The sequence below is a fragment of the Erigeron canadensis genome, chromosome 9 (assembly GCF_010389155.1).
Source record: "Erigeron canadensis isolate Cc75 chromosome 9, C_canadensis_v1, whole genome shotgun sequence".
Classification (NCBI taxonomy): Eukaryota; Viridiplantae; Streptophyta; class Magnoliopsida; order Asterales; family Asteraceae; genus Erigeron; species Erigeron canadensis.
This window is the reverse complement of record NC_057769.1, coordinates 26511542-26583630: the sequence shown is the minus strand read 5'-3', so window position 1 is coordinate 26583630 and position 72089 is coordinate 26511542. Positions and strand designations below refer to the sequence as shown.

General features: G+C 33.3%; 4 protein-coding genes and 1 long non-coding RNA gene across 7 annotated transcripts in view; 4 read left to right on the top strand and 1 right to left on the bottom strand.

Annotated features, from left to right (window-relative positions):
- The window catches only part of LOC122583988 (inactive disease resistance protein RPS4-like), a 7827-nt gene extending 7596 nt beyond the window's left edge, over positions 1-231 (top strand). The window contains exon 9 of the mRNA XM_043756359.1: positions 1-231. This exon is cut by the window's left edge and continues 99 nt beyond it. The gene's annotated coding sequence lies outside the window, so the exon portion shown is untranslated.
- A 477-nt stretch (positions 232-708) lies between these two features.
- LOC122583989 (serine/threonine-protein kinase SAPK7) lies at positions 709-3968 on the bottom strand. The gene is made up of 9 exons (XM_043756360.1): positions 3843-3968; positions 3632-3706; positions 3370-3471; positions 2965-3018; positions 2208-2300; positions 1837-1929; positions 1587-1691; positions 1169-1267; positions 709-1075 (listed from the first exon to the last, which is right to left on the bottom strand). Exons 1-9 carry the CDS (start codon positions 3960-3962, stop codon positions 752-754), a joined length of 1065 nt encoding a protein of 354 aa, XP_043612295.1. The 5' UTR covers positions 3963-3968; the 3' UTR covers positions 709-751.
- A 9769-nt stretch (positions 3969-13737) lies between these two features.
- On the top strand, positions 13738-27472 carry LOC122582725 (DNA topoisomerase 3-alpha). Its single transcript, XM_043755148.1, has 24 exons — positions 13738-14058; positions 15022-15197; positions 15290-15362; positions 16083-16205; positions 16308-16429; positions 16514-16586; positions 16689-16805; positions 16950-17033; positions 17732-17911; positions 18002-18130; positions 20000-20074; positions 20806-20895; positions 21006-21107; positions 21215-21249; positions 21689-21824; positions 22118-22270; positions 22466-22504; positions 23128-23206; positions 23307-23378; positions 23917-24000; positions 25658-25717; positions 25805-25969; positions 26745-26865; positions 27075-27472. Exons 1-24 carry the CDS (start codon positions 13762-13764, stop codon positions 27307-27309), a joined length of 2820 nt encoding a protein of 939 aa, XP_043611083.1. The 5' UTR covers positions 13738-13761; the 3' UTR covers positions 27310-27472.
- Positions 27473-30389: 2917 nt separating this feature from the next.
- Positions 30390-40309, top strand: LOC122583970 (bidirectional sugar transporter SWEET17-like). Its single transcript, XM_043756341.1, has 6 exons — positions 30390-30502; positions 30608-30644; positions 30953-31163; positions 31747-31908; positions 33710-33829; positions 39972-40309. Exons 1-6 carry the CDS (start codon positions 30469-30471, stop codon positions 40137-40139), a joined length of 732 nt encoding a protein of 243 aa, XP_043612276.1. The 5' UTR covers positions 30390-30468; the 3' UTR covers positions 40140-40309.
- Positions 40310-56176: 15867 nt separating this feature from the next.
- LOC122582649 lies at positions 56177-61466 on the top strand. 3 transcript variants are annotated; one of them, XR_006321212.1, is made up of 5 exons: positions 56177-57758; positions 58990-59106; positions 59232-59315; positions 59909-60001; positions 60969-61466. It is a non-coding gene; the product is annotated as an uncharacterized LOC122582649 (long non-coding RNA). The 3 variants fall into 3 exon arrangements; XR_006321211.1 differs by having other exon boundaries at positions 59909-60090; XR_006321213.1 differs by lacking the exon at positions 56177-57758 and adding an exon at positions 58421-58887 and having other exon boundaries at positions 59909-60090.
- The last annotated feature ends 10623 nt before the right edge of the window (positions 61467-72089 follow it).

Here is a 72089-nt window from a genome sequence, read left to right as displayed (position 1 = left end):
TGGAGAAAACACAAGATGCAACTGAAGTTTTTGTTATAATTGTTGGTCATAACAATGCAATGGATGCTTGGAACAGTCGCAACAAAACATACTTGGTGCAGATATGATGGGGGTACTGAACTAGCTTGTTTAATATTCTACTTATTTGCATGTGTATCTTAGTGCTTCTAATTTACTAGGAGTTGAAAACTAATATATATGGACAAGGAATAATCACTATTTCATGCACTACAGATGATGTTATGTGGATAGGGTAAGGTTCATGTGAGAACTATTCACATATGAACATAGGTATATTAAGTACAATTTGATCTGTTCATATGTGAATAAATTTGTTCACATATACAATTCACATATGAACATCACCTTATAATTTAAAGGTTCTCATGGTTCTTCCAATTCAATTGGTTCTTACGTGAACCTTTTCCTATGTGCATATATGTATAATAATGTGTTTGGGATTCATATATTCTAATGTGATGTCAAGCTGTGCTATTCACAATATGTATACTCTTCTATGCTGATTAAATGCCACCGCACTACATGTTGATCACTAACGACCCATTTTTCATACAAAGGATTTTGCTAACAGATGGATGTTAACATTTGCCAGAAAATGTAACTTAATACCATAGAAGCTACATCGTGAATATTATTTTAAACAATTTTACTATAAAAATATATATATATATAAAACCAAAAAACGTTGTTTAAAATCATAATACAATATATCATATATAATTATATATGCTTAAACGACATTGAATTCACCACTAGCATGAACTTCTTTCACCCTCTTTTCATATTCATCTTCTTCTTCTTCTACGTCTTCTTCGTCAACTTCATCCTCTTTTTCATCGTCTTCTTCTGCTCCCCAACCAAAATACCCTTTGGATCTTGATGATGGCGGGGGGTTTCTTGCCTCCGCCACAATCTTCATGATGTCTTCCACACTCTGAAGTGAAAAAGTCGGGTTGTCACGTTGATAATAGTTGGTTTGAGTCGATTCCATGAGCTCTCTTGGCAAATTCTTTAAGAACCATGGATGATTCTTGATTTCCTTGATTGTGATCCGCTATATATTTAATCATAAAGCATTAAGACTAATTTATAGCTTTAAAAGTTTTAAGTTAGAATAATCAATCAATTTTAGAAAAGTGTTTCGTACTCTTGCAGGATTTGCAACGAATATCCGTGAAAGAAGTTGTTTGCATTCCTGAGATATATGGACGTAATCCGGGATCTTATATTGAATGGACATTATACGCTGCAATACAAAAGAAAATTATAAACGGGTCAGATAATATGTCAAAATGGATATGGGTCTAACCATGTTGAGTCTGAGCTCATTGTTCTGTGTTTGACCTCTTGAACAACACTAATTAATTAAGTGTGATTATATCTATCATCAAAACAAAGTTACATAACAATGTATCGAGTTGTAAGTACTTAATAAACGTTAACGTTTAGAAAAAGCCCTTAGCAGAAATTTACAGCTCAAAATAAACCGATTCTATTATGAATGGGTCGAAATCTACAGTTTTTAAGAAGTTTTTTTTTTTTGCCAAAAGGTTAATGAGACTTACAGTGATGGTTTTCCTGAAGTTTTTGGGGTCAGATGGATCTTCAAAAGGGTATGCTCCCACAAGCATAACATATAGTGTCACTCCACATGACCATACATCCGCCAACTACAAATTGTATCGCGAAATTATGAACAAATGATAACTTTGCATAAATTTTGAAAATTATGATAATGTAGAGCATACATAGCTTAATGTGTAAAATGCGCTATGCAAACTTTCACTTGAAAATATTTTACAGTACAGTTTGTACCTTGCCGTCATATTCTCGACGAGACAGGACCTCTGGGGCGATGTAAGCCGGAGTTCCAACAGTTGATTTGGGTCTCGAATGTAAAAGGGACGACTGTAAAGAGACATTTCATTTTTTTATGAATTACTCAACCAAATGATTCTACTTAAGGACCAAACATTATTAATCTCATTTTTGCAACAATTGTTCTATTACCAATAATCGTTCTTATTCTTTTTTTACCAATAAGACTTTATATCGAGTATGAAATCTCAATAATGTGTTCTCTTGACAAAATTATTACACACTTTAGACAACGATTAATTTGAAAACACTAAAGTAGAAGACGAAAAACTCGTGATAAATCATATGCATGAAAACTAAATTATAACCTTTGAATAACCGAAGTCGCATATCTTGAGTCGAGGGGCTCGACTCCCGTCTAAAAGTGTATTTTCCAACTTCAAATCTCGATGACATATTTGCTGCATGCACAAAGTTGAACCTTTAATGAACCAAACTATCCATTCAACAAAAGGACAACAAATAAAGTTGGGAAAAACATATGCTTTAGTTTATGCATAAGATGTTATTATCGATAGTATAACTCTAAATCTTAGTAATTACATGGACTCACATACTTTGGATATATATGATGATTTATGAAAACGAACAAATGGGATCAAGTACTATTGATGATAAAAAGAAAAAAAGTATACATGACTTGAAACATCCTTTGATTATCACAATTTATAAAAATACATCTAAAAAGATGTTAATTAGATCGGGTACTAGAAGGACTCTCGAGATAAGAAAATGAACTTATGTGTTAAAATAGTGATTTTTTTTTTCTTTTATAAATCATTTTTTAAAAAAAAAAATTTTTTATGTATATGTGTATATATTACCCGTGTGTTTGATGTTGTGTTTTTAAAAAGTATTTTGCGTTTTCAAAACTATTTAAGTTAAATAAATATTAAACGTAATCACAAATACCTTTTAAATTTTAGTTAAATAAATATTATTTGTATCAAACTTTACATGAAATTATCCTGAATATTTAAGTTCTTAAAATCATGATTCTATACATTTTCACGCCCACATTTAACTCTTAGAAAATATAAATAAAAAGTATTGAATGTTAGTTACCATTGAGTGGCAGAAAGAGACCCCGGAGATCAATTGTTGGAAGAAGTACCTCGCCTGAAAAGTTATTGAACAAAGTTGATTAATTAATATTTACTCAATAAGGTACACACACCGCATGTCCTTATTAATAATCGATCTACATGTTCTTTCACCAATTTATATGAAAAATGAAAATGTCAACAGGGCTAGCTAAGAATTAATAAAGAAAGAAACTTTGCTCAGTGCCGCCTTCTGCGGGTTTTGAACCCCAATACCTCGACGGTGTATGGGGGAGGTTAAGATGTAGGCAGACCTTAACTCTACTTAAGTAGAGAGTCTGCTTCCATTACTACCTAAATGGTAGAAAAGGCCTTCCAACCTTTACATTATAGCTAAGAATTAATATAGTTCATAACTAATTATTACCTCATCCTCACTAAATCGGCCAGCGGTGCATATACGATCAAACAACTCTCCACCAGCAGCATACTCCATCACTATTGCTAGATGTGTCGGTGTCAATACAACCTATATATATATCGATATGCACACATACATATTATACCAATTCATGGTTAGCCAAAAACAAACTATATATTAATTCTATTCAAAACTCGACATTTGGAAAATCATGACCACTTAATTGTATATATTAACAAATTAACACGAACAAAATATAAACACATACCTCCTTGAATCGAATAATGTTAGGATGACGAAGCGATCTATGGTTGATAATTTCTCTTGCCACATTTTCATCAATCTGCATTCATTATTTTTTTTTTATCAGTTTTAAATACGCAAAACATCAAAAAAAATTTAAAACATAACATATAAACAATAAGTTGCATATACGTATATATATGATCATATTCGATACATGCACATATATAACTTACCTTAGCACCACGCTCAATGTATTTCATGGCAACAAGATCTTTGGTCTCTTTATGTCTCATGAGCCTAGCAACCCCAAAATTTCCCGAACCAAGATCCTTTACCACCTCGTACTTGTCCATCGAGAGATGAAGGGCCGAGCTTTCAACTAACTCACTTTTAACAAATTACCTTCACCTTCGAAAACTTGTGTGTATATATACAATGTTGTGTATGCTTTGTAGAATGGATGCATATACAAAGTATATATCATATGTGTGTATATATACATACACGACATTAGTGTAAAAATGAAGATTGGTTTATTGAGAACACGTGGGAAGGAGACTTAGATATGGAGGTCGGCATGGGAACTCACATGGACTCCCACGAACTTCCATGACTCCAATCATTAAATATAATATAAAAATATACAATCTATAACTATAGGGATGATTGCATATATACACTGTAGTTCGTATTTTAATCGATTGGCAAATTAGTTTCACATACAAAGGGCATAATAGTCATATTAGAGATTTCTTTTTTTTTAAATAATACGTTAAAATGGATAATTTTGTATAAGATCGACTATTATGTTTAATTTGTAGTTCAAAGTTTTGATTGAGCAAATTATAGTTTTTTAATATATATATATATATAACACTCCAGTGAGAACAGTCTTAAAATAAGAACAGCATTTAAAAGACATCATTTTAATGCATTAAAAGTCCATAAAACTAACATAGTGCTTAACTAATTATCATTATTTAAGTGTATAACAACACATTGGTCTGTCAAAATCAAGAAAATTATGTTTTTTGTTTTGTGCATCCATTTTGGATGCATATTCTTCAAAATAATGCATCCACCAAAAAACGTGATTTTTTCGATTTTGACGGATCAATGTGTTGTTAAACACTTAAATAATGATAATTAGTTAAGCACTATGTTAGTTTTATATACTTTTAATGCATCAAAATGATGTTTTTTAAATGTGATCACCGTTCTTATTTTAAAACTGTTCTTATTTGATTATTCCCCTATATATATATATATATATATATCTTCTATATACATAATAAAACAATAGTTATCCTGACTTTTTAAAGTCATCCACCTCAAATTAAAATTATCTCTAAACATGCCACATAGGATTTATCCTACGTGGCACCTCCATATTTTTTTCACACTAATAGATTTTCATTAAATAATATAATATAATTATACATATATTTTAAATATGGCATATAAAAAAGCATATATATATATAATTTATATAGGATTTTTTTTCCCGTCACTACATAAGGTATTTTCTCCATCTTTTCAGCATAATTGAAAGCAAAAACTATAATGATTTTCTCTTATTTATCTTATTATTTTTTTTACTTATTCGTATTGTATTTATGTGTATTTTATATGACTAAATTTTTGTCATGTTTAATTTATTTAATTTGTATATATTATTTCGTTTGATGAATATATAGATATCATGCTACATTATCGATTTACGTTTGATTTGTTAATGATATCAAAATATCTTATGTTAAATGTTGGTGTGTAATTACTATAGTAGGTTTAGTGACTGTGATATCGACATGTCAGAAAAAACAAAAGATGACCAGAGTATTAATCCGGGAATTAACCATTAACTATAACATAATCAATTTCAACATAATAAGCTTATAGAATAGCTATTTATTAATGCATAAAGTAACCTTTTTAACTAGCCGCACGGGATAAAATATCTAGTATATATATATAATGTTAAATGATACGAGTACATACGTTGCGTCCAATGTTCACAAGGAATCAACCTTTGTGGTAGGAAGTTTTGTGTGTGTTTTCAAAACAAATTTATATGATACCAATTGTTTTCAACTTTTCATTATTTACTAGAATACATATTATTGTTAATTAAAAAGAATATGATAGTGTAGTAATAAACTATGTTTTTGTTTTTTTAATGTGTACATCGAATATCATAACGGGGTATAGATTATGTTGTCATAACTAGGTCCACGCTGGAAAGTCTCCTCCCTCAATATCTAACAGAAGGAAAATTCCCCTAATAATCCGCACAAATAAACGAGTAAACGACAACATCTTAGAAGAAAAATTAACTTGCTTGCTAAGATTTGAACATGTATATATCTTCTCAAATTTAAGTCCTCATCTAACGTTAATTGATTATTAGATTAAGCATAAATATTATTTAATCATTAGGTGAAAACAGTGGGCCCATTCATGGATGTTATACTTCAAATTCTCCTGAGCGAACTTTGTGAAATTAAGCAATCTCTACACTAATGAGTTATGACTTATGACCGTTGAGTTGATTTAAACAGTTTGACTTTATCTATAGTAATATACTAACACGTTACAGTGCAATGCGGCAATGGTCGTGACGGGGATGATATAGTGGTGGGGGCGACTGTTGATGGTTAATGAGGCGTCGAGTGATGTAGATAATTAATATAAAGTAATTGATGTAAAGAGTTAATGGAGATATTTTAAAAAATAAAGGATTGATAGTGTAATTTAATCATTAACGTTAAGGAAGTAGTGTAAGTAAAAATATCTTAAGGGGTACTAATTGAAAATATTACATATTTTTCAAAACTTCTAAAAACGGAGATGATAAATCCTCCTAAAACAATAGCTTAAAAATCCTCTTACCTATTAGATTGAGATTTGTGGCAAAATGGGGTGGGATTAGGAAAAAGAATTAGTGAATAATACCTATTATCATGTTTTAAAGCTTTTAGGAGGATTTTTAGGTTAATTTTTAAAATGATTAATTATTTTCCTTTCAAAAATAGAGTGTTTTTTTTTATAATGTAGTTTAGATAGGAGTATTAAACATTTGGTTAGAGTCTTAATTATAATTTTAAATTTTGAATAGAACTAAAATTAGTAATTAGTAATAATATATCAGATGAATTATAAGCGCATTGTTATGTGATAAGATAAGCTTTAATTAACTACGAGTACTATGTAACAAACTTAACAGTTAGATTTGATATTAGAAACTTCTCAAACACAATCATTAATTATTAGAGGTTTGACATCACCCTTAGCCTGTGTTCTCGAGTTTATATGTAAAGGAAGGGGAAAGAAGAGAAGAGAGATGAATGGAAGAGAATGAGTGCATTTTCCTTCCTTCCAAATCATCTCAAAAGTGGGAAGAAAATATCTTATACAAATTCTATAGAATTCCCCTTCCAAATCCTTTCCCTTCTTTTCTCTTCTTCTCTTAAATAAAACTCAAGAACCCAATTTTTTTTAAAATCTTTCACAATCTTTTCTTTTCCCTTCAAAACAAAACTCAAGAACATACCCTTAATCAAATCTTTAGATCGAAACTATATCCAGGTTCGGTCCTCAGTTGATTGATGCTCTGAGCAAGCACAATAAAGATATACTTGTATATACTTTAATTAATTTTGTAAACATATAAAAGGTTTCTTGATTTTAAACATGTGCTACATACACATGTTTTACAACATTATCAATATAAGAATTATATATTAGTATATGGAATAAGAAAAATAATTATACATTAAGATGTAAAAATATATTAAAAAAGGAATTGAGATATTCAAATGTAAATATTGAATGTTAAATCATATCAAGATTGTATGGGTGTAACATGATTTCTTTTATACAAGCTCTTCCAGAGAAAAATATCTTAATCTTGATTACACAATTGACAGAGTTCTCATTAATGTCTTGTAAAAAAATAATTTTATCGTTGTTAGCCATGGTTCTTAAGATCAATAAAATAAAGTAACAGTTGGTTCGTGGGCTTTCAATGATTTTCATGTATTGTGATTTTATCTGTAGGGTTCTTTTTATATAAAAAGAATTTGTATCATAAATATAGTTTGATTCTAATTACTAATAACAATAATGATTATCCTAATTATAGTCCGATTAGGATTACTTATAACAACAATATATGAGATATCTAAAATGATTAAAGCTAAATGAAGCTATTTTAGGATATTGGGTACCGAAAATCTCAATGAGTGATGTGGGCTTTAGTCTCAACCTTGTATCTTAGGGAAGTGATGAATTGATTTCTGATCCCACATTGTCTAACACTCCCCCTCAAGTTGAATATCGGGGTTACCGAAATTCAACTTGCCTAGACACTTATGAAACATAGATGTTCCCACTACTTTGGTTAGAATATCAGCGAGCTGTTCTTCAGACTTAACAAACAGAAGCTTGATAATTTCACTCTCTAACTTTTCTTTTATAAAATGACGATCAACTTCCACATGCTTGGTTCTATCATGTTGAACTGGGTTCTCTGAGATCTGAATAGCAACTTCATTATCACTCATAATGGCTTTAGCATCTGTCTTTATAAACAACTTCTGATTGATGACCATGGGTGTGTCTGCTGGTTTGCAATCAATCATTTCTGTTTCAGCTAAAAGATCCAACATATACTTCTTCTGACAAATAAAAATTCCATGTTTAGACCTTGAAACTTCTATTCCAAGAAAATACTTCAAATCTCCCAAATCTTTCATTTCAAATTCTGCAAACAAAGCTGTTTTTAGTTGATCAATCTCCTTTTCATCATCTCCTGTGATAATCATGTCATCAACATAAATTATTAGACATGTTACTAGATTTCCTCTATGACGAAGGAACAATGTATGATCAGAATTGCTTTGTTGATATCCATACTTCTTCATAGCAAGAGTAAATCTTCCAAACCAAGCTTTAGGTGATTGTTTAAGTCCATACACGGACTTCTTCAACCTACAAACTTCGCCATTTTTAAAATTACGGGAAAAACCTGGAGGAGGGTCCATATACACTTCCTCTTTTAGTTCTCCGTGCAAAAAAGCATTCTTCACATCGAACTGATGAAGGGACCACCCCTGATTTGCTGCTATTGAGAAAAGAACCCTTACTGTATCTAGCTTTGCAACTGGAGAAAAAGTTTATGAATAATCAATGCCATAGGTCTGAGTGTATCCTTTGGCAACAAGTCTTGATTTATATCTTTCTACATCTCCATTTGGTTTATATTTGATGGTATATATCCACCTGCACCCTACTGGATTATTTCCTATTGGAAGAATACACTTCTCCCATGTATCATTCTTCATAAGAGCCTCCATTTCACTATCCATAGCATCCTTCCAATTTTTTAATTTCAAAGCATGCTCTACTCCTAATGGTATCTCTTCTAAATATAATATTGCTGCAAATGCCTTTGTTTCTTTGGAGAAAAAACCTTCTGCAATATTAGCAATGTTGTCTACTGGATACTTAGTAGATCGAGAACTCTTTTCTGGAGAATATCGCTTTGCAAGTATTCCTCTGGTAGATCTTGGTGGGAGAACATATCTTTCTAGAGCACTTTCAAGAGTGACCTCCGGAGCACTTTCAAGAGTTACTTCTGGATTAACATTTTCCTGCACTTCATTCACTGGAACATTCATATCATTAACTAGTTTAGAAACACTTACCTCGGATATCAGGTTTGGACTTGGGTTTTCACTTTGAGAGAAGGACTGTAAATCTTTATCTGTAGTCTGGACTTCTGATGGATTAGTGATCTGAACTTCTGATGAATATTGAAGCCAGCTCAGTGTGTCACTTTGTTCCTTCCCCTGACCACTGAAATTCTTGAGAGTAGTAATACTTTGGTTTCCAAAAAATCACAATTCATCGTAGTAAACATACGACAAGTTTTAGGATTGTAACACCTATACCCCTTTTGAGTGACCCCATATCCCACAAAAACACATTTTTCAGCACATGGTTCGAGTTTATCACGAAAGGACTTTGGAATATGAACAAATATTGTACATCCAAATACTCTAGTGTGAAAGACAAATATATTACACTACTAAATTACGTCAAATGATCCTAAATTACATCATGACTAAAAATTGAATTTTGATTTTTATCCCAGTGGGCAGGGGTGTTTCACTAAACCTGCTATGCGGGGCCCCGGGGGAGTTTACTCCAAGGTCTCAAGTTCGAGTCTTGGTAGGTTCTCATCGACGGTATTTTCCAATAAAGGAGATGGTATGGTGAGAAAGGCTATTTAAGATCTGCTTAGTGCGGGACCCTTTCATTGTACGCTTAACACACATCATATGCGTCTGAGGTAAAATTCACATGTAAAAAAAAAACCTCTACCAAATAAGCAAATGATTTATCTTCCTCACAAGATCTACATCGCAACAATCTCCATTATTATATCAAGTCTCGACCGTAGCCATTCTAAGATGCTCATTCCTACCAGTATATCATCTTCCATATCTATATTTATATCTATAAATTTCTTGTAAAACAAACCACACCTCCCATTTTTAACTTTTCAACCACTTAAAAATCTTAAATTATCTATTCCTTTTTATACTCCTTTATAAATATTATTCACCCCCTTTGAAAAAAAAGTGTTACTCAAATAATAAACACTCACTATGGAAATATTTTTTATAAATTATCAAATTTACCCTTAATAATTATTTTACACTCTAAACCTTTATTTTTAATAATAATTAACACTCTAAGTCTTTATCATCTGAAATATTCCACTTTTACCACCAACAGTACCGTCACCAACATCACTAAACCGTCGTCTCCGCCACCGCTGTTGCATTATGCGGGTACCATGCTCGTATTCCCTAATTTAAATATCCACCTAACACACATATAATAACCTTAATAAAAGTATATACAAGATACACCCCTCAACGTATACTCCATTATCCTCTTTACATAAGTTACATTTACATTAATAACCACACTCCTACCATCACCACCATTCCCGTCGCCGTCATTGCCCTCACATTGAGCAAGTACCCTTCTAGTCTAAATATAGTCATATGTTTGGTCATTTTCTCTTCATGTAAGATATCAGATGTGCTTTGCTTGTTGTAACATCTTATACTCGATCTACTCCATATTTTCTTTATATCTATGTATTCACAATATTGAATTTATAAATATGATTTTTTTTTTCCTGACAAAATAATGGAGTATGTTGAATTAAAGCATAGTTGACTTTTGAGTAAGAAACTTGAATGTCGAGGGATGAAAAGATGCCATCCCATTGGCATGTGGAACCATAAATATAATGGAGAAAACATTTGCTAAATTGACTAATGAGATTCCATCCTTCACATGCAATTGACCACAATACACTTCTTTGATCAACATTGATAAGATTCTTCTATCAATCTTGAAAATATCCCATTTTCTTAGTAAATTATAAAAAGTTGTTAAAATTAACTAACATGATTTTGGATCAACATTTTAAAAAGAGGTCATAAACTATATTGAATGGGAAATATTAGCTACATTGTCATGTAGCCTATTGGCTACATTAAATCAATGAAAAGACATATTTACCTTTACATTTTACTAGTACTCTTTCTTATCATCCTGGAGATAATACGCATTAAAGATTCGTGTTTATTGCCCCTCTAATTTAACACATATCTTCCTGTCAAAGATTTGTTAAAAACATATTTTAGTATCAAATCTCAAAATATCTTTATTTCATCAAGGGATTTACTAACTAGTGCCTCTAGTGCACTAATTAAGAAGTACTTAATGAACTCGTGAATTCCTTATAAATCAAATTTTTTATTTAATGTGTATTAATTCAACCTAACAATTTCTATATTTATATGAATAAATAATATATATTTTCATATTTTAGGAAAGATGGACTTCTTTGAATGCTTCTTAACTAGTGCATTAGAGGCACTAGTTAGCAAATCTCTTTTATCAATGGGTGAACAAGGTCAATTGGGAAGTTCTGCAATTAGTATTTGGTTAAACAACAATACATATCAACCACAACAATGAATATTAGTATTTGGTTGTTTAATTAGTATTACTATTAGCACTATTAGTAATGTTGCTTTATTGTTTCTATATCTTAGCCTGTACAAATGACCATTGCAAAATTATCATCAAGTTAGTCGGGTCTCAATTTTCACTACGTAACTTGGCCATTGGATTATATATTTTGATTTTTTTGGAAGTAATAGGAGTAAATTTTAAAGGTAATATATTCAATGTTAGTTGTTGGGCTGAATATAAATCACCAAATTTTGATCGTGACAAAATTTCAAAAACTTGTATTTTTTTTCTTTAAGGTAATATATTTAATGTTAAAAGAAGAATTTTGCAAGTTAAACACTGTTGCAATATTTTAGGGTGGATAACTCTTGGTACTCGTATTAAATAATTTAAGGGTAAATATGTCTTCTTATTAATTTAATGTAGCTAGTAGGCTAGGGATGGCAAAAAACACCCGTCCTCGATGGGGAAACCTGAAACCCGACATTTATGGGCCGGGTTCGGGACAAGGTCTATGGGTTTAGGACCGGGTATGGGGATGGTTTTAGTTTTTTTAACGAGTCCGGGTCCGAATATGGTATTAGATGATGCATTGATATTATGTAATACGAGTACCTTTTAGTCTTGTAAACTAGATATTTGTTCTTACTTCCAATGTAACCACAGTCTCATTATGTCATAACTATGCATAAACTAAGCACAATGCTATTAAAATGACTGGGAAAGTTAGCTCCGCGTATATTAAGTATAATATATCTATATCATTAGTTTCTATATTATATCAGATTCTATATGTTAATTGGAATCACCTGGTAAAAAAATTTATTTTAATAAAGATAATAGAATAAACTAAAAAGCATTTAATAAAAATCACTATTATTCAAAATAAATAAATTAGTTAATGGATACCCGATTACCCGTGAAAAACCCGTTACCCGATGGTTGGTAAACGGGGACCCGTCGGGTCCAGGTCCGGGTTTGGGACAGGGTTTTTTAATTGGGTCCGGGTCCGGGATTACCTAAACCCGACCCGTTGTCATCCTTAAGTAGGCTACATGATAATGTAGCCAATATTTCTCCATATTGACGAGGTTAACTAAGCTGGTATACTCGGAGTTGGTTGCACAGAAAGATGGTGCCTTATCACCCCAAAAGAAGACGTGTGATACTGAGTTTTTTGTCGTATTGAAAACATCGTTGATAGTAAAATTTTCAAAAAAAAAATGTGAAGACTATCATCAAAAGGACTTGTTATATTCGTGTCATATTCTTATCTCTTCAATAAGATTATTTCACATAACTATTAAATGTTTAAAAACAATCGAAAATATTATTGTAAACTTAAAGTTACTAACCGGATATATATTAAATGTTTAAATTTTCAACAAATTTCATTCTTGCCAAAATATCCGTGTATCAAACGTGACCAAATTTACCATATTAGTTCACCACCTAAGCCCGAATCACATCATGTTCCTCTATCTTTTTTTGCTAAACAATGTTTCTCATCGTTTATAGTTATACAATAACCAACATTAAAAATGTATGTGCCTGTGAGGAAATTTAAATCGAAGTTTTGTTATATTATTTGTCATTTTTTTGTAAACGTTATTATGAGACGGAAAAGTAACATTTTATATAATAATTTTACTTACATAACAAAGTCGAATAACAATTTAATTACATTTACTAGTAAGTGTATTGGTTTAAACAACTATTAATTATTATATTTCTTATGTTTAAAATCTTTAAAAAGTATAACAAAATATTATTGTATTTGAATTAATTAACAACTTTGTTACTATCGTTAACTTTAAAACAAAAATGCGTACCATTAGTTTTGACATATATGTCACCCCTGCTATAAATTAAATTAACTTGTACAATAAACTATAATTTTGATGCCTTAAAAAAAACTATATTACTTTTATCCCTAGGTTAATAGCCCAATAATTAAGAAGTCTTTTTTATAAAGGATTGAAACCCGGAAGCAATAAGGCGGGAAAATTCTAGGGCTTAAATTAAAATCCTCCCAAATAAAACCATTTCAAAACCCCCAAAATCAACCGAACCCAAACTTCCGGCCACCAAATGGCGGCAAGCCGAAGACCGATCAAGGTACTAAACGTTGCCGAAAAGCCATCGGTTGCGAAAACCGTATCCACAATCTTATCAGGAAACCAGGGTTTTAGAACCCGAGAAGGGAGATCAAGATATAACAAGATATTCGAATTTAATTACATGATTAACGAACAGCCATGTCATATGGTGTTCACTAGTGTTACAGGGCATCTAATGGAGATCGATTTCGAACCCCGGTATCGAAAGTGGCATTCTTGTGATCCTCTTGATCTGTTTCATGCTCCTATTTGTAAATATGTTCCTGAGGTTTCACCTTCCTTCTCTCACCCTTATCTTTTTATTTTTATTTTTATATCTTAATAGAAAATATGCAACTTAGGGGGTGTTTGGGATTGCTTATTTTCCATGGAAACATCAATTGGTACTAACATCGATATTTAATCATGTGAAAGACCATGTGTGGCGGTATATATGTGTCTTTCCATGTGTTACTATGTGCGAATGTACAAGTTGATACTAAACTCCCTAATCTAAAGTTTTAATTCGTTATATAAACAATTGTCCATTATAACTCGGATTTCAAGACTAACTACTTGCTAAAAGGTGAGTTGACTAATAAATGAGAGTAATTGCCACGTAGGCCGCAATTCGGTCAATCTGGACAAGAATTGACCAACTCGGCCAAAACTAGGTAACAAGTGGGTCAAAAGCCGGGTTTGAAGTATTTAAACGATTGTGTCAAGTTTGTGAGGTAAATTTGTGACTACATTATATCTTATAACAATTATTATACATAGAATTATACCTATGTAAAGTTTAAGAAAAGTCCATCCTTTTTGGCGTTTAAGTTTTTGGTGTACTAACCAATAAGGAGTTGACCTGGTGGTAAGGGAAGCACTTGGTGACCTTAAGGTCTTAAGTTTGATCCTCTTCTTTAAGGTACCCGTTACCAATGAAGCCTAAGCCCATATGTGAAGTTTTAAAGACACAAGTTTGATCCTTCGGGGTGCCCAGATAATGTTGGGATTAGGATGGAGGTATTGTACCGACATCATATGGCTCATACGGGTGAGTTACGGGTATCCAGTTGTGGTACCGGGGCTAGGGTTCCTTCCATTACCCTTTTTTTAAGTTTTAGGTGTACTTTGTATGATTTTGCATACTTTCGATGATGCTTTGTTATATTTGTTGAATTGTTTTGTTCAGTGCTAATACGTCTTTGAGATCACTTATATTATTGTGAATATGCTTATTGTGTATGTAATCAAGGACAAGGTAGACATCAAAAGGACCTTGGAGGAGGAAGCCAGAAAATGCCAATGGCTTGTCTTGTGGCTTGATTGTGATCCAGAAGGAGAGAACATTGCATTTGAAGTTGTGGAAGTTTGCTTAAGTGTAAATTCTCATCTCACCATTAAGAGGGCAACGTTCTCTACATTAACAACGTATGATGGTCAAATTCCTTTGCTGCATAGGGTTATTCTTATTGCTCTTCTAAGGTCAAATAAGTCACATTCTTTTATTGTTTATTTGCCAGGCAACTTCACGAAAAGGTCAAAATGCTTGTACAGCCTGATCAATTTGTCTCTGCTGCTATAGATGTTAGGCAAGTGAGTACTACAGTACTTAATATTTATGTTGAAAATTGAAGAATGATCTAGTGCACCTATTGTTGTCGGGATAATTTCTTTTTTACTTATAACCAGTGTGCAAGTTCATATCTTTTGATATGTAATATGTTTATTCAACACTTTTCGAGAGTTTACTTCCACCAAAAGATTCCATTTGTTCATAACAGGTTTGATCATGAAATCTGTCATTTAAATATGTCTGCTTGGGAAATGGGTCAAAATGGGTTGACCAGTTTATGTCAAAACGGGTAAAGTTTTATTGTTTGTTGAAAAGGATCCAGTCGACCTGAAACACTTTTTGTGCAATTTTTTTTGTAATCTATAATTAACTGTTTAAATAGCATTCAAACATTTGTATCATTTCAATGACAATATATTTGTCTTGGTTAAAATGATTTATTTGGTTATGTGCATAAACTACATTTTTCTAAAACAGCCAAAATATATTAATAAAAGCTTCTAGCAAGATGTTAGAAATAAAACATACAAGCACTAATCTAGAGATCAAACGAAACTACGTATTCTAGACTCATATTTAGACTTTAATTGCATAAGGTACATGATGAGGGCTATTCACCCGGTCGACTCATTTGTCCTATTTTCTTTTGTTTTGACCCATTTGACATGCTAGAGATAATAACATAGCCCATATGGCTCATCCATAAGTAACTTATTGGACTAACTTTGAGCCATATGCAGGAAGTAGATCTTCGAATAGGTGCTTCCTTCACGAGATTTCTGACAATGCTACTGAAAGATGCATTTGTTTTTGATGTTCCTACAGATGGCACAAACCTTATTCTAAGTTATGGTCCTTGTCAGGTAGAAGGATTTTTTTCTAAATAGAAGTCCATAGACGCCTAGTGCCCAGTTTCTTATTAGAAATTTGTATGACTATATCTCTGTGATTATCGTCCATTACAGTTTCCCACATTGGGATTTGTCGTGGAACGGTATTGGGAGATCTTAGCACATGAACCTGAAGAGTTTTGGAAGATCCAGTGTTCACATACAACTGATGAAGGAACTGCTAACTTTAGTTGGATGTAAGCATTGCTACTTTGTCACCTTGCTGTGTGATCTGTCAAATTTGTTGGATGGTGAGTTAACTCATAGGTTTTATGTCACAGGCGTGGGCATTTGTTTGATCACACCTGTGCCGTACTACTTTATGAGATGTGTGTCCAAGAACCCATTGCAACCGTAAGTGTTAAAGCTGCCAAGTCCATGAATCTGTAAAGTGTTCCTATATACAACTAAGATCAAGGTTGAACCAGTGACATTAATAATTTAATTTGCATTCAGGTCACGAATATTCTACAGAAAGAGGAGAAAAAACTCCCTCCTTACCCATTAAACACTCTTGAGCTAGAAAAACGAGCATCACGTTATTTTAGAATGAGTTCTGAACAAACCATGAAGGTTAGTAAATACGATTTGGAACGAATGTTTTCAGATATAATAAATTTCTTTGAAATAGAAAACTTAAGTTGTATTTCATATCTTGAATTTGTTGAAATGAATCTTTTTCTCATGTGTTATTTGGATGGCTTAATTATTGTGTAGATTGCAGAAGAGCTCTATCAGTCTGGTTTCATAAGCTATCCTCGTACAGAGACTGATTTGTTTTCAGAAGGGACTGACTTGCGTGTGGGTACCCTTCCCTTGAATTATTGTTCTGTAATTTTTTTAGTAATAATTTGAAGTTTGATGAAGTTGTATTTGTACAAATTGTTGCTTTAGTAGTATGTACTCGTATATTGTATCATAAGCATGTTGAAGGATAAGAAGACGCATGAGCACAAAGAACAAGTGAGTAAGAAAGCAAGAAAAAATTAATCTTATCTAGTTTAGGCTGAGTGAACAAAGAGTGAATGGTTGTAAATGCTTGTTAAGCTTACTGCTGTAGAAAATTTAGAACGCTCACAGCAGCATCTAGTAGAACTATAGTAGGTTAGATTAGCTAAAAGAACAATGCTTGTTTTAATAGTTATCTTTTTATCAGTATGAAATGCAGATATACATTCTTGAAGGTTTTCCTCTATAGCAAGTTTTCCATCACATTATTATAGTTGATAGAGTGATATGTATTTGATCTTTCCGCATGAAGGTTCACATACTTTTTGACTTTCTTTTTATAATAAAAGGAATAATAGGAGTTTATATATATTTATCATGGCTTTATATCTTGACAGGAGTGACTATATATAAACCCTTTTCTTTTACTATATATAAACGCTTTTATCTTTGTTTCATATTTTTTTGGTTCACTTTAATAACTTTTTTGCTGTTACAAACATTATGCTTATTATTCTTATTGGTTGTGATTTTGTGTTGGATGGTTCTAGATACTTGTACAAGAACAACAGGAGCATCCTGTGTGGGGTCCATATGCCCAACGACTCTTGGATCCTTCATCAGGACTTTGGATGATACCACTTAATGGTGGGCATGATGACAAAGCCCATCCTCCTATTCACCCAACAAAATTTTCACCTGGAGAACCTGGATGGAGTGAGAATCATAAAGTAAGTTTTATGGCAGTGAAATAATATTATACAATATCATATTAAAAATGAACTTTTTTTCATGAAAAATTAATTCAACTTTTGCTATAGAAAGTGTATGAGTTGGTTGTTCGACATTATTTGGCATGTGTTTCTCAACCGGCTGTTGGAGCTGGAACTACAGTAGATATTGACATTGCTGGTGAGATGTTTTCAGCAAGAGGAAGGATAATACTTGCTGTAAGTTTCCACCTTTTCTTTTAAACTACACCTTTCAGTTTGAATCAAAGCACATCCATTGCCAATCAAAATACATCCATATAACAAAAAAAGAATTTGTCACTTATTTACTTGATGAAAATGTCTTTGATTTTTAAGAAAGTTACAAATGACGTTAACACGGATACATAGATTGTAATTTCAGGGTTAATTAGTGTAGATTATATTGACAGTCTGACACCACCTCAAGACCTTGTTAACTCTTTTTTTTTTCTTTTCATTAACCAAAAAGAAGTTAACAAGGTCTTATGGTGGTGTCAGACTGTCAATGGGTGCTGTTTGTTTTTGAAGACATAAAATGTCAGTAATCTAATTTTATCTGATTTTATGTCTGCAATGTGGTCTGAAGATCTGCAAGCTGAGAATATAATAATAAAAAACGGGTATGGTGGCAGGAATCCCTTGATCCAGTGTATCACTTTGATACCTACTCATTGCCACCCTGCAAGACTAAGAGCACTGGTAATTGCTTCTAAGGGATACCACTAGGGATGAGCAAAAATACCGAAATACCGAAACCGAAATTCGGTACCGATAGGAATCGGTTTCTGTTCTTGATTTTGAACGATTTCAGTTTTGGTACTATTCGGTTCGGTATCGGGAAACCGAACATGGATACTGATTTTTAGAATGCATAGAATACTAGTAGTAAACTGTTAGTTTTCTTTAGAATTAGCAAAGAATGCAAATCTTTCATCCATATTCTGTTTCTAGCGCATCCATATGTTGTAATCATAGTTGTCAAAGGCGAAAGCGAACTCAAAGCACAATGATCCCAAACGGGGCCTAGGCGAAAGGCGCAAAAAAAGCGCGTGCCCGGAAAAAAAAAAGCGTAGAAGAGTATATAAAATTTCAGTGTCTCTAACAAATGACAATGAAAAAAATTTCAGCTAAAGAGGGTATATAAAATAGTAGAAGAGTCTTAATAATATTAAAATAGAAGAAAACTTACCTTTTAGTTAAATGGAGAATAGTATGATGAATGATGATATCGATGATAATGATATATACCAAGTGATTTTGGAACAATTATTCTGTTGTGATATCCCTATAAAATATACATGATTTTTTATTTGGAACAAAGGCCTTATTTATATGGAAAAGTGTAGACGCCTTGGGCCTAGGGTTTCAGGCGGTAAGGTTGGGCCTTGCCCGCCTCTTCCTAGGCGCAAGAGGCGCTCGCCTTTGACAACTATGGTTGTAATCATTGAACCAGTTAGACATTTCATTTCGTGACTTTCCATGCAATATTCTGCATTCGCTAATTGATTATATCCAATATTATCATTAATTAGATTTGCTTTAGACACCCTTTCTACTGCTAGGTACTAGCACGTTTTCTCTATCTCCAGTGATTCAAACTTCATTTTCACAGATACATTCTTTTGCATTGCTACTCTATAATGTCCATTAAATAGAATGGATCATAATCTGCTTTTGTTTCTAGAATACTTGGGCCACAAAAAAAGGTAGAATATTGTTTGCGAAAAAGTTGCCTTGGTTAAGATTTTGGTACTAATCGCTATTAGTACCGAAAAACTGGGTATTGAATGAAAAGTGTGAAGATGTGTGAAGCAATAGGATTAATGCTTCCTTTTTAAGCTATATGAAAAGCTACAATAAGGTCTTCATCAATTTTTTTAAACAAATCCTCTTCATAGCTCATGTCTGCATGCCCGCAGACATTAGATGCCTTGCAGACCTCTAAGTAAATACAAACGCAGCCTCAATCAGATGTTATGTTTGTATGCTCCTGTGAAACTCATTTGAGTTTAGATTTACTGACAATTAGTATAACTCTAATTGGTGGTGTGTTGAAATATTGTACAGAGAAATTATTTGGATGTCTATCGATTCGAAAAATGGGGTGGATCACTTATCCCAAGCTACACAATTGGACAGCAGGTTTGTGTTGGTCTACATGATATCATTATTCTTATTAGCATATAATATTTCCATTTTCAAGTTCATCGCCATTATAGTTGTATAATATTTGTTTCATCATTGTGGTTTTTCAGTTTTTTATGGTTGTCATCCATATATTTGAAAAAATTCCATGATATGTAAGTTTACAAAATAGTTCCGAAAAGCCTTACTTGAAAGTAGCATTGCCGTAAATTGGTTGTGAGTTGGTATAGAAATGTTAAGTATACATCAGTTTTCAGGTTTTAATGATGTAAACTGATTGTTTTTCATGCATATTTAATTTCACCATCTTCAGTAATTAATTAATCGCTCTAGAATGAGTTACAGCCTAGGATCCTTGTACCCTCTTTCCTCCCAACAAATTTTATTTGGTAACAACAGACGGTGGTTGTAGAAATAAAGCGCTGTGAGGAAGTATTATTATCATTGTTGTAGTTTTGATTACTTTCTCTATCTTGTTATGTGGATGTTCTTGGATTATGGAGTGTTATTTATTACTGTAATACATTAATCTAGGGTATAATTTTCATTCTTTTGTTCATGAAGTAAAAACTATTGATCCCAACAACTGGAGTATTATGATCCTCAGCTACATTTTATAGTGAATATTTGAAGTTTTATATGCTAACCATTTCTTTTTTTCTTTAAAGCACTTTCTTAATATTATGACTAAAGATGTAGATATCTGTCTGTGCTCAAAATCATTGCAGTTCACTCCAACATCTATGACCCTTGAATCAGGGATTACAAGACCACCACCCCTCTTAAGTGAATCTGATCTTCTAGAACTAATGTTCAGGGTGAGGAACATTAATTTATGGTTCTCTTTGTTATATCAAGATTAGATAGTATAACTGTACTTACAGAAATCAACTTATTTCAACTTTCTTTTTAAATGTATAATTTTTAGAAAGGCATTGGCACGGATGCTACGATGCATGATCATATAAAGAAGCTGACTGATCGGTTTTATGCTACTAAAGAGGCGTTGCATTTCAAGCCAACTAATCTTGTATATATATGTCTATATTTATCTCATCTTTTAAGAACTGATATAACTATATAGGTATTAATATTCCCATTAAAGTCTCTCTCATTATGAACTGAATGTGATTACAGGGTGAGGCATTAGTTATGGGATATGATGATATGCGGTAAGTAAGACAGTTTTCTCGTGTAATTTTATTCTTATGTCAACATTTGAACATTTTTTTTCTTTTTACAACCAGGTTTTGCGTCATTCTTTTGTTTAATGTTGGTTATATGCATCCATTATAAACTTATTGATTATGTTACTACAATTAATGTATTGGATGGACTGTAGACCTGTAGATATATTGTATGTAACTGTAAACTCATTAGCTTTTATTTTGAATAGTATATTTAGCATAACCTACTTAGTTTTATCAATTTAAGCATTTTAATTACCCGACTAAATTGTGTATCTTCCTGACTAACATGTAGAGGAGGTTCATTACAAATGACGTTATTTGTATTTCAAATGTTCTTGAAACTACATGTGTTCTGTAAAGATAGAAATATATGAAAACTTACCTTAATCGTATGGCTACTCAATCTGGTTGTGATTTTCAGCCTCACTCATGAACTTTGGAAGCCAGAACTTCGCAGTATGATGGAAAAGTACATGAAAGATGTTGGTGGTAGAAAAATGAGAAAAGATGATGCTTTAGCAAGTTGCTTACAGATTATGAAGACTTGCTTTTTAGATGTATGTTGCCCTAAAGTTTCAACAAATTTTGTTTGGATTGAAATATATTATCTATTTTATTTTATCTCATTGGGGAAATAAAGCCTGAATATTATTGCTATGCATTACCCGATTTTCAACCTTAGTCTACATGTATGCTGTTTTACATTATACTCTTCAAATTCGAATAACTAGCTTTTTGCCATCGCATCGCGTCTTACCTGAGTTTATACCTCTTCAAGTTATGGTTAATATGTAATAGACCTGTGCATGTGTCTTATTAAATAGTTGACTTGAACTGATATACCTTGCAGGCCAGGTTAAATAAAGTCAAACTTTTCGAAGCCTTTGAAATTTACTTTGACAGAACAAATAGAACCGGTGGGGATGAGCAACATAATCATGGACAGCTTGTGCGGAAATGTGATGTTTGCCAGGAGTCAGAATTGTTTCTTAGGAAGAAACCGGTATTTAATTTATAAACATTATCACGTAAACAACTCAATGTTCACTTGTATGGTATTAGTATATCAGAGTCGCCTACAGGTAGATTATATGCTTGCATATGGTAAATGCATGATGCATATGCATCTTTTTATCTATCTGTGTATGGACTCTCATTGTTCTTGTAGAACAGGATCTGATTTTTCTCTCCCATACAGGATGGAAAGTTCATGATTGGTTGCTTGGCTTTTCCTCAGGCAAGTGTTTGGCTCTTTTATTGTTGATTAATGCTATACGGGACATATTATCTTGTGCTATATAAATCAATGTAACTGTTTTGCAATTTTCTATTGAGCACACAATTTTTTCTTTCCGTTATGTTAATCTGGCTCTAGTAGTTTTTATAAGTACTGGACTTAGTATAGCTAACAAATACCAACCAAAAATACTACTTTACTGTACATTTCATTGGAGGTGCCAAAATGGGAGAGGTGGGACAGTCAACAGCTCAATATGGCTCCCAACATGTTGGGTTCGGTTTGGAGTGCCTTAAAGGTTCCGATATATAATGCATTGAATAAGATTAAAGATACTATGCTGTTAAAACAATAATCTAATAAATTTGCTTCACCAAAAAATTTAGTAGGTTTGAAGGGTAAACACTTTTGACGCCTTTAACCTGGTGAACCCATGTTTTTATGTTTTTTTTTTTATAGCTAAGTTTTAAATTCATACTTCTTACCATTTTGGCCTGCTCGATTTTGAAATACCCAATTCGACCCAGTTTTGAGTGAACGGGTTGAAATAGCCACCTCTGTATTGATCTATTTTTCTGAAGGTTTTCCGCCGTTGACATTTTCTTGCTATATCTTTTATACAGTGCAGAAACGTCATCTGGCTTCCTGGATCCATATCAGAAGCGACTGTTACTCCAACTGTTTGCGATACATGTACTCCAGGTTTTTCTACTTTTCCTTATCATGTTTGATTTTGTAATATATTGATTAATTGTGTGTACATATGTAAAGTACACCATGATAATATAATATGGTTCCACAGGACCTATTTTCAAGATACAGTTCACATTTCGCCAGCGGGAAATACCTCTACACTTCAATATCCACCATTTAGGTAATCTATAAACCATCCTTGTATTTATTAATTTATGTATCTTGGAAGTTTCTTGATTCACTACTGTGATCACATAATTGCTTGACAATAATTCATGTTTGGTAAAGTCTCCATTATATAGCTGTATCCGACTATTTAGAGATTACATAACGTGACTGGTATTTAAGTAACATATTCCCAACCTCCTCCTGAGTTCTGACAAAGTTGAGAGAATTTTAACAGGAAGTTTGTGTATATTTGTTAGTTCTTTACTGAAACTTGAAATTTCCTTGGTGGACTTGGAGACAGTAGTCGAGAGTTGATCTCACTCTTTGCAAGGCCGGAGGTCCTTTTCTACCTCTGGTAAAACCAGAAGCAGCCTCTCTACCTCAGGTACCTTAGGTACCTTAAGTAGGGGTAAGGCTGTCTACTTCTGCACTTTCCCCATACACCGTTGCTGACGGTATTGGGACCCATAACCCGTGGAAGACGGTATTAGGTGTTACTTTACTTGAGGGACTCTGTATAAACCATTTAACTTCTTTTGCCCCTAATCTAGGCTGTGTTGGTGGCTGTGATGATGTTATGAGAGAGCTTATTGAAATATCTGGTTTTGGACGTCACAATTTTACAAGGGCACCAGGTATGTAACAGATCCTACCACATTCATAGTTCTTTCTAACATATTCCCTTATCATTTAACTGTTTTATGTTGAAAATTAGTAATTCCTTAATCCATAGTGTTAGGAAAACTATGTGATAGTTTGTGACTTGTGTATAGTATGTATGATAATTAGAAATCATGAAAAGGTATACCAAATAGAAGAAAAGGATGCAATGGTTCATGAAGGGGTACACATGAACCAATATAGCCATTCACTAGCACTTTTTCGTTATGTATATATCTATACTCCCTATTAAAAATTATCAACCCCTGTTGAAAGTTTACAAGATTTGGGACATGCGATTTTACCCTTTTACCCCTCCTTATTTCTTTCCTTGTTCCCTACATTTATTCTCCTTATTGTTTTCTTTCTGCCACCAAATCACGCACACACCTCTACCGCTGTCCTCAAAACCCAACCATCACCTCCGCCGTCCATCCCTCCACCTTTAGATGCCTCTGTCAATGGTATTCGCCGCAACGCGCGGGTACCATGCTCGTGTATATATATATATATATATGTATGTATGTAGAAGTTATGTGACAAACAACATAGCATTGTAATCTTGTATGAAAAAATATTGAAAGTGTTTAAAAAAAGTGTGTTTATATTCAAATTTTATCTGAAAAGCTATTATCTCAGTTATTCTCATTTATACCCAAATTAAAGTATTATTGGTTAATTATCAAAAGATTTGCATTGGGCCAACATTTTATAGGTGTGAATGTGTGATCACTTTATTCCTTTTCTATATAATGTTGATTTTGCAGTTATATGCTATAGATAACGGTTTCTTCACAATTTCCTCTAATCAAACAATTGTCGTTATGTTTTTGGTAGGTGTAGGATATATAGTTATTTCTGTTTATCTAGTCTTCTTTGTAGCAATTTAGGTTAATTCTTATAGCCTTGTATCCTATATAAATTGGATGTTTTGCATGAATTTTTTGTTAATTTTCATCTGTGCCACTTTCAAAGAGTTTTAGTTGGTTAAAATTCCATTGAGAATTTCCTTTGGTTCATTACGCTTGCTTTTAAAGGCAACCAACTTCGATCTGATGAAAAGCTTTCCAGTCTTCTGATAGGCTACAATGTTGTCAAAGGTTACCGACATGTCAGTCTTTGCATTGTCATTTTTAACTCGGTACAGAGCTTTGTTACATAATTTTACTTTTCTGTAAGTCATTTACCGTATTCAAAAAGTTGGAATGGAACTTTCATTTTTTATCTTCCTGGCCAAAGAAAGGTGGTTATCTAAGAAAATCACGCAATTTCTAAGTTCTTGCTCTTCAAAAGTAATCTGTTGCAACTTGCAAATAATAGATGCTATAACTATTTCATGACACTCATTGCTTCCATTCGTCACACTCCATTTGATAGGCCTATGCTATACACCTCATGTCAAATGGGTGAACATACGCTCAGTTGCTTGTATTTTCACTTTTCTTGCATCACATGAGATGAAAATTGTTAGATATTAAATTGTCTAATGGATATAGCATCTTATCTTTTTAACTTTTTTTTTCACATCAAACTCTCATAGTATAGTTATACATGAAATTTCTTGTTCTCATACATCTTATTTTTCTCTGTACGTATTTTTTCTTGAAGTATGACTATAAGTTTTTATTTCAGCAACAGGACGGGGAACAACTGCACCTTCCAGGAATGATCCTCAAAATAACCAGCAGCGAAGTACTTGTATAGATGATTGTACATTTTTTTCTCATAGTATAGTTATAGGTATTTTTCTCATTGTAGAGTTGTACATATTTGTTCCAGCAAGAGGACGCGGAACCACTGCACCTTTAAGGAACGGCTCTCAAAATAACCCGCAGCAGAATACTTGCAGCTTCTGTCACCAGACAGGACATTCATCAAGTGATTGTTATTCAGGGACTTCTCAGAACCGTAGTTCTCGTTTTCAGAGAGTCAACGCTCATGATGGTAATGAATGAATGCTTTCTTGTTTCTTATATTTTATGGTTGTTAAGTGTTAACAGATAATAAAACCTAATTATACTTTTCTTATAAACCACGTGATCATATTTTGGCGATTGGCTTGGATGTCAAAATTTTTACCATGTGGCATTTAACCATTAAGAGGTGTCATTTTCGATCTGTAATCTTGTGAATAGCCACAGAAAAATATCTAGAAAGAAACTGCTTAAAATGGACGGAACAGGTAGAAACTGACCCAAAGTGTAATTTATTCCAATAAAGTTATTCCAAATTTATGTTATTATCAAAATAATTGTTAAGATTTCAACTTTTGAACTAGCTGTCCATTTTGCCATCTTTTTTTAGATCTTTACTCGTTTACACCGATTCATGTTTCAACCATTAACGAAATAAGACCGAGATATCGTGGTATTTACAGCATGCGATGTTTTTTGTGGTCTATTTACATGTCTAATAGGGTAGTTTTCATATAAAAGGCCAGAATGTTCAGTTATCGTTAAAAATTGCGAATTGCATTAATTTTAGATGGTGTTTCTAAATTTAGTCTTACTCCATTAAAGGAAGCCTTTTAGATTGACTAATGGCTATGTCTCATTACACAGGAAAATGCTGATTTGCTAACAAGTTATGCATGGTTTTGTGTTTGTTTTTGTTAATTTTTCTCTGTGGCTTTGTTACTTTTGCCCCATCTTTTTATGGCTGGTATAACCTTATTATGTATAATGGAATTGAGTTGCTAATATTTTATCTGCTACTTCAGGTGATCCAGTGATTCCTTGCACTACCTGTGGTTCGCCCTGCTCTTTAAAAACCGCCAACACAGAGGCCAATAGGGGAAGAAAATTCTACTCATGTCAGGCACAAGGTTGCAAGTTTTTTGTGTAAGTTTCTAGAGATAGCAAAATGTTCGGGTTCGGGGTCAAAACTGGATGTATTTAGTGTGGGCCAAAAGCTTTGGTCGAACCGATCCAAAGCTACTATTGTATTCTTTCTATTTCTATTTCAAAGTACATTTTTTTTATTTTAATAGTGAGTGCTAGAATGACATAATTTGTATACTAATCTGAACTGTTATTTGCATTTCATGCAGCTGTTGGGAAGATAGTGTCCCTTCTACCAGAGGTGGTGGCAGCTATTCCAACAATGCAAGCACTTCAGCTGCAAACACCAGCAGGAGGGGGGGTCGAGGGGGAGGTAGAGCTAACAGCAGTGATGTTAGATTTGTATCGGCTACAGGTGACCCTGTTTCTGGGAGAAGCTGCTTTATCTGTGGTGATCCATCACATTTTGCAAACGTCTGCCCAAATCGTGCTATGCGTAACTGATATGCTACTTGCTCTTTTGGATATCGTAAGTGAGTTTGTAAGGTAGTCATGTTTGGGTGATATACCTTTTTTTAATTTGGAGCAGATAGAACTTCTAATTGGTGACTTTTAGTTTTGATCTGAATTGACGTGGGAATTTACTAGATACCGTAAAACTTCTTGACATCTTTTTCTTTAAATAAACATTTAGTGTCTAGTAATTCTCTTAGTCATATCATGATGACATATATGTCAAAATAACCAGGGAGATTAACTGAGGGTTTTTAAAACACGTCTAAACATTATTATTATGTGTATGGGATAAATATGCATAAGATGTTAGAAGGTATAATATGGTTCATCTGGTTTAAACTCGAAAGTTGGATTGTCTTTGGCTCTAGATTAGGTTGATCTATTCGAAGTTATAACAATTTTGCATTAAATAAATACAGAATTTGATTTCACTAAACTTTATGTACATAAAATTATTTACATACTCGAAAACTAGAATGGAACTTAATCGTAAAGTCGAACAGTTATGCAAAAGTATACCAACATAAAAATTCTACATAATTTAATAAAATGTTCTTGATATATTATTTTAACTGTTGGTCAAAGATGCGTTAACCAGTTGAACCGACATATTTGCTACTTTTTTTTGATATATTATCTATTTCTATATTATTTTGTATGGAGTGTATATACGTTTGTCATTTCTTTTCTAAGAATATTTCAATAACTTGTAAAACATTACAGTTCTCCTAAATTTTACATCAGTATTGTTCCTCTTTCTAAAGCCATTGTCGTTGACCAGTAGTGTTCGTTTCTGGTAGCAGCCGGTGATCACCGAAGACCAAAAAAGCAAGTGATTGTCGAAAACTATTTGTCATTGTCGTGCATTACACCCATATCATGCTATTATACGTATATACAAATTTTTGTAAGTTTGTGTTTGATTCAATATTTTATTTTTATCTGTTTATCACATAAGCTCGATAAAAGTTTATGCTATAAACTTGCTAGTATACTAGCATACTAGGACGTATATCATGCTAGCATACATAAATACAAAATTTTGTAAGTCTAAATTTTAAAACAATACAATCTTATTCTATTTACTACTTAATCAATTTGGGTTTAACCCGGGCTATTTAAATAACTTTTATAACAAATTAACACAAAGATCTTTGAAGTGATGAACAAAAACTTAAACCAATGTTATATTGTTGAGTAATGTAAGTTCTCATTCTCCAACGCATATATAAGAATTTCATCCAACGTTTGCACCATCCTTTATTGTTTTGTTAGAAAGAAAAAAAAAATTGACAACCCGCTTAACTTGTAAACTTTTATAATTGAACAATAATTGGTAAAGCTTACAAAAATAGTTCGAAAAGATGTATTTTGGTATCATATGCTTTGAATATAATTCATTGATTGTTAGTTTGTATGGATCAAATTAAAAGAAGATAATCTAAAAAGAACAAAATGTTAGTATTAAATTTATAGAAACAAATAATTAAAAATACTACCAAAATATAGAATTTGATTGTCGTTCCCATGAGACTTGATAACGATTTTGAGCCAATGATAATAAATCATTTTAATTTTATTCTAATTAATTATTAAAATTAATACGACATCATTAAACTTAAATTGAGATTTGTAAAGAAGGTTAAATCATGCCACATCACTAAAATCCTTCTCGAAGCAATCTTCTTTTATTAATATAAATAAAAATGAATGAAATGATGATTTTAATAATGACACAAAAACAATAGTTTGTAAGCAAATATATTGTTTGTTTTGCATATATATTGTTTTTACGTTTACGAATGTAGACGTACTCAGAATACTTCAATTTTACTGGAGAGGAAAGAGGGGACAAAGAAAATTCATTGCGGAATGGTATTCCAAAGTCAAAGCCAATGACCCGAAACGACGCCGAACCCGGCCAAACAACTGCTATGGTGAGAGCAACATCGCACAAGAAGCCGGATTTTATCATTGAGTCATAGCTGATTCTTTGGACAAGGCGGTCCTCGTCATGATTTAAAAGATGTTTCTTACAAATGCTGAAGTGGCCTTGGTGAACATAAGACATAGACATATATATAGTATCTTATCTCAATTAGTACTCTTAATTAGTACCCTTTTGATCATTTCTACAAATCTATACATGCCTAAGACCATACGGACGATACATAGTGTCATAGTGATAATTAAGCCTCTCACACTCTAAACACATCGTCATCACGTACAAAAATTCCCTACAGCCCTCATCGGTCATAATATATGCCTTGAAATAAATAATCACGCCATACGTGCTTTGCCCAAATATCACGAAAGCATTCTTCAAACTCGGTGTATGAGTGTATCAATTTTTCTGAAAAATTGTATAATGTCGTAGTAATATACCATCCTTCAATTTATTCCCTTTGTTTACAAAGAATAAGTCGTTATTGTAACTTTGCCCAAATATATGAGGCTAATTTTTGCTACGAGTTACTTCCAATCTTTGTTCCGTTACTAAAAAAAAAAAACTAAGATATATCAATTATAACGTTTTTAGTTTAAAATATTCAAGTTAGGCCAACTTTGTTACAAGAGAAAAATAACAGGAAGTTAAGTTCATTACTTTTGTTAGCTAGTAATAGTCCTTCATTAATACTTCAAAATTTTAAATTAATCAACACATTCACATTAAAGATTTTTTTCTCCAATATCTCGACTCCAAAGAATAACACTAATTAAAAAAGGCGGTCGGTATCCCGACCAGACTTTTGGTAATTAAATCAGACTATTTGCAGCGATTATCGCTGCAAAATAGTGGTGTTTTTGTTCATATCCAACTATTTGCAGCGATTACTGACAGGGGACCCGCTATTTTTTGCTAGATTTGCCATTACAGACAGGGGGCCCGCACTATTTACAGCTACTATCGCTGCAAATAGTAGGTATGATCGAGATACAAAAAAAGTTTGGTTGGGATACGGTGGGCGTTAAAATATGAAAGGGAAAGAGAAATGTTATAATAAAGGCAAGTAGGGTACTTCTATTGAAAGTAACATCCATATAAGTGTATTTGTTTAAACACAACATGACCATCATTAATCCTTAATTTTTCTTCATTTTCTTCTAGCTCCTCCTTCTCTTCTAAGTTCTAACTGCTGTTTGACGATGGACGACTTATACTTTTACGTAGGAATTATTGGTATATATACACAAACTAGCTACTCTTTGTGATATTTAATTATTCACCAATACTATATACAAACATGATCGATTAACCCACATTTCTATTGACAAATTGTTGCAGGCAATATCATCTCCGTTTTAATGTTTCTCTCCCCAGCGTAAGTATATTAATTAGTATACATATGTGTTTTTCTTATTTCACTCAAGTGGTAAGGGTGGAGCCAGAAAATTTTTTGATGGAAATAAAAACATACTAATGGGCGGAACTATATATGATGGGACCCGGCCGAGTCCCCTTTCCAAAGTTTTCATTTATATATAAACGTTATATGTATACATATATAAAGGTTTACGTTTTACATATTGATTGAACCTGGTTCACACACAAATTGATCTTGGCCAGCCCAACCTTTTTTGTTAATTATTTTGAATGTGGTAATTAATAAATGTTGGTTTGATGATGCAGGAAAACCTTCTGGCAAATAGTTAAAAAAGGGTCAACAGAAGAGTTTGAGAGTCTTCCATATATTTGCACTTTGCTAAATTCAAGCTTATGGACTTATTATGGAATCACAAAACCAGGGAGTTATCTTGTAGCAACTGTTAATGGTTTTGGCATTCTTGTAGAGATTGTGTATATTTCTTTGTTCCTCATTTATGCACCTCCAAGAACAAGGGTAAGTGAGTTTATTTAATCTTTAATTTATATGTTGTTCAACTTATATAACAGGCGAAATATTTAAAAAAGAAATAAGTCGAATAGAAATATCTAATTAGGTGAAACTGCCAACGTACGTATCAAATTTTTAATTTCAAATAAATTCCTTAAAGTAAAGGCATGATGGCTCTTGATAAGATGAAGAGTTAAAAAAAAAAAATCCTACATTTTTTATTATTATTAAATTAACTATTTACTATTGACTTTTAAAAAGGTAAAATGCATGACACTATTTTTAACTGTAGTGTGTTAGCCGGCAAAATTTGTATCGTTTTAGATCATCTTTTTACTTATTTTATTGTTAAAGATGATCTAAAACGATACAAAAAATTGTTTCATTTTCATTCAATATCAAATATTTGTACCCTGAAAATAAAAATAAAAAGAAACTTCAAGAATTAAAAGAAAATGTAAGCAAATTAACTAAGTATATACTTCCTAGCTAGTTTGATGAACTAACATCATATCTAACTTCTAAAAGTAGACAACAATCGATCTTCGTATAAATAATCAATCGGACTTGTTACATATGGTTAATTCAGGCAAAAACGGCAAAGGTTGCTTTCGTAGTGGATGTGTTAGTGTTTGTAGGGGCAGTATTGGCGACACAATTCGGGATGGAAGGAGACATGAGAATTGATGTGATAGGTTTCATGGGTGCTGCCCTTAATATTGTTATGTATGCTTCTCCTCTTTCTGCCATGGTAAGAATTTATTTTGCATTTTCCTATTTATGGTATTATTGGAATTTTTTTCGAACGAGGATTCCTTTTCCTAATGTTCAGCACAATAATATTATGATATTCCAATATCCACCTGTGTACGTATCATTTTTAGTCAATTTTATTACGGATATTCCACAATTATATGATATTTCACCTGATGTTTTTTCATTTTTCAAATCCTCTTGCATAAGGTTTTATTCTAAAAAACTTTATGTGTTTCAATAGCTTTTGAGAGTTGGGTATTTTTTGTCTCAATATCATACCTAAACAAAACTAGGAGTATATCTTTAGACCATTCACCTTATTCACCTACATTTTTTCTGTCATATCAACATCACCTTCTAATCACCATCTTCTTTTTTTTCCTTAACCTTTCACCTTCAAGTTTAATATCTCACTATACCCCACTATATCTTACAATACAACCAATCAAAATAGAACAAATAATAAAACAAACCAGACCCACCAATTTTCTTTTCACCTAGGTGAACCATTTCACCTAGCTTACTTCATCTAAGCATTTTACCAACCTACCTTTATAGTTCATCTACATATCTAGTCATTTCACCTTTTACTTCACTTAAGTCTTACGAATGGTCTTATAATAAAAAAAAGCTTACATAAGCTTGGAGTTTTAATTTGAGCCTCTAAATTAACCTCCTTGCCAAAGCCCCTAAATATAACGGAGTAGCTTTTTTGTATATTAATTAAGTTATCTAAAAAAATATTGTTAACTTTTCACTATCTATCTATATATTATTTTAATTAATTAACTAAGTTTTCTATCTATTTCGCTATAATTTTAGTTATACAAACTCATTTTATTTTATTGCACATTTAATGAATTCTTAAAAATATCCACTTTTAGAAGATATTATGAGAGGTGACTTTTTTTTATTATATATATAACCAAACATGTTTTACGGTTATGTCTAATAAATAGAAGGTACGAATGAGCATTCTAGTATTTATCTGCTTTTAAATACAAAGGTGAGTTTATATTTTATTAGCCAAAAATATTGTATTAAAGACTCATTTTTAAATCACAATTTGTATATATTATATCAAAGAAACATTTCTTTAGTCACAACTCGTTTTTATTGATGGACGGATTGAATATCACCCAAAATGAAAAGACTTTTGAAAATTAAAAAAACTGGAAAAAAGTAGATCTCATAGTCAAGCCATTATTTTAAAAGCATTAAATAAGCAGTTTGATAGCTAAGTTTTTGTTTATAATAATACACCACATGTTTCTTGCTAAGCTAGTATTTTTTTATTTTTTTTTATATTTCTTTATTTTATCAAAATAGATTAAAACATCAATCTATACATGAAAAATATAGACAATGGATCCTCTTTTGATATATATCTTTACTATTACTACAATAACACGTTTAGATATATGTTTTTTTTTAAACAAATTTCTCTATTTATAAAAAAAATGGTTTTCCAAGCATATCTACTTTACAAACCAAATCCGTTTCCCGTGTGTTAAATAAGTCTTTTCATTTATCAAATCAAGGAGAAGAAACATGCTACCATAATTTTTAATTAGGGAGTAGTTAGTAGCTGACAGTACTTAGCATTCACGAAACCTTTAATTAGCTTTTAATTATTTTAATCAATACACATATATATATATAGATAATATATGTGATCATATAATATAAGACTTTAACACAGAGAATTAAAGTTAGTGTTGTAAATATGTGATGATGCTTGTCACGTTTGAGGAGATGAGATTAGCTGTTAATTAAATTAATTAATGATGATGCAGAGATTAGTGGTGACCACTAAAAGTGTGGAGTATATGCCCTTTTTGCTCTCTCTGTTCCTATTTCTTAATGGAGGGGTATGGACTTTCTATGCATTTCTAGTACAAGACTGGTTCCTAGCGGTATATAACTTTCTTCTCTCACACTTAGTATATTTAATTATATCCTTAGTATGTGCATGGGAACATCATAATCCTTATAAAGCAATGATGTTCACTTTAACTGGTCAGCTTGTCAGAGGTATACTCAATTTTAATTAAGGTCTTGAGTTTGATTTTTATGGATGATAAACTTTTGGGTTTTTTTTAGAATACTTATAACGTCTCATGGTCAATATCTCGTTGTTTAGGGTACATGAAAGACTTAACATTTTATAGTGAAACTTTTCTAACTTCGTATCTCCACTGAATTTTTGAAAGAAGAAATAGTCCTTGTACAGAATTAATGTTATCTAAGTAATGTGATTTGAGCTACATGCCTACATATAAAAAAATAATACACGTACAACAAATATCACACTTATTTTGATTAAAAGTATATGCAGAGATAATTAATTTGTTATATCCAATTTAATTATTTTATGCTATGAAAACAAGTTATATATAAACAAGTGATATATTTTTATACACTTATAAGGATGGACATTTTTTCAAACTATATAAGAGAAAGAATTATAATTCTTTTAATTTTTAACTCTTGTTAATGTAAAAATATTATATACAATTTTATGGGTGAACAAAGCGAAAAATGATTCCAAACATTCTAAAGGTGTTTAGTACAATAGAATGGAAATGATGGAAAGAGAATGAGAAAAACTTCTCATTTCTGATTGCAATGGAGAATGAAAAAAAGAATCGATAAGTGGGAATCGATTTCATTCTTTCCATTCTCTATAAATTGTAGAGAATGGATGGGAATGGAAAATATTATATATATATATATATATATATATATATATTTGTTTTAATGATGTTATATATATTAAATTTACTATTTATTTAAAATTTTGTATTTTTCATATATTCATTCTCTGCTTGTACCAAATGACGATATCTATTCTCTTTCCAAATACTCATTCTCTTTCTCATTATATTTATTCTCTATAACATTTTCATTTTCTTTGATTCACTCCAACCAAACATCCTAGATATGAACAAATAATACTGTTTTTTAATCAGATCACTGTATAGGTGACCAATCATACATGACATTCATTTGTTTGTTATCTTCATTCTTATCTGTTCAATCTTCATAATTTATAGATTTATAGTTGACATAAAATTATTATAATATTAAATTTAATGTTATTTGAAATTTGAAACTTACCAAGAAAAATTGAAATGATATTGTTAAGGTTAGTAAATTTCTTTTAAGAATGTAATGCGTTAATTGTAAGCTTTTGATAATAAGTTCTTTTAAAAATTTAGCTCTGTTTTGGTATATGATAATGAAGAAAAAAAAAAGTCAATACTCCTAAAAACCCTTAAATGTTTATAAAAAAGATAATTAACTATGGATATAATTAACTATAACTAAATGCTTATGTTATATAAAGACATTGTAAAATGTATATGAAACGAGATCGATACTCGCGCAATGCGGTGACGGCAACGAGTGGTGATGGTGGCGGTGGTGGTAACGATGTGGTTATTAATCTAAAAACAATTGTTGTAAATGGTAGTTTAGTTATTTTATGGTTACTGGATGTATCTTTTGTAAATAATTTTATTAAGAATATTATAAAAATATTAGGTGAAAATATTTAAATCAATAAATAGGAGATAGATAGATAGTTTGGATAAATATAGTTGGAAATATTTAGGATATATATATTGAGTAGATTTAGTATGTGAGTTAAGAATGCGTTGAAAATCAAGTATATTGTATTTTAAAAGTAGAGAATTAAAAAAAGAAAATGATAGTTTGTTTTATAGTAATAGAGTATAGATGTAATGTATTTTTAATTTCCAGTTATTGTATATTTGTATCTATCTGACCAACTAAAAACATAAAACTGATAGCTTGGACGGTTATCACATATATTTTAGGTGCATCCATATTGAAAAGTTCATTACAATACTAGATAATACATGAGATCTTTACGTAACATATTTGGTCTTAGTTAATTAGATCCACGGTTAATAATCTTTTTATAAAACAAAACCTTCTGTAAAAAAAATAAAAAAAGAAAAAAAAGCCCAACATTAACCATATCCCTACGATCCAGCTCTAGATCTCATCCACAGGCCACAGCCCAGCTCCAATCTTTTTCATTAAGATTTTTCCATACAAAAAATTGTTAATTTAAATTGAATGGATCCTTGTATGCTATAACCACCTCTAAGGAGCCTAATGGTTAACATCTTAAACTTTTTACAATGGATCTAGGTGTTATAAAGGAATCTGAGATTCTGAGCTGATTGAAAGTTTAATGGGAAACTAATGATAGAGTGTGTGTTTAGGTGTAATGTGAGAAGTAGTGGTTATAACTTATAAGATTGGAGGGGTTTTTTTATTTTTTTATTTTAATAAGATTGGAGTTAGAGAGAATGTTATAAGTTGTATGTGTAATTATGAAAAACTTATTTACCATATGTGTACAAGGATTATTTACACTCATTTTACACAGTTTATATCTAATCCCTTGTATTTTACAAGAAATGTAAATTAAATGTAACTAAGATTACAATCAAACACTACTAATTTCTTTAGTTCTAACATTTTCCATAGTGATCTTGAAATGCAATTTGGCCATTTAGGTATCCTCTTCACTCGTCAAGTCATGATAAGCATGATGTGCGGATTTTGAAGTTTTTTTTTTTTCCCATTAAATTTTTGCTTTAACTTTGAATGGTCGAAAACATTTTTGAAGAAGACACAAAAATTGTACTTCACAAGCAACTCCTGATCTTGGCGGTTTTTTAAAACTTCTTTTCACTTATGATCGAGCTTTAAATTCGTTAACTAGTAAAGTCTAAACATTTGAATACATCGAGCCACCTAAACGTTTTATATAAAAGAAGATGTGATTGATATGAAGTAACGAAACCAAGTCTTGGAAGTAGGTCACGTATATTATGTAAACCTTGTCCGTCCCACCTTAGAAGTCAAGTCGTATATAATTCTACAAGACAAGACTTGCTTGCTTCTCCGCCTTATATTTTAAACACAAATCTTAGGGGGGTCCCAAAATATATACGATGTTTATGTTTGTATTATCAAACGTGAAACATGTTGAAAGGCAATAAAAGAATAATATGGACCCCTGCTTTTTAATTAACAACGAGATATGTTATCGGGGCGTTGTCCCGGGAGACATTAAATTTGTTAACGATTTAATAAAAAAATATTATTCAAGAGATAATGTGTTATAAACTTTTTGAAGAAAACATGTATTATTCAAAATTCAAATTATTAAAAACTGACATTTGTCAGTTAAAAAATGAACTGTAAAAGTTGTGTGAAAGTGAAAGTCGTTCGCGTAAAAGTTTAGTGCTAAAGTGTAAGAGACTTAAATGTTGTGCTGAAAATAAAAGAAAATCAAAAAGTATAAAAATTTAGTGTTAAAAGTATAAGGGGTTAAAATGTTGTGGTGAAAATAAAATGAATAGAAAGTTTATTATTCTTTACAAGTTTTCTCGTACATTTCTTTATAATATGTGTGTTAAAAAGTTTGTTGTTAAAGTGTAAGAGGTTAAAATGTTGTAGTTAAAATAAAAGATTATCAAAAAGTAGAAAAATTTAGTGTTAAAAGTGTAAGGAGTTAAGATATTGTGGTGAAAATAAAAAGATTAAAAAGTTTACTAAGAATTATAAAAATTTTGTTCTAAAAGTGTAAAGAGTGAAACTATTGTGGTGAAAATAAAAAATAAAATAAAAAGTATACTATTCTATACACGCTTTCCCGTACCTTAAAATAAAAGAAAATTAAAAACTATGAAAGTTTAGTGCTAAAAGTGTAAAGAGTTAAAATATTGTGGTGAAAATAAAAAGAATACAAAGTTTACTAAAAAATATTATAGTTTAGTGCTAAAAGTGTAAAGATTGAAAGTTTTATGTTGAAAATAAAAAGAATAAAAAGTTTACTAAAAAGTATTATAGTTTAGTGTTAAAAGTGTAAAGATTAAAACTTCCGTGGTGAAAATAAAAAGAATAAAAAGTATACTATTACTAAAAAAATATTATAGTTTAGTGCTAAAAGTGTAAAGATTGAAAAATTTGTGGTGAAAATAAATAAAACAAAAAGTTTACTATTAAATATTATAGTTTAGCGTTAAAAATGTAAAGATTAAAACTTATGTGGTAAAAATAAAAAAAAATATACTATTCTTTACACGCTTTTCGAGACTTTATTTTATATATATATATAGGGTAGGGTTAACGTGAGAACCACAAATATGAAAAGAACCGTGAGAACCACTAGTTTCCCTCCCTCCTTCTTATTTTTTGTATAGTTTTTATTTTTTTAATTTTAATTTTTTATTTTTTAAAACTTTTTATTTTTTATTTTCTTTTAACAAAAACCTATTCCAAAAAAATAAATAAATAAAATAATTTTTTTTTTAAAAAAAATCACATAAGGCACGTGTTAAGAAAACGTGGATACGGTACGGGCGTTGCCCTAGATCCGTTCTAAAGGGGTTTTCACCGGACGCATACGGGAATGGTATAGATTTGATGGATGGCGATCCAAGAGATGGTGACGGTTGTTACGGTACTATATATATATATATATGCATTGTATAATCGTATAATTGTATGATTAATATATTTTTGTTTATATATAAAAAGATTTATGTTGATAAAATTTTTTGATTACATATAGAAAATTATAGATATCTATGACTATGAAAATACATTATCATCTTTTCTTACTTTTTATTGTAGATGTCTTGTAAAAATGTCTTTTAATACAAAAAAAGTTAATTTTAACACAATGTTATTATGAATCTTGATGGATTTTTTCTAAGAAAGGTCTTTATAAATTTTCACTTTTTTTTTCTTTGAGAATTACTTTTTTACTACCATTTCTCTTCTATTCTTTAATCACCTGATTCATATTTAATATCTCATTATATCTCATAATACTTTATAAGATGAGAAGATTATCTGCGCAATGCGACGGCATCGACGGGTGGCGCCGGTGTTATTAATCCAGCGATGTGTTTATTAATTTAAAAGTAATTGATTTAATGTCTATAGTAGGAAATAACTAAAGTTGTATGTATTGTATGTAAGAATTTTGTTTCAACCAATTATCTGACAAGTGGCACCTGTAGATGGTTGCCACATATGTTTTCTTACATACAATAAACATTTTTTCAAGTTGCTTACATACAATACACACAACTTTAGTTATTTCTTACTATAGACATTTGGTCAAAGATAGTTACATTCCAAGAAACTAATCCCTTTAATGAGGGTAATGTTAAAGTAATTAATTTTATTAAAGGTATTTAGGTATATTATGTAGATCTATTTAAATTTGTTAATAAAAGAGAGTGATAATTTAGATATTTCAAAGGCTAAAAATTAAAAGATGAGAAAATGATAATTTGCTTTATAAAAAAGTATAAATAACCATTCAAAATAAAACAAATCTATGTATATTACTTTATAAAAACTTTAACCCATCTTTCTTTTTTGAAAATAGTAATAAAAAAATGGGACATTAGAATTGACTTAGTTGTACTTAATGAACTTTTCATTTTAGGAAAGACTTATAAAAAATTTACTTAATTTACCTTTAATAAATCAATTTGCACCATAAACGGTTACTTTACTAATTAATTTAGATCATAAAATTTAACTTTTAAAATATATTCTCTACTATCTTTACATCAATTACATTTTTATCAATCTACATCATTTGACGTCGCCATCAATAATCATCTGCATCACCTCCACACCACCACCATCAAGACAACCGCTGCCATCAAGATTTCAACGTACCATCTACTAATTATAACCAAAACTTGGAGTATAAAAAAGCTGCACAAACACAACAACAAGGGTATTTTCAAGCTTTACAATTATGGGCTTCTACTAAATTAATTAATTATATAAAACAGATATACCCTCATGAGTCATGACATCAAACTATTATTATCAATACCAAAGCCTAAATTTGTATAGGATAATGTGGTTTATTATCCACTTAATAGGTTATTAATAATAAGAATTATCAAGAATGCTTGAGACATGATTATATATGTATCAATCGATCATGCTAATTAACTGCCTTGTATTTACCTAATATACTAGGTACCAAATGGGACTGGATTTATTTTTGGATTTGCACAGCTTGCACTATATTCAATCTACAGGAAATCTAAACCGTCTAAAATCATCTCCCATGACGACTTAGACCGCGGATCGCAACACGAGCACCTCCTTCCATCTTCCACTTCTAATCCCACAGAACCTGTGTAATGTCCCCATTGAAGGTGAGTGCAACCATTATATCTCCTATACGCATGCAGTGCGTGTATATGTATACATATATATTTAATTATTTACTCCGGTATGCAAAATGCATTAAACAAACATTAATATTAGGATATATGTATTTCTATTCAGGTATTCCGTTTTTGTTTTTAGTATTGGGTTTTGTTTTTCAATTGCTTTTTGAAAGGTTTATGTATTTAAATGAAGGTATTAATCTTCACTCTTTGGTTAGCAATAAACCTTGTATTTGTAATTTGTAATAGCTTTAAGAAAATATATATATTAATAACATTGATATTGATTTTCTATGTAAAGTTCTGATCGTAATGTTAGACAATGTACAAAATCATTTTCTGCTTTTATTAGTGTAGAAATGAGCATATGATCCAAAAATCCAAGACCTGACCCAAGCCCACCCGAAACTGGCCCGAATTGATTCGTCCAATAAGATAACGGACCGGGCCACGGGTTCGATTTTGTTGCACTGCCAGGTTTCAGATTGGGTTGGGTTGGGCCCGGTTTTGACACGTGATGAGCAAATGTCCCATAAAGCCAAGAACCCAATCGAACATGCCCGACCCGCCCGATAGGGTAACAGGCCGGGTTACGTGTTCAATTGTTGCATTGCTAGGTTTCGTTTTGCACGGGTCGGGTCGGGTATTGACCCGTACTAATGTTATATTATTGTGCGTGATTTGTTGATTTATTTGATAGTTTAGAATATATAAGAACGAATTATCCCTTTTAATCCCTTTTCATACCATAATTACCTACTCTAAAATTCAGCGTTTTAGGGGAAAAAAACAGAAGATTAAAATAAAAAAGGTTTTGCTAAACGAAGCTCTAAAGACTTTCGTTAAGGTGCATTAAATAGTTGTATATTTATCATAATATTCAGGGGTGGAACTTTTGATATGGAAGCGTACAATTTTTTTATGCACGTTATGTGAAGACCTAATTCATTTAGCATTTTTCATATAAAAATACCATCTTTAATGGAGAAAATAAATGGAAAGTACGTATGGTAAAGAAATAAATCCAAATGATTTCAAAATAACTTGGTTCTTGAGTTTTTTTTAAGGATGGAAAGGAAATGAATTAACATGATTTGGAAGGATAGTTTAGCTATTTTAGTTTAAAAAAAATTTCTCACATTATTATATATAATTATTGCCACCGGTGAGTAGACTTCCAAATTGAATATAGACCATCTGATTCACATAAACCCTTCCGTTTTAGGTGGCTAGTCAGTTACTATATAAGATAACATGTGGTCATTTATTAATATTTATCTTTTAATTTGCATAATTTACTTTTAACAACACACGTTAATGAATTCGAGCAACATAAACCATCCTTTTTAGGTGGATAGTTAGTTAATATATAAAACATGTGCTCATTTGTTAATCATTATCTTGTAATTTGTAAATGTAAAACAACACAATATAATTTACTTCAACAACACATGTTTCATATCCTGCAAACAGACTAATCGATTCCTTGGGACTTTTAAATTTCATATACTAAATTTCCCTCTATTTTTATCAAAAACATTCACTATATAAACACATGAATACCACATTTAGTTTGTATAATTCTACTCAATATTCATAAGCTTTGAAATATGCACTTTCAAACACAATGTCCCCAAACAACAAAACAAATGCTACCTTGTCATCCAACCATTTCAAAAAGCAAAAACACGAGGATAACTTGAAAAATTGGATGTGGGAAGAAGTGATTGTTCTTAGCGATTCAGAAGATGAAGAAATTTCCGAATTGCATTACAATGGTGATGATGATGATTTTCCTTTGTTGGATAACTTCATTGTCTTGGATGATGATCCTCCTATTGAAAATAATCTTTAACCATGTAAGTAACATATCTACAATATTAACTCCCAATTTTTATTCAATGTATATTTTAACAAAATAATGACGTTCTATATAGGAGAATTTGGAAGGTGATGATGAATTTGATATGTTCAATGACTTTGTTCTATAGGATGAAATTCAACCCAACAAAGGTCATACTAATCTGGTAATAACATGTCCACATTGTATAGGAGTGCTTTTCATTTTTTGTTTTTTAATTCTCTTTTTTATTTTCTACATAGCAGATTTATAACGTTGATGATGAAATCTCAATCTCTCTTCTTAATAAAACAAGGTTCTTAAGTTTAATTTCTCAAAAAACGTTGCCAAGTGGCAGCCTCCACTTTTCTTTAGACAAGGCAAAGAAAGATAGACAAAGAAAAAACTAAACTACGAGTATAAATTAATAATATCAATCAAACTAAACTCTTTTCTGTTTAAGACCTTTGCTCTTTTTATTCAGTTATTCAGTTTTTCTTTCTTTGTATCGGTAACAAATCTTCTTTTCTGTATTTAATATCCCAAACATCTACATCCTAAAATATATTAATTAAGATTAAAATTAAAGGGATTGAATCAAATTAATATCCACATCAAAATTGGAGAAAGATCAAAGATTAAAATTAAAGGGGAAATCATCGGCTACTTCTAACTAGAACAATACCCGTGCGTGCTCGGGTTACACTTAATAAAGTATTTTATAACTTACATTTCAATTGAACACAAGGCCCGTTTCTTTTTTTTAGTCACTTGCATTAAGTTGTGAATTGAATGTATGAATAATATCTGCATGTATTAAGTAAAAGATAGGTAATTCACAGTTATTTTTGTTTATTAAGTCAAAAAAGGAAAAACAAATTGACTTAACTATTAAATTCTTAAATATTAAATTTTCTAGGTTTATTTAAGTTATTACATTAAGATTAAAATAGGTGGTGTGTTCAATCGTCTTTATTAGGTTTATTTCGGTTATTACGCTTTCTATAAGTTGCCTTTTACTGCATACTTCATACTATATAATATGATAACTTAAGATCTCCAAAATGATAACTTAAGGTAAATGGTTCCATCCATACTATAAAATAATGCAAAAATATGTGCAATACCAAAGAAATGATCAAATTGAAACTTGGAACATAATAATGAGAAGAAAAAAAAATCTCCAGAGCAAATCCTTTCAAAGTGAAGAAATGATCAATAACTATTGTCACAAATATAGAGAGATGAAAATCGACTCCCAAATTAATATTTGTTTAATCGGAAATACACGAAACAAACACATTACTTGGCAAACAAATAGAGAGGCGCTAAACTTGATTGCTTTTCTTATTACATAAAACTAAAGTGGAGAAGTGGAGATTCATATATATAGCAAAGAGAAAGTAAACGTGTAACACTATCACTACTTAACAATGCTTGAAATAAGCTAAACAATCTAAAAATCTGAACCATTACTCTTGACTTATTCAACCTAGCTACCATACGTAAACACAACAAAGTTAACAACTTTTTCGTGGAAATAGAGTTTGTCCAACTTCAACATGTACTACATGTTCTTGATGTAGTACTTCCAATATCAGGTAGTAATATATATTAAATTGGCTGGAAAATAGGGGCTTTAGTTATTGTATATCTTGTGTTACTTGCTTTAATCCACGTTTATATTATCCGACTAACTACCCTTCCATATATATATATATATAAACTCAACTCACCGGTGACAAATATATACGAGAAAAATATCCGTGCGTTGCCCGGGTTATGGTTATCAAAATAAAATTTTAAGTCATTCACAACAAAAAGAAAATTAACAGGAAATAGACCAAATCGTTTAACATAATATACAAGCTTTTCCCACATCTAGGAAACCATACTCCATTAGAGTTTGTAACTCATGCAGAGAAGAATTCAATAAAATGAAACATAGAATTGACATAGGTTGAAAAATTAATAAATTCTTTTGATTGGTATCTTAGAGATATTGATCTGAGACACTAGCAAAATCAATTTTTTTGTTTGATAGAAAATCAAAGAAATGAAACGTATTTTATTTCATTATATTCATTTTTATATGGATTCTATGATTCTACGTAAGAAACAATGCGCCTGCAATGTAACTTTTGCTGCCATTTATCACAAGCAGGTCAACCCATGTATCTAATGCAAGTATAGCTATACACAAAGTAACAAGGCAGTTCAACAAAGTAACAAACTCATATCTTGTGTAGCAAAGCCATATGCAAAGGAAGTAGTCATCACCATCAATCACGAAGTTGGACCTTTCTCTTGGATGACATTAATAAATAGAATACAACATCGCCCAACAATTTTACACGAGCTCAATAATTTCACGAAACACACAAAAGATACCAACAGATTAGCGGTAACAAAGTAGCCACATAAACTCTTTTAACCAGCTACATATATACATCAGTTGTAGTATTCGCTAAAAAAATATTATGACAACTCATTTAAAGTAAAAAAAGATAACTTATATTTGTATCATCAATGTTTCGTAAAAGAAACTATACTTTGGATTATGGTGACATGATGAGAGCATCAAATTTTTTGGTTGAAGGTCTTATACGTTGGTTGAAGATCGACATGACATTTGATTTGTTTTGTTGAAGGCATTTTTTTTTTCAAACTTCAGGTATTTTCAGAGAACTGTAAAAACATACAACAAACATGTACGAGTATATGTTTATATAGTGCAAGGTTTGTGAAAATTATCGGGGGGATCGGAAATGGATAAGTATGAAATTTAAAATCTCATAATTTTCTCATCATTTGTTGTAGCAATGTGAAATGTGCGGAGTAAAACTGCCAAGATTCATTGCTTTATATTTAGTAACATAAAAGGCAATATATATTTTGAGCACATGTTTTTTTTCCACTAACAAACTTGAAGATAAACTCCACTTTAAAAGGTAGAGTTTATGTGGCTAGGATGACTTGATAATCTAATCGAATGGATCATATTAATTCTTAAAGTAACTTACCGACAACAATATATATATATATAATATATGTTCTTATGTTTTCGGTTTCTATTTTGACGACGTGTTCCACTTTTGGCCGGAAGGAATATCGTCGGATAAACCTCTACCAACACCTACTAAAAAATGAGGTATCTATAACTTTCAATTTAGGGTTTTAATTTGCATGTTTCTCTTCACGGTTTCTGATAAATCTAATTTATATAGATTGAAACAAAGATTTGAAGTAAAGATTGTTATTGATTTATATAAAACACAGTGTTAAATGTATACAAATAAAATTAACGATTTCATAAGTTTTATTAAATTGGTTGTTATTTTTTCAATAGGGTTTATTATAATTAATGATTTTATAAGTTTGATCAAAGTTTTGGGTTTCAATATTAATTTTGGATTCTGGGTATTTGTGGGAATTCTACTGTCATGGTGTAATGGGGTTCCTTTTATGGATGATTTGAAGCTAAATTTAGGTCCTGTTATGTTACTTAAGTTTTTTTGTGGTCGACTTTCGGTATGCCTTCTCAGCTTTTCAATTCTTATGTAAGTTTGTTGAAGAAAGATAATGTGAATGATATAGAGACCAGTTCAATTAAGAAATGTAAAAGCCCATTTTGGAACATGTTGAAGTGGATATGGGTTTTTTAGATATTACGATTTCAAGTAGTATAATTGTGATAATTTTGAAGAATGTAAATACCAATGGGAATGAAGATTTTGTTGCAGGGATGTAGTTTGGGCAATATGTTGGAATAGGCTTCCTGCTTGGCTGATTGATGCGAAATGAGAATCTCCGTCTTATGTATGTTCCTAATACGGTTTGTGTTATGTTTTATGGCGATTCGAAATGAGGGATACAGGTAAGCTATTTAGTTGCAGTTTATTTTTGTTGTTAAATACAATTTGAGTTTTAATGTTTTAGTTTTGGTTTTAATGTTTCTTTTCTTCAGAGCTCCAGGATAGTCATATTAATCGGAGGTTAAGCTCCGTTATGGGTTTACTTGTGCGAAGGTGACTTCGTACTCTACTTCTGCTTCGGGTACGGAGCTAAAGCTCCGTATGGGTATATCATCAAGCCCCCCAGTCCGATGGGAGATGCTATCTTTAGGATGTCGAATTAGACTCAATCGCTAATTCTTCTCCGTAGGTCACCCCTAACGGAGGCCACCTAAATAACTTGCGCTTATTGGGCCGACAATCATGGGATACGTATTGTATACGTATTCAACGGTTTTGAATTTAAGTAGTGGTTCCTGCCGAAATACGTTTATTCTTCACACATAAATATTTAAACAAAATAATAGATATAATACCTTTTTCCGGCGGCCGCGATTTTTGACGAATTTCCTATCTCTTTCTCCCTACGGCTGCTCTGTTACTCAAGGTACGTGACTTTAACTGGATTCATTTTGGTATTGTTATGATCTGAATCCATCTTTCCTGAAACCCTAATGGCGAGAAATTCCCAATAATATGCAACTTTTATAGATCCATTCTACCTTCTATTTACCTGTTTCCGGCATCTAGATCCTTTGTTTCTCCTCTTTTATCCTCTTTTTCCTTTTCTCTTCTGAGATGTATTTGGGATTTTTCTTGATTTGATAGTCCATGTTGTTCCTGCTCCCCTTGTATTGGTATTTTTAGGGTTATTCATTCCCGTACGTTATATTTTTGCAGGATGGCTTTCAAGCAAATGATAAACGAGCAATCATTTCTCGCTCAGTTGATTGTCAAGCCTGCGCCTGTTGTTCATGCTTCAGGGTTAGGGACCTCCGGTGGGGGTAGCGATCTACAGGCTGGTGATCAAGCTGGGCTAGAGGCCATATGCCAGGTGGGTGAGGCCATTTCCCACGAGGCTGTCTCGACCGGTCCTCCTGTTGTGTTTTTTGAAGAGAAGATAAAGCGAACTTCTTTTGAATCAAATCAAAAGTTTCTGACTGCCCTTCCAGTGGGGAACAAGATGATCAACCCGGTGATGAACAGGGTACTGTTGCTGGACGCCTGATAAGTAGGAAGAAGACTTCTTCAAGGAGGTCCGGCGTCTCTTCCTCTAGAAAGAAGGCGAGGAAATCTAAGGAGGCAGGGGAGAGTTTAGGTAGCCTTCTACGCTTATGATGTATTAAAGTTTCGCCTTATACTGATCTTTTCTCCCTTTTTCTTTTTCTTTCTTTTTTTTGTAGGTTTCAACCCTTTGACCCAAGCTCCTGACGGGTTGTCTTGCCACCATAGCCTTAGCTCTATTGCTCCCTCTGAATGGGCTACAAAACTGGCGAGTCTAAATGTTTCGCAGCTATCCAAGTTTTTCAACCAATCGTCCTTCTGCACAACAATTGTTGGTAGCGTGCTGGAATCGAGACTTTGCGAGATCCCTCAAGAGAAGGGGCCATCAGCGCAACATATTGAGGAACTGAAAACAGAGAAACTATCTTTGGAGTTTAAAGTTTCTGATTTAGAGGTTAGGCTGAGCGGGTTGAGTGCGGAACTTGAAGCTGTTTGTGAGGGAGCCCGCTCGAAGAAAAAGGAAGTTGTTCTGCTAAGAGAGGATTTGTCTACAAAGGATGCGATGCTTGTTAATAACCGTGCTGCCCTTGTTGAGCTAAGAGGAAAATATAGGCAGCTTATTACTGTAGTGATCCCGTATGTCTGCAAAGCATTTCTGAATGGGTCTGAGGTGGGTGCAAGGATTTCAAGTCTTTGCAATGCGAATAGGGTCGATGTCGAGTCGGAGCTTATCCGTGTTGTTGCTGCGGAAGCACGCATATCTCTTCATGGTTCTGAGCTTGTGCGGGATACGATAGGTCCTCTCAACAAAGCCATGAGTGATCTCAAGGATCTTCATTCTCAATATTTGTGTGCCCTATCTGCAGATCCTGATGCGTCTCCCTCTCAGCTGATGCAAATTCCCAATGTTTGAATTGTTAAACATTATGTCCAAACATTTTATTTGCTGGATTTTCTTTCCTCCATTTCCTTAATTTGTATCTCCAATAATCTTTTGGATTTAAGCCTTATTTATTTGGATTTATCTAATGGTATAAGCCTTTTCAAGATGCTGATCAGGCAATCTACTGGCTTAACCTTTTCAAGACTTATTCCGTAAGGCCTTACTTGGACTTGCCTTGTTAATCTTTTTGTTGCTAAGGCTTTGTCCGTGAACCGAGCTATTACAATATATGTTTGGAGCTCGTGTGTTATCTTATGACAGTCGCCTTTTAACTAAATTGTTTTATGGTAGTCGTCTTATGACGTAATTTGTTTTATGGGAGTGTTATCGGGCGTCCCCTACTGCTTTTAATATACATATATAATTTGCGCATGGTGTTCTGATCGATCTTTATTAGAAAACAATATTTCGAAAAAACAGGGGGCCTTTACATAGTAAGGTCCATACTGCTTTAGTTTTAATCAGTTGCTTTCAGTGGTCCGGAGATTTCCTAAATCCTGCATACGGAGGGTTTTTAGGAACTGAGTGCTACTGGCCTCGGTTTTGCTTGTACCACTAGCTGGAGGCTAAGTTCTTTGAGTGCGCTTGTTCTCCGTTTTGCGGGAAGTTCCTTCCTGGCCGTTGTTTCCGTTTTTAATGCAACCCGGTCTTATCGCAAGATGACTTGCTTCCGAGGTTTTCGCATTAAATTATATCTTCGTTGTTTATGCTCCTTTCCAGGTGCCTGAGTTTTCCCGTTGCTATTGTGTCCTCTATAGCACGCAGTAGGTTTTGGCACGAATCCGTGTTGTGTCCATGATCTTTATGGAAGTCACAATATTTGCTCTGATCTTTTTTCTTGGTTATCAGTCTGGGCGGGGTTGGGAATGTTTGTGCCACCGTTTCTGTCGCAAGAATTTGCTTTGGGGACTTTGTGAGTTTTAATAGTATTATCCTTTTTCCCCGAATGCCTTCACTGTTTACTGTGTCTTGACTTCTGTCGACCCAGGCGTGAGCTTTTACTACAAGCTCATTATATGCCTCTAGTAGATTTTCCGTCATAGCTTCGACTAGCGTCGATGCTCGAAGGCCGTGAATTAGTCCTGATATCCTTTGACTTTCAGGTAACCTACTTATCTCCTGGTCTCCGAAGTGTACCTAGCTATAAATTGCTTGATTGTTTCTTCTTTGCGTCGCTTTATGTCATGCGCCACTAGGTGTGTCTTTCTATAATTTTTGATGTGCCAAATCATGACACAAATTTAGCTTCGATGTCCCCAACATCACCTGAGGTTCTTAAATTTTCGCTCCACTCTTTCGCTTTCCCAGTTAGGGACTGGAAGAAGGCTCGACAAATCGTCCTTGGATCCCACCTCCGGGTTGCCGCAATTCTGGTAAAACGGCTCAGGAAGTCAGTTGGGTCCCCTTCGCCATTATAGAGTATATCTTCGATTGGCGTTTCTCCTTCTTTTATCAGAGTGTCTGGTGTTGTTGCCACAAACAGGCTATTCGCATCACCTATTCTGGGTGCGAGCTCAGATGAAGGAGCATTTTATCCTCGGAGGTCTTCTTCCGTAAGGTAATACCCTCCCTGATCCGAGGGAACGGGTTCTGGTTCGTATACCTGACCTATTTCCCTTAGCCGTCTTATTATTGCGCATAACACGTCGTAGTTTGCCTGTACATAAGCGTCAGTAATCTGCTTATCTATTAGTGTAGACATCTTTCCTCCAGGTTCTCCTAACACACCCGTGATTGATACCTTTTCCTGGGTCCTCAGATCTTGAGGTTCTTCCATGTCTTTGGAAGTGTTCCTCCTTTCGCCTGACCCTATCCTCCTGGATTTTCTGGGCGGTGAGGTGCTCTTATTCTGGAGCGTTATTTTCGTCTCCTTTTTATTAGTCCACTAGAGGTCATGCTTAGGTCCGTGGTTGAGGGTCCCTGAGAGAAATTATCTCGACCTGGGCACAGAGTGTCCGGCTCGGGTTTTATCCACTTACGCTCTCGTGCCTTTGTCGTGAGGTCTTCTTATTGCAGGCTTACTATTTTGGTTTGCCCTCCTTCTGGACAAGATAAGGTGTGGAGGTCTTTCTCCTGGTCTAACGGCTTTACCGCAAACCCCTCCTTTTTGATAATCGGAGATCGCTGAACAAGTTTACCATAGATCTGGTTTCGCGGTTCCGACGCGTATCCAGTCCTGATGTTGCCACGCTGATGCGACACGAGCGCCTTTTCTGGCGAACCCCTCGAGGTTGTCGCGAGCTTTCCCTGGCTCTTTGATGCGCTCACGCTATGGGGTCGGTTCCTTAACACTGCAGGCGGAGTGCTCTTTGCGTCCGTTGCGTTCTTAGTACGTACCATTCCTGATGGGACGTCCCGGGATTCCGGTGAGGCCAGGCTTCCTGTGTCTGGTGGTCTGAGTTTTTGAAATCGGATGTATAGACCGGGGGAATCCGGCTTACTCGGGTTCTAATCCCTTCGCCCTGGTCCGAGGCACTCACTTGGACATTTTTGTGTCCCTGGCATTTTTTCGGCCGTTAGCGTCGCTACGGTGCGAGCGTTACCTGGTGTCTCTGGTATTTGTAAACTTTCGTAATATCGTTTGCCAATCTGTCGCTTGTTTTGAGGCAAACGCGATCTTATCATTCCCTCTGGTCCTATTAGGCGGCGTACTTCGCTGCGTACCGACTGATCCAGCGTTTGTTCGAGAGAAGGCGTAGGATCGTCGTCCTCCTGAGTGCCGGGGAAGCTGGCGATCTCAACGGGGAGGTCTTCACCATCATCTCTGTTGTAACCGTGAGCGATCTTCGACCCGTGTTTTTCTGCTAGGGAATCTAGGTTCGACTTAATGCTTTTATTTTGATCGTGGCTAGGTTCGGTTTCGAGGATAGGAGGTCCCACGGATGGCGCCAATTTGTTTGATCAAATAATCGCACTATGGCTCAACTGGAGGTGTGAGTTGGGTTGTTGGTGTTTATCGGCGATTCCCTTACGGTCAGAGGGTCCGAGAGGCCGCTTTACGCCGGTTGGTTTTTTGTCTAAGTCGATGAAGTTCGAATTAGGGTTTATTTTAGGGTTTACTCGGAGGTCGAATAAACTATGAGTTAGGGTTTTTCTTGCATGATGCGTATTTGCGTGAGGTTTATAAGTCGATTTGTGTTTGACTTAGGGTTTAGGAATTCGATATGTTATGAGTGAGTATGAATGAATATGTCGTGAGGCTCCTCCTCTATTTATATAGAGGGTAGATAACTTGGAGAGGAGGGTAAGAGAATTAGGGTAAATCTCTTCCTACTTTTGTAAATATCTTGTTTCCTTCTTGAGAAGATTTGTGGTAATCTTGTTACCTAATTATGCCCGAGTCTATCGGAGCTTGATATATATTTAATAGATTAATCATCGGAAAGATCTTCAGCCGATCTCTATTGTATATCTCCTCGAAGCTCGGTATTTGTTACCTTCAGAGCTCCGGGATAGTCATATTAATCGGAGGTTAAGCTCCGTTATGGGTTTACTTGTGCGAAGGTGACTTCGTACAAGGTTATTTTTTGTACACGGTTGACCCATAGTTGACCAGTTTACCGGTTATAGTCGATTAATGAAGCTGACATGGATTAACAACGACAGGTTTAATCTCTGGATGACTAATGTACTTTTCCTTTTGTACATGGTTGGCCATTAAACTTTTTTAATTGATGTGTATTACCAACAAACTCTTAAAATTTATACATGGTTGGCACAAATCTTCAAAACTGGTTATTTCTCATACTCAAATCTTCAAAACTGCTTCTCTCTCTAAAATGAAAACCCAAAAGTTTTAATAAAAATAAAAAAAAAACAAGATTTTTCTAAAAAATTTCCAACAATTATATACATATTGTAGTAGAAAACGTTTGATTCAGAAATTTGTCCCATTTGGTTGACAATCTGGTAGGTAATCAGAAATTTGTCAAATGAATAGTTGACTAATTTGACATTTACATTATCAATTTGAAACTCACATTCCTAAGTCAGATAAAAAAATATCTTATATACTCACCTTAATTAGCCTACAAGAATTCAAACCTCTCGCCGGAAAACTCAATCGACATTTTCTCTCTTTTCTTCGAATTGAAACTCGAATTTGTTCCAAAACACTCGAAATTAAAATACGCACAAACCCTAACCAGCAGAAATACGAATTACAATTTTCCAATGACTGAGCGGTTAGCGGTTGGAATTTTCTTTAGAAAAATCTTTTGTTTTTTTTATTAAAATTTATGGGGTTTTTTTTTAGAGAAAGAAGAAATTTTGAAGATTTGAGTATGAGAGAGAACCAGCTTTGAATATTTGGGTCAACTATGTACAAATTTTAAGAGTTTGTTGGTAATACACATCAATAAAAATAACTTCAATGGGCATGCAACCATGTATAAAAGGAAAAATACATTAGTCATCCAGTGATTAACCTGTCGTTGTGAATCCATGTCAGCTTCATTAAACGTCCACGTGGTTGCCACGTCATTAAAAAGGGTGATTACCGGTAATATGGGTCAACCGTATACAAAAAAAAGTTTGTGGATAAACCTCATCAATAAAAAAGTATAATAGGCAACCGTGTATAAATGGAAAAATACGTTGGTATTCCCGTGATTAATCCTAAAAAAATATCCATCATATTTGTGTATCATAAAAATTAATGTCTAAGTTATTAGTAAAAACAAAATTAAACATTATATGTAAGAAAATACTTATCTGGCTTTAAAATCGTACATTATCTTTATTTTTTTATTATTTTGAAGTGAAATCTAGTATATATGAGCGAAAAAATTACATAGACAAACTCTTCATTTTCAAACGCCTCGTAGTAACAACAAAAAAGAGATAATTATTTTGATTACCTAGAGTTGGTTTTCACTTCTATTTTTTAACAATCAAAATATATATCGGTCAATTCATAGATTTATGAGGAAAAAAATGATAGTTGATAGTATCGAGAAAAAAGAAAACAAAATGATAAGTTGATTGTTTTTAAAATAGGCCTAATTGATATGCTAAGATATGTATAATAATAAGATGATGACACTTTTTATGATGAATGATAAGGATTAAGAGAGAAAAAACTCATGTAACATGTGTCAAACATTTAAAATATTAAGCATATGTTTAGGTTCATGTTTAGGGTCTATCAATCATTTTCCTTTAAAATAAAATAGGTATTATAGTTATAAGTTAATTGACTTATGGTTACTAGGAGTTACTAGCATGATACTCGTGTGATGCGACGATGACGACGACGGTATGATGGGGTGGCGGATGATACAACGTTAAATGATGTAGATAAATCATATAAAAGTCTTTTATATAAAGGGTAAGTAGAGATATCTTGTAATTTAAGGACTCATGGTGCAATTTATAAAGTTGATAGTGATTTAATTTATAAGGGTAGTTTAGTCAATTCGTACATCCCATATGATCTTAAATTTCAACATGGACCTATAATTTTTACATTTTAGTATAGATAAAGTTTTAATAGTTAACTTATTAATATAATATTTTTAGTGTAAAATGAGAATATTTATACTATATTATAAAATAAATAACTTTTCAGTAAGTTTTAACTTTTAACAATTTATGAAACCAACTTACATCAATAACTTACAATCAGTGTCAGCTCAAGGTTTTTTTGAGCTTTAAGCGACACTAATTTGGGTACCTCCCTTTAAAGTCTTTAACCATTGGGGACCTCCCTTTAAAGTCTTAAATAACCATTTTGGTGGTTCCACATGAGACAAATTTTATAATTTCCGCTAACAATTATGATCTACGCCACTAACATCTTAAACCGTTAATTAGGTCACATGCATAGCACATGAAAGCATATAACTCTTATATAACTAATAAAGCTAATCACTAATCAATAAAATAAAAATACCGACCATACATATACATATACATATACATATGTATACATATACATATGTATAGAAAGATTTGTTGTTGAAGAGGAAGGGGAAATCGAATGGCATAGGTGATAAAGTCAAATAGAAATATCATTATTGTATAAGTCTTTTTGTTTGCCACAAAATCTCAATCTTTCCTTTCATGTTCATAAAAAGGATTGGAGGGACTTCATTTGATACAACTATCCTATTTCTATTTAACAGAATTAAATGAGTAATTTTTATTTCTAAGCCCAAACAACCGGTACCCGGTAAAAAGATAAAAAATCAAGTCCATTAAAGTTTTGCGGCCTTGACTAATTGTGGGCCTTAGGCACCTACCTGACCCAACACACTTATTTAGCCGGTTCTGCTTAGAATACTTGTCGTCGTCGCTACCATGTCACCAATTAATGCCAATACCGCTGCCACGTCGCCACTGCCGCCACCACCACCAATCCACTGCCTCCATTGCCACCACTGGCATCGCCGCCACCGCCATTACCCGTCGTACGCTACCACCAACCGCCACCAAGACCACCGTTATATCGTGCGGGTATCTTTTTAATATGATATTAATGAGTAATTATAATTGTCAGAAAATTAAGGTTTAAACCGAATACATATTGATTTTAGAAAATTTAAAGATTATTTTGATTTTTAATAGTAGGGAAATATGATATAGTTCCAAAAATAAAAATAACTTACTATCATTGTATTGAAAAAATTAAGTAGTGTGATTTCAATTACGGGTAAACATATTGACAAAGAACATATGTTTGATCCTCATTTCATTTAAAGACCGGAGGTCTTTTTCTATAATTTAAGTGGAATCTAAAAGCAACTATTTTAGCTAAATGAAGGTAATTATTTATATCTTAGCACTCTTTACACACTGTTAAGATATTAAGACCAAAATTTATTAAAATAAATTTGAATTCTTAAAGTTGATCCAACTTTAAAGTTCAATCAATTTAGTCATTTGATTAATTTAAATTACTCCCCGTTCCATTTTAATTGTCATGTTGACTAACTTTGACCGTAAATAAAATTTTGTTTGTATTATATAGTAGTTGATGAAACTTATATGAACGAAAAGTACATTAAAAACTCAATCCATTTATATATTTTATATCAAGTGTTACATGACACAAATAAAATTATATACGGTCAAAGTTAGTCAACATGACAACTAAAATGGGACGGAGAGAGAATAAAATTTAAAATTTAAATTTTGACTATCGTGGTTAAAGTTGGATAGGATCTCAATAAAAAGAAAACAGCAGTGCAAAGTTGAAAGGGAACATACCACCGTTACATTAACCCTGCTTAAACCCTACAATACAGCCGGCACTTTGTCCACCCAAATTGACGGATATCAATCAGCCAAGCAAAAACAAACAACAATTTCATTCCCAAATGAAATTGTTCAAGAAATCATTTCATTACTCCAATTTAGATCAGTTTCCAAAGAATGGCAATCTCTCATTTCAATGATCCTTCTTTCCGAAAACTGCATTTCAATCGCTCTCTTGTCACCATCCGCCGCACATCCTTTTTCATATCCGCTTACGATATGTCCAACGACGAACTACACTTTCTCTCAGCACCTCTTGATGCTGGGCCCGTCATTCATCTCATCACAGTACGTAATGCTCGAAATTATTTCTCCCACGTTGACAACACAGCAGCCGAACATCTTAATAGGTTAGTTCTTTTCACTTCCAGAAATGAAACTTTCGTTGAAATAATTCGCTTTTATTGTAAACCCCACCACTCGTAAGGTTTTTAAACTCCCCCCTCCTTGTAGTTAAGATTGATCTTTTTGGAAATAATGAATGTGTTAGTAGTGTCATCCATGTGATGATTTTTTTATATGTTTAAAATCTTGGCGTTTGACTTGGCAAACGAAAAATTTCTCATTATTGACCTTCCTCAAGGTGCTATTCCACTTGTATGCGAAACATGGCGCCTTAGGCCGGCAGGCTAGGAAATTGTGAAGTGCAACATGCCTTTTTTGATAGAGATTAGTTTCATCGAATGTAAGAAACTTTGAACGAATGTCTATAGTAGGAAATAACTAAAGTTGTGTGTATTGTATGTAAACAACTTTGAAATAATGTTTATTGTATGTAAGAATTTCGTTTCAACCAATTAAAATCTGACAATTGGCACCTGTATATGGTTGCCGCGTATGTTTTCTTACATACAATAAACATTTTTTCAAGTTGTTTACATACAATACACATAACTTTAGTTTTTTCCTACTATAGACATTCGGTCAAAGATAGTTACATTCCAGGATACTAATCCCTTTTTAATAAAAGATAACGAATTACTTGGAGTTGTTTGTTATGATCTCGTGGTGGAAACAAACAAACTGCATATCTGGGTTTTACAAACTATGTAAACCGTGTTTGGGTTAGAGAAACCATTACGCTTTTTAAGTCTTGGATTGAAGGTGGTTCCATGATACCCGATTATCGTGATATGGAGAATCTTGAGTTTTTTTGCCTTATGTGTCTGAGTATATGGTCAATGGTGTATCCTTTGACATGAAAACTAAAAGTTTTAAATTAGTAACTTTCAGTCTGAGTCCATACTGCCCTTTGAGTAAGTATGTGACTAATAAGATGTTGGATAATACTCGTACTAAATTAAGCCAAAAGACCAAAGTTGCTGACATGATTGAAGACAGAAAATGGAAGTGGCCTAATAGTGGCATTAGTATGAAAGAACTAACAACTGTTGAAGTTCCTAGATTAGAGGAGCTGAATAAAGATAAAGTAGTGTGGACTAATTGAAAAGGAGACGTTGATAAATTTACTACAAGCAGGGTCTGGAAGGATACAAGGAATGTTGGAAACTCAGTAGATTGGTCTAAATTGGTCTGGTTTAGCCAATGCATACCCAGTCATGCATTTGTAATATGGTTAGCATTAAAGGATAAACTGGCTACTCAAGATAGACTAATGAAATGGTATCCTTTGAAGCAATATAAGTGTGGTTTCTGCAGCAATCAAAATGACTCTGTACAACACCTGTTTTTTGAATGTGAATACACTAATTGTCCCAACTCTGTTTGGAATATAGTACAAAGATTCTGTGTAGCTGCTATTAGTAGATGGTTTAGTGATTCTAAATGTCCCAACTCTTTTTGGAATATAGTACAAAGATTCTGTTTAGCTGCTAGTGTGTATTGGATATGGAAAGAGAGAAATAGCAGATTGTTTAATAAAGATAGGAATCCAATGGAGAAATTAAAAGATAAAATTTTGCCATTTTGGAAACCATAAAGATAAGACTAGTCAAATTGAGATTCAAGAACTGTAGGGCTTATGAAGAATTAGAAAAGACATCGGATTTGGTATAGCTATGGTTGTGATATTGTAGGTGCGGGATAGTGGGAAGACAATCTCTTAGTATTGAATTTGGTACGGATTTGTAGCTGGATGTTTGGGTGCACGCTTGACAGGTTGTTGAGTTTTGAAGTGATAAAGGATATTTGTATCAATCTCTTATACAGGTGTTCGAGCTTTTCTTGGTTAGTAGTGAGTTTACAGGAAGTTTGTACTGTGTAGAGATAGTATGTTAGAGATCCATTTGGTGTCCGAATGTTTGTATAGCACAGGAAGTAGTAGAGTTATCTGGTTTAGAAATGTATGATGGGTATGTTCATCACACATACAAGTTGGAGAATGTAAGCGGTTTTTGTGATATAAAAAAATAATGAGGTACCAAAAAGGAAAAAAAAATCAGTCTGAGTTACTCATCCCTGCATTCAAAAAAAGTGAAGTTTCGTTAAGTTAGGAGTTATTTTGAAAGCATTATGCCTTTAAGAGAAGAATAAATCATGGATCTCATGATACAGTAGAAGTAGTTTCACCAGGTAATGGCTATCTTGAATGAAAGCTCTTGGAAATGCTCTTTTGTTTTCATTATGCAGTCAGTGTTTACTTTGTTAATGGTAGCTTTAAGATTGTTCTGTCAAAATTTATATTAAGTACTGTTCTCATACTGTATATTAAGTCTGTATGCTTCAAGTACTGAAGTACTACTTTCATTTCTTTGATTAACTGTTATGAAAATTGCTTTCAATTATCATGCAAGTAAAATGTTTGATATCATATTACGGTGTAATTTCTGTTGATCCTTTTATTTTAGGAAATTTTGGAGGTGGTTAACTTTGATGATCAAAGTCATCCACATATTGAATATTGCATGAAACAAACTTGACCCATTTTGACTCCAAACTATGTTGACTCCTTACCCAATGCATCCCTGCTATAATAAAACTCTATAATATAATGTGATTTGGGCTAAATCCCTATTTTTTTTAATTTATAATATTCTGCCTGATTTTGTGATTTCATCAGGTGATTTGTTTGTTGAGCCTTTATACATTCACAATTATCTTTTGCTTTCAATAAAAAAAATATGAGAAGCTCTATGAAAATATCAAGTTTCATTGGATCTGTAAAACTTGTAAGGTTAATCTCTGTTGTATTTTCATTTGGCTCTGTTTGATTTCTCAAATTGTGAATGCTCCTATGCTATGTTATGCCATGAAGTAGCAAAAGATGTTGAAATCTTGATTGTGGGCACACCTCTTCTAATAGAGAGCTTTTTCTACTGTTATACTTCACCACATATAAACCTTTACACACTGTTTGTTCCCTTCTTTTCTGTAAAAAACAAAAACAATTCGGCTTTGATGTAACACAGACAATTGATGGTCAATCGACTACTGAAATCTGAAACTATTTCATTATCCCTAGATTAATCATTCAAGAGCTCCTCTTTAAACTCCAAATCAAGCCATTACTCCAATACAACTCAGTATCCAAATTCCGAACAACGGCTATCTCTCATTTCTCATCCTTCATTGGCCGAATTTCACTATATGCACACCAACATCCACGACCACAGTACTTCCCTGTTTGTCTGCAGGCCCTGCAGCTACGATTCACCTGTGCAGCACTACTTTACGAGATGTGTGTTCTAAACCCATCACAACCGTAAGTGTAAAAGCAGTCATGTCCTTGAGTATGTCAAGTGTTCCTATATACAACTAAGATCAAGGTTGAACCAGTGACATTATTACTTTTATTCGCGTTCAGGTCATAAAAGCTCATTAGAAAGAGGACTAAAAACACCTTCCTTACCCATTAAACACTCTTGGGCTAGAAAAATGAGCATCGCGTTATTTCAGAATGAGTTGTAAACAAACCATGAAGGTTAGGTTTCAAAGGATTCATCATTTTCTTTGAAAGAGAAAACTTAAGCTGTACTCCATACTTTGATTTTGTTGAAATGAAATCTTTATCTGATGTGTTAGTTGGCTGCTTTCATTTTTGTGTAGATTGCAGAAGAGCTTTATCAGTCTGGTTTCATAAGCTATCCTTGTACAGAGATTGTTTCGTTCTCAAATGGGACTGATTTGTGTGTGGGTATCCTTCTCTTAAATTATTGTTCTATAATCTCTTTAGTGAATAGCTTAAAGTTTGAAGTTGTACTTGTACAAATCGTTGTTTTAGCAGTAAGTATATCGTATCATATGCATGTTGTAGGATAAGAAGACGCATGACCATAAAGTTCAAATGAGTAAGAAGGCAAGAAAATTTAATCGTATCTAGTTTAGGCTGATTGAATGAAGAGTGAATGGTTGTAAAATGCATGTTAAGCTTACTGCTACAGAAAAAATAGAACGCTCACAGCACTTTGTAGTAGAACTATAGAAGGTTAGATTAGCTAAAAGAACAATTTTATCTTTTCCTCAGTGTGAACTCCAGATATACATTCTTGGAGGTTTTTAGCTTTAGTAATAATATTTATTTCCATCACAGGAGTGACTATATAATCTATAATGGCTTTATTTATTTACTGAATCAAGAACAGTATAACAGGGGTGACTATATTTAAAACCTTTATTTTTGTTTTTTTTCTTTTTTTTCGGTTCACTTCAATAACTTTTTTTGCTGTTACAAACTCTATGCTTGTTATGCTTCTGGGTTGTGATTTTGTGTTGGATGGTTCCAGAGACTTGTACAAGAACAGCAGGAGCATCCTGTGTGGGGTTCATATATTCCCAACGACTCTTGGATACTTCATAAGGACTTTGGATGAATCCAGGTAATGGTAGGCATGATGACAAAGCCCATCCTCCTATACACCCAACAAAATATTCACCAGGAGAATCTGGATGGAGTGAGAATCGTGAAGTAAGTTTTATTGTAGTGAAATAATATTATACAATATCACATCAATAATGATCATGTTTTAATAAGAAGTTAAACAACTTTTGCTATATGAAGTGTATGAGTTGGTTGTTCGTCAGTATTTGGCATGTATTTCTCTACTGTCTGTTAGCTGGAACTACAGTAGACATGTTTTGAGCAAAAGGAAGGATAATAGTTGCTGTAAGTTTCTACTTTCCCTTTGTAACTGTACCTTCCAGATTGAATCAAAATACATCCATTGCCAATCAAAATACATGCATTTCACAAAAAGGATTTATCACGTTTTTACTTGATGAACATGACTTTGATTCTTAAGAAAGTAATGAAAGGAATTAACAAGGTCTAATGGTGATTGCAGGCTCAGTATATAATCTGTAGCATTGTCGTTTTTGACCCTGTTACAAAACCCAGTGACTTTATGTCAACTTTTCTGCAAGTGATTTACCGTAATTAAAAATGCTAGAACATTTATTTTTTTCTTTTTGGGCAAAAAACGTTGGTTATCTAAGAAAATGTGCACTCAAGTTCTAAGTTCTTGTCCCTTAGAAGTAATATGTTTCAAAGCTGGATGTTATTCCATTTCACTCATTGCTTCCATTCATCATACTCCATTTGATAGGTCTATGCTATATACCTCATGTCAAATGGGTGAACATACGCCCGGTTGCTTGCATCCTCACTTTTCTTGCATCACATAAGATGAAAATTGTTAGATATCAAATTGCCTAATGGATATAGCATCTTATCTTTTTAACTTTTTGATCTCATCAACTCTCATAGTATGAACTTCTTGTCCTATACATCTTAGTTTTCTCTATACATGTTGTTTTTTGAAGTATGACTATTAATTTTTATTTCAGCAAGAGGACGGGGAACAACTGCACCTTCCGGGAATGAACCTCGATATAACCAGCAGCGAAGTACTTGCAGAATTCATTATACATTTTTTCTCTCATAGTAAATGTTTCTCATTGGAGTGTTATACATATTTATTCCAGCAAGAGGATGAGAAACCACAGCATCTTTAAGGAATGGTTCTTATAATAAGCCGCAGCAGAGTACTTGCAGTTTCTGTCACCAGAGAGGACATTCAATAAATGATTGTTATTCAGTGACTTCTCAAAACCGTAGTTCTCGGTCTCAGAGAGTCAACTTTCATGATGGTAATAAAAGCTATCTATACTTATATACCTAGTGATCACATTTGTGCGATTGGCCTGGATGGCAAAATTTATTACCCCGTGGCATTCGACCATTAAAGATAGAGGTCGCTTGTGAGCACTAAAACATTCTAGGAAATATGTGTTCCAAATTTCAGGAATGCACTAGAGCTTAATTGCGATTAGGCGGTGTGTGTACACTGTACGGCCTGTATAGATCAAAATATTCTTCATAAGAGTAGCTAGGCAAAGATAGACGGTGTGTGAACACTGTGAGTCCACTGCTCTTGTTATCTTATATGCCTACATATTTAGAAAACTTGCTGAAATTGATAAGGTTCTATAGGCAATGCAGGTCAGTGCTTCCTTATACCATTCTAATTGTACAATAGAATATAGTTAAAAACACCACCAAAAGCCAATGAAACCTTAGGCCCCTCCTTATAATAACCCACTTCTAACTCACGTTTAACACTATTCATCAGTTTCTCTCTCTTCTAAACGCACCAAGAACACTCTCTCCTTATAACCCTCACTTCTTCCACCATCCATCCATTATTTTTCTTCCCTCTTCAATGGCTGCATCTAAAACCGGAGGAGAGGCAAGAACGCAACTGCAGCTCTGCATAGCAACGTCTTCATGGTGGGAGGCGTCAGACGCGAGGCAGAAGTGCTATAAGCATGAGCCTTACTAGACTTTTCATGCTGATGAAGGTTGTTATCTTCTATATTTTGTACTGAGAGGGTAATAAAAAGTACACATTTTCTCTAAGCCTCAAACTTGAATAGTTTTCATTGCTCAAAGAAATTAATGACATTCAAGCAATACGAATCCTACAAGATAATCCTTTCGGGGTAAAAGATGTATGTCAGTACGATATTAAATGTTAGAGAGAAAATTAGAGAATTGGAGAAATTTGTATTTGATTTCTGAATGGAATGAATATTGGTACAATATTGGACTTATATAGTTAACGACCCAGCTAACTGCTACTAACAAACTCTAACAGACTAAACAGAGAAGTTACATAGTGACCCCCTCAACTTCTAAACCTTACACTAATGACTCAAACTCTTATTTTGTTTATTAAACTAGTACTTAACTATATTAACACGTAAAAATACTCCCCTCTTAAGAATATTTTTGCTCTCAAAAATGGAATTCTGGGAAACGGGCCTGCATATCAGTGAGAAACTCCCAAGCATCTTCAATGGGTAATCGAACCCAATGTACCAGAACTTTGATTGCAGCCTTAGAACCTCTCTGCACCATCTTCTTATCAATCACATCTCTTGGAAGGAGACTGAATCTGGGTTCCTGAGGTAAAGGAATAGGATTTGCTAGTGGTCCATGAGCTTGTTTGAGTAAGGAAACATGAAATGTGGGATGAATTTGCGAAGAAGAAGGTAAGTCCAATTTGTATGCAACTGCTCCAATCCTCTCCAAAACTAGAAATGGGCCAAAATATTTGGGAGGTAATTTTCTGTTATGGTGTGCCTTTAGAGATTGTTGAGCAAACGGATGTAGCTTGACATACACCCAATCTCCAACTTCAAAACTCCTCTCAGACCTCTTTTTATCACTGAATTGTTTCATTCTGTTCCTAGCCACTTCCAGATTGCTCTTCAACTTTTGGATCATTACTTCTCTATCTCTACACAAATCTTCCACAGCAGCCACTGCAGTATCACCAGTATTAAAAGGAATGTGAATATTTGGCTTGAATCCAAATAAGGCTTCAAATGGTGACATCTGGATGGTGGAGTGCCAGGTGGTATTATACCACCATTGGGCCAAACGAACATGCTTGAGCCAATTTAAAGGTGCATCCATGCACATGCTCCTTAAGTAAGACTCTAAACATCTGTTTAAGATTTCAGTCTGTCCATCAGATTGAGGATGGTATGCTGAAGACATAGCTAACTGCACTCCTTGCAGTCTCATGAACTCCTGCCAAAATTGACTTAAAAATAGAGGATCTCTGTCAGACACAATGGTGGAAGGACAGCCATGTTTAACCCCACCGTTGGCGGAAACATGAGGTGTCATGAAAAGTACAGCACGACATGGAATTACATAGATACTGCTAAATGAAATAGAATATAATAAATATATTCCCAAAAACATGAGTTCAAAGTCATAACAGTGCTAAAATAGCTTATTACAACCAAGTCCATAAAGAAATAATCCAAGGCATGTAGCCTTAAAGTCTGAAAATAAATAAGGAGCACTAATCTCCGAAGTCCAGTCTAGCATAGCAATCTTTATCCCTGATTAACCTGAGCACCTGAAAAGTATACTAAAACGTGTCAACACAAAGGTTGGTGAGTTCGTAGGTTTTATGTCAAAAGTCTAATAAAAGAAATAAGTCTTTTGTCGATTCTTTTAAGTCTAAACAAGTAATAGTTCAATATATAACGAGCAGAGTTACGCCATAATAAGTCCAAATGCCTCAATGTCTCAAAGTCCGGCCTTACGGTACCTGCCTTAGTCCAAAGTCTAAAGTCTCAACTCATACAATAAGTACGTCCAAAGCACAACAAACAAACACATAATCACACACATACAACAAGATCAAAGCACGTCAAATGGCACAAGTAACTCTATACGCACAGGCTCAATATTGAACATAAAACAGAAACCGACAAAACTGTTTGAAAATAAGTATACTTTCCACCCCAAAACTTGTAAAAGAGGGGCTACGAAACTCACCTGAAAGCAGCACAAGCACAAATATCCTATATCAACGAACAGGAACACGAACTGTCAGAAACACTGAAACAAGCTCACTATTTGTTCAAAAGTCTTACATTGTCCACAAGTCACCCAGTAAGAACTTGGATTTAATTGTACTCGTGTGTGTCCTATACTAGTGTCTTAGGAAATGCCATTATGTCTCGTCAATGTCTTAATATATATAATAGTCTCGTTGTCCTTATAAATTGTCCAATAATAATGTCACGTCTTATGTTTATATCTCGTCAAGTATTCGTAGGGAATGTCATCATAAAATATGTTAAGTCCGATGAGTCATTGATTATTATTATACAAATGTATAATTTATTTAGTCCTTATAAAGTCTTTTTAGATATATATATATATATGTAAAGTCATATGTCCATATAAATTTTTAATTCTTTTATATATACATATGTCTATATCTATTTAACTCTCGTATATATATAGTTATGTCTAATAAGTCTTTTAATACATTTATATATATATATATATATATATATATATCCATACTAATTTCATTATTGCAAATATTTGAGATTTAATTTTAAATATAGATCAATTAATTAAAATACAACTTAACTTGTTCAAAAACTTTAATTTTTGACTAAAATACCCAAATAATACTCAAACCCTAATCTTTATCATTAAGCCGCCGTTGACCAAGTTTGACCGACAGTTGACCGAACCGAAAAAATCAAGATCTAAACACCAAAAGTACCACCCAAATCAATTTTTTTGAATCAAAAACATTTCTGGCCGGTTTGACCAAGTTTGACCGGCGTTGACCGACCCAAAAACCACAACTAAGCTTAGATCCGGTCACAAGGATGAACCATAACAAAATCTTAAGACCAAAAATCTCAACTATGACTCGGATCTATGATAGATCTAACCGAAAATCAACAAAAATCACATATACTTTCAGTTTTCATTAATTTCGACTTGCAACATATACCAAAGGACCGATATACAAAGATCAAATACCAATTTCAAATAAAAAAGAAGATTTCGGATCAAAAATCACGGGTTTCAAAGATTTCGGTTGTATGGATCTCGGATTCAAGAGGTTTTCGGCTCAAACTTTTCGGATCTAGAAAGATTTCAGGTATAAGTTTTCGGATTCATTGATTTTCGCATCTATAGATCTCGGATCTATATAGTTTTCGGATATATATATATAGTCTACAATTATTTCAACCGAAATATATACATACATATGTTTATTCCGGTCCATATATCACGGATTTGAAAGATTTGACACATATTCATACTCAAAACCGAAAAGTATATATATTTTTGTTCAAAAATCGGATCTATAGATATATACACACATATATATCCGAAAATATATATAACTATAGAAAAAAATCTAATTTAAGAGGAAGAAGAAAGCATATAACCGATCTTCATATATATTCTTGTAAAAATTTCGGGTTCTTACATATATATCTCCATATAATCCGAAATTACATATATATATATACATATATACATACAAGAAAAACGGGATTTTGATGAAGAATAACAAGAAATTCATTTAGATCCAAGCATATCTTACTCGATTTTGAAAGAATGATGAAGAAAAAGGTGGTGGTTGATGGTGGTTCGTGGTGGATGGTGGCTCGTGGTGGATGAGGGGTTAGGGTTAGGGTTAGTAAGGGTTTTGTTCCTCCTTTTTCCTTAATTGACTAGCCTTTGACTTTCTTTTAAATTAGTTTGACCCGACAATTTAGGAAGACTCGTGACCGTAAATTTATTTTGTCGTCATTTTTAAACGTAACTTTTTAATAGCTTTCTAACGGATATAAACATGTCTATTTTTACTTATTAAATCTTTAATTGATTTAATTTTAAGTATTTTACTAAGTTTGGCATTTCCACAAGACAACTAGTATTCCTCCTGTTCTCGAGTCCACGTACAATTTTTCTAAAGTCTAAATGCTCATAAAGTCCGAAATAAACACAAATCCATTTATTTCATGATAAGGTCTTAAAGTCCAAAGACGTACATAAACGAAACGAACTAGAAATGATCGGAAGGGTAATTTAGTAAAAACGCTCAGACGACAGTTGTCACACCATGGATCTTGAAAATGTTGTCTAAGAATACTTTTGCCACAGATGCAGCTGTAAATGGGTGACTCAAAACCAAGAAATGACCATATTTAGTCATTCTATCAACCACCACCAGAATGGTTTCCTTGCCCTGCACCTTGGGTAAACCTGATATGAAGTCCATAGAGATGTCACTGAAGATTGACTTTGGCACTGGTAGAGGCTGTAAAAGACCAGGTGTAGCTACAGTTTCATATTTAGATCTTTGACATGTGGCACATTCTTTGATAAATCTCCTTACATCCTTAGCACATCCCTTCCAATAAAAATACTCTTTAACTCTCACAATAGTAGCAGTGCACCCAGAATGACCCCCAATTGCAGAGTTATGAAATGCATTAATAATATCATTTCTAAGATTTTTATCATTAGAAATTATCAATTTTCCCTTCCTGGTGAGCAATCCATCTTTCCACATCCTATGGGGTATTGACTGTCCATCTGAAATTTTGTCAATCATTGCTTTTGTGTCTTTATCAGTCAACCATGCCTCTTTAATTCTATCCAATAATGCTGAATTTATTGTACTCAGGCTCATTTCTAGAACCGCCACCCTTGAAACCCTGGATAAGGCATCAGCTACTTGATTATCTACTCCCTTCTTGTAAGAAATTTCATAATCATACCCTATCAATTTGGTAAGCCATTTTTGCAGCAGTGGAGTGTTGATTTTCTGTTCCAACAAGTGTTTCAAACTTTGGTGATCTGTCTTGATAATGAAGTGGTTGCTTGCAAGATAGTGATGCCAATGCTTGACTGCCATGATGATGGCCAATAATTCTTTCTCATATACAGAGAGACTTTGTTGCCTGGGACAAAGAGCTTTGCTGATATAAGCTAAAGGATCGCCTGTCTGCATCAGAACTGCACCCATGCCAGTTGAAGATGCATCTGTTTCTATTATAAATGGTTTTGAAAAGTCTGGCAAATTAAGAACAGGAGGATGAGATAATGCCCTTTTTAGCTGCTCAAATGCTAATGTGGCTTCCCCTGACCAATGGAACCCATCTTTCTTCAGTAAATCAGTGAGTGGTTTTGCTATAATTCCAAAACCCTTAATAAACCTCCTGTAGTACCCAGCCAATCCCAAAAATCCTCTTAATTGTTTGACAGTAGTTGGTTGTGGCCATTCCTGGATTGCTTGTATTTTTGATGGGTCAGTGGATACTCCTTCATGGGTGATTACATGCCCCAAATACTCAATTTTGCTTGCCCTAAATGAGCATTTAGATTTCTTGGCCTTCAATGAATTTTCTCTCATAATACTCAAAACCAATTCCAAATCTTCCAAATGTTAGAGACCAACTAGTACTGTGTACTAATATATCATCAAAAAATACTAGAGTACTCTTCCTCAAAACATCCTTAAAAGTTGTGTTCATCAAAGCTTGGAAGGTTGCAGGGGCATTAGTGAGACCAAAAGGCAACACTAAGAACTCAAAATGGCCATGATGAGTTTTAAATGCTGTTTTACAGATATCAGCTTCATGCATTCTCACCTGATGGTATCCAGACCTGAGATCCAACTTGGAAAATACTTTTGCTCCCTGAAGCTCCTCTAATAATTCTTCTATGAGAGGAATTGGAAAAACATCTTTAATTGTGGACTCATTCAATTTTCTGTAATCAATGTACATTCTCCATGTGCCATCTTTTTTCTTGACTAGAACTACAGGAGCAGCAAATGAACTTGTACTAGGTCTAATCACACCACCGTCTAACAATTCCATAGTCATTTCTTCAATGATGTCTTTTTGTGCCTTTGGATACCTATAGGGTTTCAAATTCAGATTCACCTTATTTTCTTGAAGTAAAATTTTGTGATCTATTTCCCTTTCTGGTGGTAACCCTCTTGGTGGCTCAAATACATCTTCAAACTTAGACAATAGAACCTCCAAATCAAATTGGTTATCACACTCCTTCAGAATTGGAGTATACAAATTCTGACCAGATGATGCATCAGTAATAGTACATAATTGAGCATGTACTGCATATTTTTTTCCCATTAATAATTCATTCATTTTCTCCAATGAACAAAGACTCACTCCATTTTGTTTGATTCCCTTAAGCTCAAAAGCTTGACTATTAACCACAAATTTCATAGTCATGTGCCTAAAATTCCAAACTATATCATTTAGTGTTTCTAACCACTGCACCCCCAACACCATATCATAATTGTTCAAATCTATGACCAACATATCTGCCTCAAACCAATTCCCCTGCATCATCCACTTAAAATCCTTACACCAACTCACACATTCCATATCATTACCATCAGCCACTTTCACTTTCACATATGGAATTTGCATCATATTAGTCCTCAATTTATTTGCTAGTCTGCTACTCAAAAAATTATGAGTTGAACCACTATCAATCAATAATTGCAAACACCTTGTGCCAACTTTGCCAATCACTTGCATAGTAGAATAAGATGGAATTCCCATCATAGCATTCAAAGATATCTCAGGTGTTCCATGTATTAATTGATTAGTCTGTACCACTGCAGGTGTTTGTTGTACTACTTGATTGTTTTGCACCTTCCCTTCCATCATAGCAGCTTCTGCTAGTGCATTTTCTACCCAAACTACCTCTTCCTAATCTAAACTTTCCTCAACCTTTACCAGAAACAATTGTTTCTTACCCTTACATACTCTATTGTGGCCAGGAACAAATTTTTCATTGCAGTAAAAACATTCACCCTTATTTCTCTTTTCTTCCATTGCCTTACTAGTAATTCTGGTTAGTACTAAAGCATTAGAGGGCACAAAAGTTACTGGTTTGGCTAACAAAGGTTGTTTGGCCATATTAGTCAGAGATGTGGGTTTAAACTGCCTTGAAGCATAACTGGTAGTTTGCATATTACCTCTTCCTAAGGATTTATTAGCAGAATTTTGCATTTTGGCTAAGGCATAAGTATCCTTCAGTGTTTTTGGTTGGAAAAGTCTGATAGGGTGCTTAATTTCAGGTTTCAATCCCTCTATGAATAGGCTAACAGTATAATCTTCAGGAAGTGTTACCTTAGTAAGGAGATCATCAAATTCATTGCAGTAATCATCAAGTTCATCTTGCTGAGATAGAGCTTTGAGAGCTCCCATTGGATCTTCCACCAAAGTTGTGGAAAATCTGGCAGTTACAGATCTCTCATAGTCATACCACATCATCTCCTCCATAGGTTTGTCATTAATTTTCATGAACCCTAGGTGCCATTGTAATGCTCTACCATCCATATGCATTGCTGCATATCGCACCTTGTTTGTTTCAGGAGTATCATCAATTGTAAAATAATGATCACATTTATACAACCAAGATTCCACATCATCACCATTGAATCTCGGAAATTCAAGCTTTGTGACCTTTCCAAATGTTCCTCCTCTATCCATATCGTGTCTAGCCAATTGCTGATTCTGTTTTTGTAGGAGTTCAACATTCTGATGTAAGGTATCCATGGCCGCACGCATGGAGACAATCGTCTGAATCTGCGATGCTAAATCCTTCTTTTGTTGTGCAATATCCTTCTGTGATTGAGCTAAATCCTTTTGAGATTGAGCTAAATCCTTTTGGATCCGTTCCAAATCATTACCTCGTGTTGCCGCCATTGATATAGAAGCTTTAGAGAAGAAATCAACGGTTAAGCTTAAAGAAATGATCGGAATTTGGTGTTATAGGTGTCACCGGAGAAGAAGATCTCGCCGGAGACGATAACGGAATCAAGAGTTCGTCGGGGAAACAGTTGGCTCTGATACCAATGTTAGAGAGAAAATTAGAGAATTGGGGAAATTTGTATTTGATTTCTGAATGGAATGAATATTGGTACAATATTGGACTTATATAGTCAACGACCCAGCTAACTGCTACTAACAGACTTAACAGACTCAACAGAGATTACATAGTAAGCCCCTCAACTTCTAAACATTACACTAATGACTCAAACTCTTATTTTGTTTATTAAACTAGTACTTAACTATTTTAACACGTAACGTTAAAGGAGTACTAGCAATTATTTTGTTTTACCGTTACTAGTTTTGCAGCTTTTATAGGCGAATCATTTGACCCGAATAGTGACACAATCAGACACAATCAGAACAAAATATATTTACTCAAATATTAAAACCATTCGTTTGCAACTTCAAGTCGTTAAATACCAATAACAAAACACAAATCCACCCCCTTGTTTTGTATTTCTCTCAATGTGTTCCTTAACTCGGTGGATGTCGGTTGTCTTGAAGAGAGTAGAGAATGTTTTTGTTATTCCTAAACATTCTATATTTATGCCCCTGTCATTATCGCAAGGGTACCATTTTATATTGAATAAAAGAACTTCTTTGTGATACAATGAAGACTGTCTTTTGGGCCATGTTGTCATGATGGGAATTTTAGGCTATCAATTGTTATGCAACAAAGTCTTGGGCAAATGAAAAAAGAAAAAAAGAGCAAGAAAAATGAGAGACTACAATTTGAAAATGAAATGAGGCATGCGTATGTGAATTCCAAGAGCAATGAATAATTATGTAACGTTTTTGAAATAATTAAAGTCCCGTCTCAACCCTTGCAACAATCCAAGATTCGCCACCGATAACAAGCGAGGCTTTGATCAAATGGTCAACACACTTTTGCATATGGAGACAGAAATCATAGATTCGATCCTTAATTGCTAAGCCAGTATTCATCTTAAGTAGGGTAAGACTGTCTACATTTTAACTTTCTTTATACAATACCATTAATGATATTGAGACTATAATATGTGGAAAACGATAGTGAGGGTTACTACTGGTAGCAAGGGATATCGTTATACTCAATAATTTCTACACAATCTTGTCAAAGGTGGTCTTTTAAAAGGATTAATGTAGTAGAATGCAAGCAACTATAAAGCTATCTCCAATGCTAAGGACGCCTTTAGGCGTCCTTGAGCTGCCACATCATATCCTTACAAATCCTTACACATCCTTATAAATCCTTAAAATCCTATAATTTTACCTCCAACCATACAAACATCTTACATATCATTTAACTCCACTAAAAACAAAAAACAAAATATAAGTAAGGGCACCTAAGGGCATGCCCTTGGGTAATGACATGCATGAAAAAATCTTTAGTTTTGGACAAACTTCAACCGCAAAGGATATCCATGGTAGGGCTGTCAATTTCGACCAAACCCGAAACCCAACCCGAAAAAAATCAGGTTAGGGTTGAGTATTTTTGACCCACCAACCCGCCAACCTACCAACCTGATTTTTTCTGGGTTGGGTTGTTAGGTCGACCCGCCAACCCAATATCTTTAAAATAATTGAATTATATATAATAGTTCATACTCCACATTACACTAATTCATACGTCCCATTCTCATTTTTTATATTTCTAACCTAAAGTAACTTCAAATATGAAATAAAAGGAGGATTCAAAATTCTGTGAGATGATAAGTGATGTAGGATGAGGCGGTAAGTTTGTTAATTTTGTGCCAAGTATTAACAATACCCTCGTATTTCTTTCTTTCTTGTACCCTTCGTTTCCGGCTTACACCATCAATAATAAAGCTTTATATTGGTTGATTTATTCCATTTTATATATATTTGCTTCTCGGGTCACATGGGTTGGGTCATGGGTTGGCGGGTTGTGGGTCAGGGTTGAAATTTCTGACCTGAAACTTTTAGTGGGTTGGGTTAGGGTCGGAGTTTTTCAACCCACCAACCCGCCAACCCGAACCTGCCAACCCGAACCCATTGACAGCCCTAATCCAAAGACACCCAAGGGTGCCCAAAAACATTCCCATTAGAGATAGTCTAAATGAATTAGTGTGACAAACGTCATCGATAATTATTTAATTTATTGGAGGGTACATGACACATTGCTGAGCATGTGTTTATTATTACACACATACGTACATTACAATATTACATAGATAGATATTGGTGAATTATATTGCACAAAAACACGTAACAATTAATCACGACGGCACAGATAACAAAAGT

Bases quoted from the DNA above. Each gene is read 5' to 3' on its own strand.
- LOC122583989 (XM_043756360.1), bottom strand. From the start codon at position 3,962: ATGGACAAGTACGAGGTGGTAAAGGATCTTGGTTCGGGAAATTTTGGG. The intron at 3,707-3,842 runs GTAAGTTATATA...TAATGAATGCAG, and splicing joins ACATTGAGCGTGGTGCTAAG to ATTGATGAAAATGTGGCAAG. The intron at 3,472-3,631 runs GTATGTGTTTAT...ATATATATATAG, and splicing joins ACATTATTCGATTCAAGGAG to GTTGTATTGACACCGACACA.
- LOC122583970 (XM_043756341.1), top strand. From the start codon at position 30,469: ATGGACGACTTATACTTTTACGTAGGAATTATTG. The intron at 30,503-30,607 runs GTATATATACAC...AAATTGTTGCAG, and splicing joins CTTTTACGTAGGAATTATTG to GCAATATCATCTCCGTTTTA. The intron at 30,645-30,952 runs GTAAGTATATTA...TTGATGATGCAG, and splicing joins TTAATGTTTCTCTCCCCAGC to GAAAACCTTCTGGCAAATAG.
- LOC122582725 (XM_043755148.1), top strand. From the start codon at position 13,762: ATGGCGGCAAGCCGAAGACCGATCAAGGTACTAAACGTTGCCGAAAAG. The intron at 16,430-16,513 runs GTAAGCATTGCT...TTTATGTCACAG, and splicing joins ACTGCTAACTTTAGTTGGAT to GCGTGGGCATTTGTTTGATC. The intron at 25,970-26,744 runs GTAATGAATGAA...CTGCTACTTCAG, and splicing joins GAGAGTCAACGCTCATGATG to GTGATCCAGTGATTCCTTGC.